The 72,089-nt window shown below is 38.3% G+C and overlaps 1 protein-coding gene across 1 annotated transcript; it reads left to right on the top strand.

The window, feature by feature from the left end:
- Window positions 1-23,058: 23,058 nt before the first annotated feature.
- PRL (prolactin) lies at window positions 23,059-29,041 on the top strand. Its single transcript, XM_026115643.2, has 5 exons — window positions 23,059-23,086; window positions 24,693-24,874; window positions 25,242-25,349; window positions 26,713-26,892; window positions 28,789-29,041. The coding sequence occupies exons 1-5, from the start codon at window positions 23,059-23,061 to the stop codon at window positions 28,978-28,980; spliced, it is 690 nt and encodes a 229-aa protein (XP_025971428.2). The 3' UTR covers window positions 28,981-29,041.
- The last annotated feature ends 43,048 nt before the right edge of the window (window positions 29,042-72,089 follow it).

A 72,089-nucleotide genomic window follows, 5' to 3' on the forward strand; every position in this document is an offset into this window, starting at 1 on the left:
CATCTCCTACAAGGCACTCAGTGTATGTCAGGATGATGCCAATAGACCACAAGCACCTAAACCACATGTGGGTTTACAGATCAAAATCAATGCTTTATGCCCTGAAGCAAATCTGTAAGCCAGGGTAGGCTTTGGCAAATAAGAATAATATGCTCCCCGTGACTAGCTCCACTAAATAAGAAAGCAGCTGCATTTGTACAACAGGCTCTAAGATTTTAAGTTTTTGCAGGCAGACACCATTTTCTGACATCTGGGAGGGAAATGTGAATTACAAGCTTGCCACATATAGAGTCCCAATCAGATTTAACAGACCAGTACTTGATTTGAGTCCAATTTATTTTCGGATTGGGGTTTATTATTTTGAAAAGGATACAACTGAGTATCAGAGAGTGGCACTGTAAGAGGAATAGAAATGTACATGTAGATGAGAGTTGGAAGGAAAGTAGTTTTCCTATGAGACCTTGTGAAAAAAAGCTATGTAATGTATATTTACAAAAGGAAAAATGGGAGAGAAGAATGGTATCTTTTGGCTAATTGCACCATACATCTGGGAAATTGAAAAGAACTAAAAGATGTTCAATGTCTAAAAGAAACAAAGCAATATGTTTCCCAGGTTACTAGCCTATAAAACAAAAAGCAGGCACAATAATGAACTCAGACGCTACATTACTCCGCTATTATGGTCTGCACTGGGTTGAAACTGCTGAGTGGAACTTTAAAGTGATAGATGATGAAAAAATATGGGAGAAGAGAAAAATAAAGTGGAAAAAGAAGGGAAGTGTTCCTTTATACTTCCCAGTGTGAAAAAGACTTCCCAGTGGCTCCTGCACACATACTTCCCTCACAGTGACCAAGAGCTGCTTTCAGCTGACCCAGGCATGGTCTTTATTCCATTCTAACCGTCATGGATCTAAGACTTTTTGGCCACTGTCAGAAAGCACTTGCCATGTGTCAGTCAATGTCTTTTTCCTTCTTTTTTTTTTTTTAACCCAATTAAAACAAACTTGAATCCACCCAAGAGGCATCCTGCCCTAGCTGCACTTCTGCTCAGATGTACACTCTGCTCCAATCCTGCTGGAGACAATAAAAGGGCTGAGGGTGCAATGACACCCCCATCTTTAATTAAAGCCATTTGTAATCATGTAAACGACTCACGACAGAAGCAAAATGGAGTTTATGAATATCAGCTGAAATCAGCCTCATAGAGCAAGGGCCAATATTTACACTTCTATTGCTTAGCACTGTTTGGGTTGGGAATTATAGCAGTCTCCTGATTAACTACCTGCAGGCATGTACCAGTTTGACCTTTTGCATGCTAAATTGCATGCACTAAATTAAATTTTCCTCTCTTTTTTACTGAGATAAACAAGCCCAGTTACATGACTCAGACTGCCCTTTTCCTCCTGCCATTCCATATGCAAAGTCAGTACTAGCCAGCTAATCCTCTAATTTAAGAGCAGACTTCTGAACTTTTGGAATTGATTAGAAGGATTTTGTTTCTTTTAAGAAGTTGTGAGCCTATAATTGTGTTCAGTTCGGAAATAAGTGCAAGTAACATCATAATAAAGTGAGTTTCCTGGTAACAGGTTTACATGAGCACTTCAGAGGTAAATGAATGGGCAATGTTCATTATTATCTCTTTATAAATGTGATGAAACAGTACAATCAACTACAATGGTTACCTAGCATGCTTTTCAAGAGAACACAGGAGAAAGGAAAAAGGAGAGGAGAAAAATATATTTTCAGCAGATGATCAGTTGCATTTCATACACAAAATAAAATCAAAACTCTTAGATCAACTCCAGCTATTCAGTTTTCAAATGGTAGTAACTAACATGAGAAAAATTTAAAGCACATCATTACTCAGACATTTTTGCTATATCATCAGTTGAAATGATGCAAATCATGAACAACTTTGTTGAAATCAGATGAAGTTGTTCTCTGAACCCAACCACATAGATTTAGTAGTACTCATTTCCCAGCAAATTATGAGCAAATGTGATCAATTTATAGACGATTGCTGAATTTACACAGATGATGATTATAGGGAAAGTAACAGGTGAGGCCAATGTGAAAGAAAACAAAATCTGTCCTTGTTCCCAGCAGGAACTAGAGAAGACCTGTATCATAACATGCACTATAGTTTATTCCATGGTAAAGTAAGAAAATGTGGTTGCTACACTAATACAGAGAAAGAGACTCCATGCTTTGCATATTGGATTATGTCCCCTCAGAGAGGAAATATTCCTTGCTTGTCTGTACAAAAGCAATTTCAAACCTTGGCTTCTCTGAATGACTAGAATAGAGAACAGATAGCCAAAATTTCCTGATAGATATACCAGATTTCTCACACAAAAGTTTACCATTGCTGCTTGCTGTGTGATGAAAGCTTACATTCTGTTGCCATACCATGACTCATACAAAACACTAAGCCCTAGCTCAGTCCAACTATGGCCAATTTAGCAGCAGTCAGTCACTACCAGAGCTGCCAAGATGGGTACTGGGTAAGGCTCAGTTGACTGCAACAATGCTCTATCCATTCTCAAAACCTTGTAGTCAGAAGATTAAAACTTTTGAAGAAAAAGCACTCTAATATAGACTCCATGTTGCCCAAATTGATCAGCTTAGGACCTTTCAGAACTTTTAACATAATAGATTACTCTGGAAAAATGGTTTGTAGACACCACTTTCTGTCACTCTCACAAACTCTCATTGTTGCAATCGCACTTCTCCCTTTTATAACAACATACATGTAACAGCAATACATTTTCAGTTTACAGCAGCCATTTTCACAGAAAAGTGATGATGGGAAAGCATTTGTGTGGTTTTTGATCCTTAGTGAGTTAAATGTTGTGTCTTTTTTTCAAAGGGCTGGGGTGACCTAGTTTTACCGTGCACTTCATCTACCCTCTCCGTAGCTTCTGGTTCTCTCAGTGAGAAACAGAACAAGAACCAGTGCGATGTGGCTGAATCTTTTAACTTTGTGCCACAAACTGCAATTTGAAAACTTTAGCTCTGCTTACCTGATTTAAACTAAAGCAGATGACAAATCATATGTTTACCATGACCACATTAAGATTTATAGGACATAGCTATTTGCTTTCACCAGTCACTATTAAGTTTTACTGGATTTTTTATTAGTATATATCTGTGGGGTAAAAAGATTTCTGAGTTGATCAAAAGAAACCAATTATCATGCAAGAGGACGTTTTTCATTGAGAGTAGTTCCCATGTGTTACATGGACCCTGTGCCATTTATTCAAGACCATAATGGCATATATGATCAGTTCCTTGTTGAGCCAGGAGGAACAGGCATAAATCTTCATGCATCAAAGGAACACTGTCCCTTAAATACCACCTATACAAAGATACATTTTTTCTCTGCATAGTTTTCCAAAGACCATCCAAACATACTTGCTACGAGAAAAGAAACCGTCTTTCTTAATTTGGCAAATCTGAGTACAGAGGCAAATCAAGGGGCCAAATTCCAAGCTCAGCTGTCTTGAACAGAAGCTGTACTTGCTCATCCTAGAAAATTGTTTGGCAAAGAATTTACTTCTTTGTTATTATGGCCAAGCTAGATGTTGTAGAAGTCAGATAAATAGTCCTCTACCAATCTAACAAAAGTAACCCTCAAAAGAGAAAAAGAGAGGGTGCTTTGATTTGCACGTGATTGCCCCACCTATTCATAAATATTCCTTTTTATTCACCAATGTACATTGAAAGCCATCCCTCATCTATTATACATAAAGATATACAAAACTGCATAGGCCACAAGTACCCATAAATACTATGATGCACAAAGAACAACAGAACCAAAACCCACACACTGCTCACTGTACTAAAAAACTGGCGGAGCAATCTTCCAGGAAATTTCAGCAGTGGAAATAAAAGAGAAGTCGCATTTCTCAAGGTCATGCCCAGTCAGCTCAAGTTCATGGATTTCACTAAACAGCTCCTGCTAGGTCATATAAGGGGTAAGTAAGGGGACCAGATGGGAAAGGACTAGCTAAGCTTCAATGAAAATCATTTTAAAAGGCAAATAATTCAGTCAAAGTGATCGTAATCAGCATAGCTGTAGGAAAGCGATTAGATTCACTTGGGAAATTCTTATAGATATCCATCCTAATTTGTTTAGTCCACAGTTCACTGTTCTTCATAGGGTTTCGTATCATTTTCCTTCTCCATTATACTAAGAGACAATGAAATCTGCATCTTCTAACTCATCATTTACAATTTTCTAAGTTTACTAAGTGAACTTCACTAAGTTCATGTTCCAGGAATTTGCTGAGCAAAGCTCTCTGATATGTTTTCGTGTATTGTACATATGCACATAGATGCACAAATCAAAGCCATACAGTTTTATAACCTGTATTATATCTACTGTGTACATGCATATAGTGTATTTAACCTGAATTATACTGTCAGCTGTTTCCCAATTTGTAAGTACAGAAGGAATATTTGTTTCTACAAAGCAAGGAAATTATATAAATAATACAGAAATATTTTTCCCTAATTTTCTGTCTGCATTACTCCTATAACATATTACAGCAACGTGGCACATTATTTTTCTGCCTGTAGAGTATATCTAAACCACATCTAGATCTCAAAGAGATGGTTGTCTCAAGAACCATCCAAGAGTAGTCTCTGAAGGGAATAACAGAAATACACAACTCAATGTTGAGACAGGATGCACACATTTTTTCACTCCAGACCTCTCCTCCCACCACTTTTCACATATGCTTGCCCATCTTGACTTGACCCTCCAGCAACATGTTTGGAATTTGTACTGTGTACCACAATGTGACTATGTTCCCCAACCAAGCAATTGTCTGGTGCATCTCTTAAGGGTTTTTTTTTTTTCATTTTTTGCTTTTTTCATGGTCCATCCTTTTACAATGGAAATAACTTATCACAGGTCTTTGGTTCTGTTTCACTTTGGCTTTGTTAATTATCCGCAGGGGAGCAAGTATCCTTTTCCACTAACTAGTCTTGCAGACCCCAGCTTGAAAGTCAAAAGAGCCTTAGACTCTTGATAAATGCTTCGATTACTTGATAGGTCCAGCAGTTGAGAGATTAGCTTCCACAGTTGGCTCCTGATAGTCTTGCACAGGGAGACAGAAACTGAATAAACAGAGGATGAAATCTTGGGCCTATGGAACTCAATGACAAACCTGTTTTTGACTGCAGAGCAGCCAGAAATTCTAATGTAGGCTTACAAGATAGCACAGAAGATGCGAGCACTTCCTCCAATACTGACCAATTTCCCCCCTTTCACTTTTGTCAGGGTTTTCATCCATTAAATTCCCTAGGATTGGATAGAGCAGAAGCATTTCCTTTCCCATTACCAAGAATCATAAAAGAAATTAATACTCCAAAAGGATCAACTAAAGCTTCCAATATTTCAAGGCACTGGAATATGTAATTCTATTCTGGAATTGAAAGCGAAAAAGTCTAACCCCTTACTTTTGTTTCACAGGGAGTATGTGCCCCCAGGGAATATGTACCTTTCTGAGAAAGGTAACTTTGTTATGAGGCAAAATGTGAACAGAACTGGATCAAATGATTAGCACCCTAGATAAAATTAATTTTTGCTGTCCCTATGAAAAGGGAATAGCCATTCTTAATAGAGGAAGGGAAGATCATAGGACTACCTGCCTGTAGTGTGGTCTCCAAGATGAGTGCCCAGTTTGCCTGTTCCTAAAAATAGTGTATTTGAGACACAAGTAAAGCAAAGAACTGGGAGAAGATATACCCAGACTTATTTCTACCTTCACTAATGCCTTGCCATTTAACTCATAATGATCACTTATCCTTCCTTTTCCTCAGTTTCTCCGTGAAAAAAATAGAGATAATCTTGTCCACTTCATAGGAATATTAAGAGCGTGACCCTGAACAAGATCAGCATCTCAGTGAATTAAGCACCACACCAACATACTATGAGTGTGATCCTCAATATTCTGTAGTTTTGATTAGCAAAATAAAGGATGACATGGAGGAACAATAATTTCAGTTTCTCTGCAGAGAGAGAACTGTAGCACAAACTTGTTAAGTAATCTGCCTAAGAACATGCAGGAGTTTGTGGAAGAGCTGGGAATTTAACTCAGATCTCCTGAAAATCAGTTCAGTTCTTTCACCATGGAGCATGTTACTATGGAGAAATAACTTTTATCTCTATCGCAGACTTTTGGCATAAGACTGAATAAGCAGCAAAACTCCCATTTATCCTGAGAAAGAAGGACAGAACACATAATACTTTCTTTCAAGAGCTGTAAGCTGACAAAGTGAAGAGCAAAAATGCAGAATTAGCATGTGAATTAATACTATCACTGTGCTAAAAATGAATTCTGCACCATTTAAAGCTTTCTTTCACAGGCACTTTTTTGTTTCTTACATATGGATCTCAGCAATTAGAAACTGAGTTAATAAGTTTCAAATCAGCGAAATTCCTACTGTGCAGAGCAAGGTATATGAGGTGATGGCAGCAGTTAATAAGCCAAAGGACAAGTTAACATTGCAAAATGTGACCTTTGACAGGAAGGTCAGGAGTCATGGGGCAAATCTGGAAACAGACTGGCTCTTTAAGCCTTCTAGCCTGGGCTACAGGAGCAATCTCTACCTAGTTTATTCTTCTTTGTCTGGAGACAACGAAACCCTCCAGTTTTGCTTAAGATGTAATGACTGCTTGAGCTCCTACAATAGAAAGATGTTACCCTTTGCAGCAGGCTATGACTAGAAATGTCTCTTTATACTACAAGATTGACCATGTCAAAGGAGAATGAACAGTCACGCTGCCTGAAAAGAAGTGTCTATGTGTCCCAGTACAGTTGCTGAGCTACAGGTAGCTTGAGCAGCAAAGCATCCTCAGTTGAGGTGTCTTGTCTCCTGTGTCTCACCTTGTCTCCTAAAGCATCATGTTGCCACCATGTTTGTGCTACTAAGTCCTAACTTTCAGCAGGAACAATACATTTCTGTTTAAAGTAGGCACTGGATTCAAAAGAAATAGATGCGCCATTTTCCCAGTTATAGAACTGAGACTTTCACACATTCATCCACATTTTTACACCAGTGTTTACCTCAGCTGCCTTTAGAGGCCAGTATCCTTCACTTTCTATAAACACCTTGGTGAAAAATCAAGAAAAAAATTAGTTCAGATGCTTATCTGCAAATACTTGTATAGCACATTTTCAAGTATACAATTAATATTTGAATTCAAGTTTGATTTTTACAGTCAAACACATACTTCAAATTCAGCACTGTTGATGATTAAATACCTGCATCACCAACCAGGGAACAGAGACTGTCTCATGTGACTCTCATAGCTAGTCAGGTCAGTGGAAACTATGAGTATCTTCAAGGAACTGACGGCAAAATAACTCAGAACGAAAACATTCTCTCAAGAAACTGACAACTAATTTTGAAATAATGAATGCATTTAAAAGCAACACAAATTTCAATTGCAAACTTACGAAGAGAAAAATAAGCAATGGGTGTTGAATAAATTGTTTATTCCAAATGATTCATCCAGACCTATTAACTATCCATCTCTACAAATATTTTCATAAAGCACAAACAACTGACATAAAACACTAGAAGAAACGTGCCGCAGAAAAGCAAAGTAGCATTATTGCAGTTTCAGAACAGAACAACAGATTTTGAAACTCTCTGGAAACCCTCCCTAGTTGGAGACGCCATGTTAGGCCCTGCCTGGCAAGAAACGAGTTTACATTGTGTTTTGCTGGCATGCATCGTGGACTAGACCCACATAGCTAAACTGTCTTCTGAAGGCATCATGAGGCATTTATTCTTCCTTCCTTCTCCTCCCACAAAAGTGCAACCGCTTGCATTCCCGAGGCAGAGAAGTGACGGGCAGGGTGCAAGGCCTGCAATGCCAAATGGGAGGTAATCGCGGGCCATGCTGCTTGCTAAGAGGCACAACAGCAGGGTCAGAGGCCCCTTGGAAAAGCAGGACGCAAGCACTGAGGCACCGGGCCGGACCCCAGGCAGAAGGAGGCAGTGAGGAGCTGGGCGCCCTCCTCTCATTTTTTCCCCTTCTCTTTTGAAACTGAGAACACACACAGGACACACTTTGAAGTGAGAGTTGCCGGGGCTGCCTGAATGTGATATTATTGATTTCCATAACATATTCCATCTCCACAATGTGGATGTGCGTTTTTCAAACATGTTAGGAAAGTCTTTGATCTCATGTGCTCCACAAGAAAAATGTATAGACTAAAAGCAACTGCTATATATGGACTTGGCTGGTGGAAAAGATGATTGGCCTATCTCAAAAGAGCCCTGAACCATCATGTCTCAAAGTGCTTTTCAGGCATCCTCAGCCTAAACATTTTATGGAGTAGGGGCCAAAGGTCACCAACTGTCAAAACAGAACAAAAGTTACATAGTGCTCCTGTGAGGAAACTGAGCAGACAGTAAAAGCAGAGTTCACGAATTGGACTTCTTAATGCATGCAACAAATGGTAAAACTGCTGTTAAAAAGTAACAGGCATTTTCCCCTAAATCTTTCTGATTTTTACAAGTTGAGCTCAAAGTTAAGAGGGTGTGAGTTTTAAAAGATCAATGCACATGTGGAATTAAACTATTCTAAATGTCTTTTTTTTTTTAATGGAGGGAAATAACCACCAAACTTTGAACTGCCAAATTTAACCAGCAGCAAACGCCAAAGCACCAGGTGGTTTCATAAACCCAAAGGTTCATAAATCTTTCTTTAAAGTTTCCAATTTCAAAAAAGAGATCGTTTTCTTTGTGGTTATTTTTTGATTTTTCTCCCTCCCCCCCTTTCTTTTTTGCCTTTGGGTGTATGACCTGCACACCCCTGGTAGCCTTTTAAGCTTGCGAGAGAAGCTTCTGCTCACCCTGCTGGAAAGAGGCTGCCCAGTCACTGGCAGGCTCTGGGCATGACTTCATCCTCCAGGAGGAATCGCTGTGGAAGGGGCTGCTGGAAGAACTGCAGTTTCTGTTTTTAAACGCTGCCTGTTGCATAGCTCAAAAGAGTAGGAACAGTTCAAACTTTCAGGGCCTCAGTGCATCTATTCTTCCCACTGCCTGGGCCTTTTGAAAAAATAAAATTAAAAAATAATAATAAAGACAGAATAATGATTGATTATTTTGATGAGGTCTCCTCAGTCAGACTCATTGGCCACGTATAGTCCACTAGGGCAATTCATCCGTCTTGTGGGACAACTTGGGAGCCCACCAGGAGCAGACAGCAGGTTTTGGGTGAGATGAATATTCAATGGCCTTTCTTTGAGAAAGACAGCTGTCAGGAGGAGCATGAGCTCTTCTTGCAGCAGGAACCTGCTAGCAACCATTCTGCTTGCAGGAGCATACACTGCAGGTTTACCTGTGCATATCTACTGTGCTCCACATGCGCAGCACATGCTGGGAAGCACCAAACTTTCCACAGTTCGTGTGATGTAAGTAGTACTATTGCATGCAATCCTCCTCTATGCTAAAACAAGCCAGCCAAAGGCTGCATACTGCCCATTTAAATGCTTTTCTCTGACCAATACACATTCATACACACTGTCCTCTGATCTTCTGAAACTGCTAGAAAGTAAAGCAGCAAAGATGGAAGAAATGGTCATAGACTTCTGCCTTGTTTCCTAATTAGGCCTATAAAAACAGCTTGTTTTCACACATGCCTCAGACCACAGAACCATTCAGGCTAGAAGGGGCCTGGGACGGCCCCAAGTCAAACCCGCTGCTCAAAGCAGTCTGCTCCCTCTGCTCTGTGCATTCTTCTGCAGAAAGGCGGCATGGAGAGAGGGTCAGTGAATAGCTGTGGAACCATTAACTAACTTGCTTTACATAAATAAGGCAGATGGGAATTTTCAGCCCATTGCCACCTTTCTGCTTTAGAAACAGAGCCCAGGACAGGACCCCATAAATGGATCACTAGCAACTAATCACACACGCTTCAAATATACTGCAGCTCTGGGTGAGGGTAGGTTTCTAAATCTCAGCCACTTGATGGCCGAGGGTGTTGTCCAGTCAGATTTAGGACAGAAATTGCATTGCATCTCCGTAAACATTACTTAGCTAATTAATCATAATATTCCTGTGAAGCCCAGAGGTAAGTATCGCCAACTTTTACTGAAGTTAATAAGACAAGAATGCTGTGGAGTGTGAGCAAAGCTATGCAGGAAGCCTAGATCAGCGTCAGAGCTGGGATTACAGAACGCAGGCTTGGGTTAAGTGCTCTCATCCCTTCTGTGGTTCAAATTATTAAACTGCCCTATTTTGTGGATTGAGTTCCACTAGCTGATGAGGTATGGCACTGGTTCAGATACATGAAGCTGGATGACGCAGCAGTTTGGATACCAGAGAGAGTCACCTGAGCATGTGTTGCCAATCCTTCAGCTGGGCAATAGTCTTTCCTCTAGAAAAAGTGTTCCTTATTTTTTCCTGAAGCTTTCTTTTATCCTCCAACATCCCATCTCTTTCTTTATCCACCTTATACATACATATATACACTTTGCCTGAAGATCACATAAAATGATCACTTCTTTTAAAAAAAAGAAAACAAGAAGAACTATGCTCCCTCTCATGTTTTTTGCTGTTGTAGCTCCATCTGACATACTCCCATGGGCAGCCCCTCCAATAACAATGAGTAAATCTCTTTTTCTTTTCTTTTGTAGGCTATTTAGGAGCTATTTGGAGCTGTAATCACAGTTATCCAGGCAGCTCCCACTGCATACATGTGGTAATATTTACTAAACCTCTTGATTCACTAAATATATTTCCAGATCCTAAGAGGTTTATTATTATTGCTCTGTGGCATCTTCATATTAATTATAATTCCAAAATTCTCTGCTTGAGATCAATGAGTATCCACTAAATTAGGTGACAGTTGATGGGTATAGAATTGAAACACAGCAACTATTTGTTATCCACAGCCCTCAAAGTAATAAAGAGATTCCCTCTCTCCTCACTTATTCTCTAGGGCTAACTATGATTCTCTGCTGAACTCCAAGAAAAGAAACAGGAAAGCAGACAATTCACAGACAACAGGTCCAGGTCCAGTTAGCAACAGCAAATGCAGCATCTAAAATCTTCCAGGGTAGTGCTCAGCATCACAAAGAGGCTATTCTTTTCTACCATAGCTCCTACAAAACCGATATCCACTCTGCTTTTAACTCAGGAGTGTCAGAGTATTCCCCTCTTGACCCTGTGTCTCTGAGAATTATGGACCTTGTTGAGAAATAGCTGTCTCAGGTTAAACAAGAGAGGTGGATCTGGGGCTAATAGGCAGAAGACAACACTTGTCATGACAGTGTACAACCAGCTGAAACCACAGACTCCTCTGTAATAGAATCTGTGCTCCAGTTCTCAAAATGGTGCATGACCACCACATTGCGCTGGACTCACTATTACTCACTGTTAAAAGCAATTGTCAGGTATGCTTTTTTCCTTCTCTTTCTTTGATCAGCCAAGATCAACAGTGACTGCCAGATCTGGATTTGGCAGTGGGGACCCATGACTGTGCTACTGACTTAAATTCCACTATCACAATTTGTCCTTAAGGGTATCTGAAAAATATGCTTGGGATCCAAATGCAGCATGCCACTTCCTAAGCTAGAAGCCTGCTGGATGGAAAATCACACTGATATTCTGTACTGGCTATTTCTTTTAAGTAGCTGAAAAATTCTAGTCCTTATCTTTTCAGTCTTAGACAGACTCATCTAGTCCTATCTATATGAAGAGTCACTTCTCATTCACCACATGCTATGATAAAACAGCTGAGCAAGAACTCAGGCCTGACAGAATACAGGTTGGATGTTGGTGAGGCTGGGTTTCTTTTCTTTTGTAGGCTATTTAGGAGCTATTTGGAGCTGTAACCACAGTTATGTAGGCAGCTCCCACTGCATACATGGGACTCACCATTTCCAGAGTTGTCCAGCTCAGCTAGAGAGCTGACACCTTGAGGGACTGATGCAAGCCTCTTCTTTTCAATGAAGCCTGTTCCAAGAATGTCAGAGTAGCTTGTAGCAAACAGTTTCAAGGGAATCTAATTCCTATCCTGCCAACAAAGTATACACACTACTACTAATAAAGATTTGTTTGACTGATACTATTTTTTTGAGTTATTAGTAGTCAGATAGATAGCTATTCTCAGTTTTGCTAGTTCCCTATGTTGATTTTGCCAAGATTAAAACAACAGAATAAGGCAATATAATACTTTTCATATTTAAAAATCTGAACTAAATTCACAAATTAAAATGAGCTAAGAAGGCTTTGCCAGGGAAACACATATATTTGTCTTAGGTTCTTGAAGAGTGGATTAAAGTGATAGGCAGATGATTCTCTACTATCTGCCATGTTCATGCAGGCAACATTCATTAGCACCTCACTGAGATTATAAATGCAGCAGTCAGAAAAATACTTATCTCCTAATAATTCTCTTTATTATTCAGTGCTGTTCAGAACAGTAGGTTTTATTACCATTTCAAAACAAGGGTCTGAAAGTTGCTTCTTTCCTAACATCTACAGGAGTGTACCTTAGAACAGTAGCTGTACCTAGAGCAGTAGTTGCATCCTACAGAGTCCACTAATACAGTATTATATCTAGATTCTAGAAAAGACCATGGCATTGTTCGAACACTGACTTTAGGATCATGCATCCTAACTCTATCATTACCTACTGAATAAAGTGGTCTAAATTCACTTAGCAATGTGCTAACAAAGCCCTATGATTAGCTAGTCTTCCATTAGCTGTTAGCACAAAATATACTATGAAAGCAACAAGAATCCAAGCAACAGAGATAAAGAGCATTTAATTGTATTTATATAGAAGAACCTTACTCTGTCAAAAGCACTATGAATCAACATGGTTGACCTACTAATCAATCTACTACTTTTCCTGTACCTTTAACTGAAACTGAAAGCCATTTCATGGGGGTAAGGCTCTGAACTCGGTTTGTATGCAGACATGCTTGCGTGGGATGTTTCTAGATATATATACACACATCAACAAATGTGCCTGTGCAATAAATTTGTGAACTGGTTTAGACCATGTATCCAGAAGCAAATGAGGGATCTGTGTAACTTGCATGGAAGTATGCACAGTTATTACATCTAGATACATGAATGCAGGTGGCAGTATAATGGATTTGTGGCAGGTAAACGATGTCTGTCTTACAATAGAAAGTAGTATGCTTCTCATGTGGCATCACAGTAGGTGTAGACCAGAAGGTATCTGGATTTGAGAAAGGGAAACCCTGTACGATCTGCAGATGATTTGGTAGGATTTAAAAGACAGATGTAGAAGTAAGCATATGTTTTATGTGCAGAGTTTATGCATGTGACCTATGCTTTTGGATATAGGAAAGTCATACTCTATTAAGGCTACATAAATATTCCAATTTAACAAAGGTATTAAAGGATACAATGTTAAAACTTCTTGCAGAAATAGCAACATATGTGCTATTGATTTTATCACAGACCTCTAAAACTAGTTCAGAGCACTGAACACTGTCATGGACCTGTCAGATAAAAGTTAATTGTATCTCTTCCTGATTGATCCTTTTACTCTTCTTTTTAAAAACTTGCAGATCTCACTTCAGAAGGTGAAGGGCAACTTGAAATTCTCTCCAGATGTCAAGGGTTTTTGTTGTCTTTTTTCCCCTCTCAGATGCATGATCTGAATAGAGCAAATAGAGACAAAAATAAGAGAGGGAGAGAGAGAGAGAGAGAGAGAGAGAGAGAGAGAAAAAACTTTAAAAGACATGAGAGAGGTAAATTAAAAACCTTTGTGAAGTGAAAAGTGGCTGGAGGGAATGCACAAGAATAGTCAGTTATTGCTGGCATGTTTATAGGCTTTGAAGGTTCTTCACATTTAGCTCAGTGAGAACAGTTAACAGAGCTCTACCTCACACTAAGGTTTTATGGGATTAATGAAGTCTTTATTAAACCAAATACCTACAGTTTCCATTATTGTCCATGTAGCTATGAAACCTCTGTACTTCTCCATACATGGTAGAAATTAAAACTGGAGCACAGAAAAAATGGCTGCCACTTTGCCTTTCCATTTTTCCTGTGATCATCAATATTTCTACTATGGAAATGGATTTATTTCTACTGTCATTGTTTAAAATTCCACCACTTCTTTTTTTTTTTTTTTTTTTTTAACACCCATATATTTCTGGCATGTAACCAACCTACTATGTAGGAAAGGATATTTTGTGGAGGATAAATTGAGTACTACTGGAAGAATTTTGGAGATCGCATTATCTGATTTACCTTTGATTTATCAACAGAAGAAGTCTTGTGTAAACTGAAAAAAAAATCCACTAACTAGTCATCCTATTTCAAACACGGGGAATCCTCACCTCACAGTTACCTCCAAATAATGGATCTAGCGGCAGGATCAGACTCTATGCATGTGCTCAAGAGCCATAACTGCAATAAGCATTGGAATCCGATGCCACTGGTTCTCCCCAGAAAATTTTGCAAGCCAGTATGCAGTATCTTTTTGTTCCAATGTTATAAGGACAAGAAAAGAACATTAAAAAACTGAGAGCTGCTGCTCTACAAACAGCTTTAACCTGGTTCTTTTTCTCCTATGCACATATGGGATTTAGACAAGTATTACCCATCAAAAATCTTTAACATTATGATTGTATCCATCACAACAAATGACAACGTAACAATATGTTACATTTGATAGGGATGTCTCCTCCATCATAGACAATCTTTTTCAAGATTCAGCTGACTCATAAGTTTAAGGATATTGACAGGACACCTGCTCAGAGAAGCAGACTTAGTTACAAAATCAGAAAACTGGTGGCAGTTTTTGTTCAATGATGTCATGATCTGAATAAAACTTCTGTCCTTTAATAAGAATTACTTCTAACTTATTTTAATGCTAAAAATATTCAACAAGCTCTTTTCGGCAATTCAGTTTTCTGAAGTATACAGATTAGTTGATTTTATTCAAGTGGCCAGTTTCTCTTTCCCAACTTCTACAGGGTAGGGCAGTGTTGGTAAGTTTCACAAGCAGCAGGCCAAATATGCTTGAAATGTGCTCCACAAGGAGTATTATCCCCAAGCCTTAAAACTAGAGCCAAAGAATAAGTGCTACAAGGAGAAAGAGATGTGAAGACTGTATTTCACTTGATTCCCTCCTATTTCTCCCTCCCAAATAATAATTTTACAATTGCATTTCAAAAACCTAAAGTCAAACACATAGAACACAATGAACAAACATAAAGACATGAGAGATGGTTATATTTAAGCTGCCCAGCACTGCTGCTTCTCTTATGTCTTTGTATTTAATGAACACACTGCACCCTGCACCAGAAGGCATTCATGAAAGGACAGGAACAAAACACACTACCGTTGCTTTAGCTCTTCCTGTCTACACAAAATCAACTACTAACATAGAAAGTCACATACTATATCTGGTGTTCTTGCTCTCACTCAGCCATGAAGCTATACCATGTCAGCCATTTGTAATGACCCGGCAATTTTTACAACGGCAATGCCATGACGTTTCCATGATGACTTCAGCCTTAGCTTTGTAAATCCTACATGCTCAGGTTACAGGTTGAGGACTTAGGAAATGAGTAAGGAGAAAAGCTGTGATCAGATGCAAATATATTCATTAGAGAAGAGACTGAACAGAAAGACACCTTCCATTTTTTTAATGAATTTTTAAACACATAAATGGGCTACAGGTGTGCAATTTAACGCATTTGACCTTTTAAGGAGTGGTTAGCAATGTGTTTATATGCTCAGTAGTAAGAAGTTTTCTTGAATACCATTTCTTCTCTTTCTCTTTTAGAAATGTTTACTTTGAAATCTGAACTTGTATTACTTTTTATTAGTAATCACTTACTTCTTCCTTGCTTGTATTATCAACCATTCATTATAGCTATTATTTTTGAGTATTTAAGGTATATGAAAATGGCTAGAAATACACACTTTCCCTTCTCCTTCAATTCCTCATAATGATTAGTGTTTAGCTGAAAAATTGTTTATTCTTTTGAATTAGATGTTCAAGCTAAAGGTCCTATGGGTAGGGTATGAATGAGCTCTATGAAAACATGTAAATCAATTATACCATTTATCCAGGGTCCAGATCCTACAAAAAAGGAAAAAACACTGTAATCTATGTGCTTAATGCCTGATCCAGCAAACATTTGAAGTGTATGTGTAATTTTGCTCTGTTGACTTATACCACATGAAACGCACTGCCATTATGTGTGTGAACAGTTCTAAGTGGCCAATGCAATGTTTCTCTAGGTCACCTGGCCAGTTTATGAAAATGACAAAGGTGCCCAAAGGGTATGTTCCCTTTCTTGCCTTTTCACAAATACTGTCTTGAAATTCTATTGATATAATACATTTTCTAAAAACTGAACATTTGAAAACCTTCATTGGTATGCTCATCCCTGGTGTTCTCTCCTGTCTTCATCCTACCAGATACCCTGGGACAGCCGATATCCTCTGTACAGAAGATACAATGGTCTCTACCTACAGCCTAAAGGGAATAGGTTATGCTGTATATATCTGTATCCTACACTTCCACACATACTTCATCTTGTAACATACGTTTCTTTTTACTAGTACATAATATATAGTCACAGAATAACTCAGCTCACTTTTTTCCTGAAGAAAACATTTTAGCATGAGGAAGGAGGGGAATGCCTTCTGCTACACCAATTTGTGTTTTCCAAAAGATTTTGTTCTAATTAACAAATGTTAATTAATAAATATTAACAAACACTAGCCTGAGTGCAATAAATATGACAATATCAATTAAAATATCTACAAAAACTGATAGATTGAAAAATAGTTATAATGATATATTAAGCAAGATTTGAAGTTCCAAGTTTCCTACGGGTCAGGACATGCCTGATATCGATATAACTCATCCATTTTTACTTGATTATTTTTATTTATTTATTAGGTTTAGAGACAGTAACAAGAAAACAAACAGAAAAAATATGTTAAGTTTTGGAATCAGTAAGAGTATTAAGTAAAGGTCACATTGTTTCAGTATCACTTCTATCCCATTATGAAATGCACAATTTCAAGCAGCAGTATACATTCCTCCCTCTGATACAAGCGCAACAAGAGTGAGATCTTCCCGAAGAAGCAAGAATGTCTGCTACTTTGCTTTCAGCTAATACCACCCCCCCAGATATTTTTCTGCTCACCTTCTCTTCTCCATTCTATCCTTGTGTATGTATCAGGAATTATCTGACCAAAGAGTACTCCACATAAGAAGAACGGCACATCTTCATAAAGATATGCTGTTTCCTAAAACACAGGACAAAATCTCCATTTGCCATTTCTGGATACTATCCATTAGCAAAATCAAACCCCATATGCTAAAACAAAATCATATTTACCGCCACCCCTGGAAATACCTAGCTATTGAAACCTACTGAAAACCTCTGTGCACACTTCAGTGCTCTTTCCAGTGTATTTGTAATTAAAAAAGAAAAATCCTCTTACTTTTACAGACCCTAGTTCCACAAAGCACTTAAAGAAATGTTTTTTCAGTGATGCCTTTATCCGTAGGATTAAAAACATGCAAATATTTAAATGGGGTTCTGATTTCTCTTATTTTCCAGTTGTTAGGAGTAAAACTGCAGCCCTCTAATGGTAATTTTGCTGTTTATTACCTTTTATTTATAGAGTTTTACACAAATACAATACTCAATACAAAACCAATAATTACTCAGCCCACCAGTAAGTTCCATTTGGCATGCCTAGCCTAGGTAAATTCCTGAAACTCATTCTACTTTATAGTGAAAAATGATCACCTGAAATCAGGATTTTATGGGGAACAACTTACTGATTATAGCAGAATGTGGCCATGGAAAATGAATTAAGAGATAAAAGAAAATGTATGGGAAAATAAGCAAATCATATAAACTGTTTAAATCATTAGGTCTTCAGCTCTTGGAGTTAGATGTTCAACATGCCTTAGAATCAAGTGTATTTTTTCCTGTAGATAAGACAGTTTCAGTGATGTTTTTATAGCAGTAACTGTATCCTCAGTAAGGGTCAAAGTGTGCAAATACTTACATGCCTGTGTTACTACTCCATTTGGACTGGACTGTATCAGAGCCTCAGAAAGTAGTTACAACTGCTCAGATCCTCAACTGTATAGCAATACTCCCAGGAATCAATCCAAAAGTTTGGGGGGCGGGGGACAGAGATTCTGCTTGTTTTTAGTTTTAAGATCATTACTTTTCTAGGCCTGAAAGAGGATAATAGGATTTAAGGTATCAAGGATGGGATAAAAATTATTGCAGCCACATGATATGAAATGCTGAACCAGCACAGACTCTCCCTGACATTTCACTTTTATATGAAAAGTTTTGTATGATATCTTTGTCTTAGCAGATGCCCGATCATTATCATCTGTTCTCCACCAATCAAATAAATGCAGTATCAAGTATCAAGCCGGCATAAGCACCACAATGTGGTCTCCAGCTAATTCAACAGAAATGTGCTAATGCAGTTATGTGATCCAGATTGCATTCATACTGCCAGGTTATTGGATAATATGTAGATAAGGCACGAGTGAACACGGAGCCTCAAGCAAGTATCAGCACCAATATGTACCAGCTAGCTTTTGCTTTGCTCTCTGTGAATTTCGCTGTTTTCTCAACTATTTTTAGCTGGACTCCTGCTTGGGATTCACACTTAATATTTCATGGTGCATTCAGGTATGCATCACCATATTGGGAATGTTGATAAATGATTTTTGAAACGTGTTCTGCCATATTATTTTAATGTCTGCTTCTAAAATTGTACAAAACCACACTGGTACTTAAACTTGAATTAAAAGTCAACTGAAAATCTCCCAAAGATTTCCACTTTTTTTTTCCTCCATATGGAACCATTTTCCCGTACATTCTTATCTATTTGTTACCAGACTTCATGCAGAGATCACATTAGAAAGTATTCAATCCCCATTTAGCTGTCTCTACTGAGGCAAACATTTGGAGAGAATGTATCTTAAATTCTTCCATTCTTTGCATGAAAAAGAGGAGGAGGAAGAGCCTTTCTTTTACATAGTCCTAGAAAAATCACTTAGATTTTGCATGGAAGATTCAAATCTTGAAGATTATACTCAGAGAAGACAAACTATTTGTCTTCTGAAAGTATCTAGATTCAAAAAATATTCTGTCTATACTCCTTCTCTAAATGTATTTTCCATGTTAGAAATGTTAAAGTACTGTGAGGATGTTTTTTGATCCAGATCAAATAGTTCTGTATCTTTCCAAAGCCAACCAGTAAATGAAGTTGACTAAGTAACTTTATAAACTATTCTATAAAAGGAAGACACCAACAACTGTATTTTCAGTATTTTGACTCCAACATACATATGCAAATCAGGAATACAGAAACCGTTTGTTTCATTGTGTTTTAGAAGAGTCACGTTCAGATCATATGTAAGAATTTTATTTGCCGATCCAGTTTTGCATGCTCAATTGTCTGTGTACATAACTTGGGAATCTTATTTTAAAAACATAACCAAAAATTTGAGGGAGTTTCAAATTTCTGCATTAACATTCTGTTCTTAAGCTCTATGAATGACAAAATCAAGTGATATTAACCAGTCTTAAATTCACCTATTTAAATATCTGTATTCTGCAAATGAAATTATGCTATTCTTATGGAACAGATTTTTCATTCCTCTGTGGTAGCTATCAATCAGACACAACACTTTGCACACCTCCAAAACTTTAAATGAGATAAAAAATGAGGATAGGAATATTCAATCTTTCAGCACTGATCAATAATTCCTAATCAAAATTTGACAGTAATTCATAACCTGCAACCTGATATGAGCTGGAAAGATAAGATTATTAAGAAATGAGCACTAAATATGAAGTCTCTTATCTGTAATATTGATATGTCATTTGTAATGCCTATGAAGCCCTGGGAATGAGCTAAAAGATTATATATAAAGTCTGCATACTGTAAGACCTTCTTTTGGCACATTGTTTACATTGTGTGTAACAATCTAATAATTTTGTTATTGTCAGGAAAGTCCTTGAAGATAAAAGGAATATGATAATTTAGAAAATAAGAATTGACTTATATTCCTAAGGCAAAAGCAAAAGACCTAAAGGGAGATGGAAACATACTGATAATTACAGTTGTGATTTGTAGTTCTTTAAGTTGTCTTCAGGAATTTTCCCCTCAGTACTGATGCCTGCCCAACTATTTACAATACTGTCCTGAAGTTCTATCAGAATTAGGAGGCTATTAGGGGCTAGGATCAGCTCCTTTTACCAAGCTTCAAGGAACAGTCAGAGGAGATGGGATGCCAAAAGTCCCAGATTTCTCCTTTTTAGAATATAAATTCAAGCCTCCTCTTTTAAAAGGCAGAAGGGAGATTCCAGGGTACATACGCATGTTTAACATATCTACCTTAAGGAAAAAATGGATTTTCTGCATTATAAATAGTGTTGTGTTCTAAACCCTATTTACTACACACTTTTTTTTAATTCCAGTAAGCATTTTCAGCTACTCTAAATTTTATTCTCAAATTTAAATAGAACCCAATTCCTAACTTATAAAAGAAAACTCATATTTAGACCTATATATTTCTTGTATACTTGTATACAAGAAATTGTACATTGTATATTTCTTGTATACTTTTCCCTCTCCTTTCTCTTCTCTCACCTTTGTTTTCTTTTTGGCTCTAGTAAGGAATGACAGTCTTTACTGAAAGCACTGGTCTGGGAATTGGGAGTTCTTGTTTATTTTCCCCAGACTTCCTGTGCAACCATGAATAAACATCTTAACCTCTACATCAGTTCTCACATCTGATAAAAAAGTTTACCTTTATGTTTACATACTTAACAGAGAGTTTCCTCTTTCCCTCTGCCTACGATTCTTAACTGTTCAGATTTTAATCCATTCATGTTTGTAAAATACTTGGAGATTTCAGGATGAAAGGCACAAGAGGAAAGCAAAGTATGTTATTATGTGCTAGAATGCTTTAATTAAATCATCATGCAATGGTTTCGTATAAACCACTCTTCTGTGATCTACATTTAAGGAACCTGTCTCCCCTTATAAAGCAAGCAAGTGGCTTTTCTAGATGGCAATTTATGAGGATCCTGACTTCAGGTGCTTCTACTGGGCCTGAGAGGAGTTTCTCTCTCCTTCCAATAATGGTGGAAAGAGCCTAGGCAGATTAGCTACTGCCTTTGTGAATAATTTCCTTTGTTATCTACTTCCTGATATTAACTCTGTACCTTATTTTGGTATCGTTACCATCCTCTCAAAATACCAAGTAAAGCAGACTGGTAAATGAAAGGGTGATTGGTGGGTTTGGAGCCATAAACAGCACTTTCTGCTCCTGGGATTGTGATCATGGGCTGTGAAATTTTCGTTCCCTTTATTCCCAGGTCTCTTCTAAAACTCTTAGATACAGGATATTTCAAGTGCACCTGTAATGTTGGGTAAGTTTTTCAAATGTAGCTAAATTAAATAAAGAGCATAAAACATGTGGCTGTGGTTTAGAAGATGGTTGTTTTTCCAACATCCACTGCAGGGTTTTGATCATAGCCCTATTCTGATTTTATTCCCTTCATCAGATTGCTACTTTTCTCTGCTGCAGGCAAGTGCTTCATTTACCCAGTAAGGCCTCAAACCAGATCCAGCCTTGTTTTTGTACCTCATAAGTTTATACACGTGCAACATACCGTTCTAGCAATAATCCTACACCTTAGCAGAAATAGACCACTTGCTACCTGTTCTGGCCTATGGTTCACACATCTGCTTTTGTTACCTCCCAATGGATACCTACCATGGTTTACCCTCTAAAGGCTAAAATACTCTACTTTTCTTCTCCCTGGTTTATAACTGCTTCAAGAATCATGTCCATAGTTATGAAATAATGCAGGATACATGGTAACATACATATCTGTTATACAAGTATGGAACAAGCTGTCTAAAGGCAAGAAAATTCATTAACACTGTATACCTTATTCATTATAACCATCTAATTTGGAAGGTCTTTCCATGGGTAAATGGATCTGAGAAACAGATGAGAGATTACACATTTGCTAACATATTCATACAGATGAGCCTCAAATAATAAAAAAACAGGGCCGACCTGCTGAGATTAGTTTGTAGATTATCGCAAACACATCAGATCTGGAAACAAATCCCACTAATTATGACAACATGTATTTTGAATATGGCGGACATGCAAATCTTTTATGCAAAGAGTTTTTAAGTATAGAAATTAACTTTGTGTTTTTGTAGGGTTTTTTATAATACTAATTTAATCAGTAAACATTTGTGATTAAACAGTAAATATTTAACTTCTTCAACTTTGATTGTCTCAAAATATTTATTTTTTAATATAAAAACTGCCCCCTTTTATCTAAACATCTTTCATATTGAGAACAAGTTATTTAATCATTTGAGCTGTATAATCTTTCTTTTAACTATTAGAGTTATATACCCAGAATGCCATAGCTTTACAGATAGTTCACTATCTTTCCAGGAGCCTCCATTTCTACTTCTCTGGATAAATTTCAGTACAATTTATGCTGTTTCTCTCTGTGGACATTGTAAAATATGTTTGCTCCCCCTCAAAATAGCCAGAATTTTAACATAAATAAGCTTGGGTAACTGAGGAGATCAGGAAGAATGAGAATACAGCTGTGGGGAGAGGAACCAGCAGGCTATAAACACTGAGCATATCTGTCTCAGAATTGATAACTAGAGCATTCTAGGATCAATGGCATTTGCACTGAATTCAGGAAAAAAATTGGATCTTTCTTCATCCAACCATACTTAGGATCCCACAACCGAACTTGTTAATGAAACTCCCTCTCACAGTTAAAAATAAAAAACCAAAAAATACTGAATATGAATGTGAAAGAAAGGCAATTTGATGTTTGTAATTATCGAGGTAAACTCCATGACCTGCTGAATGTATGCAAAAAGGACTCTGGATGGTGTGTATAAATCTGGCATGTTCAGAAAATAAGAGCAAGTATTTAGACATCCTTTTGGTAGAGCAAGTCACCATATAGGATCCCTACCATGGGCAACAAGGGGGCTTCACTGAAAGGTAAGACTTTTGCCATTCACTTGCTATTAACTTTTATGCTTCTTTAAATTTAGATTGAATTAGGAAGTAACTGAAAGGTTACAGCTATAGAAACTGAGGTCTTCCAGCCACCAGCAATTGGAAGAAACTTCCAGTACTGGTGAAAGTTGTCTCTACCTCAAACATTTAGTGTTCAAACCTGTAAATTAGAAGGCAGCTTGATCCCTTTTTTACTCAGTCTTTGGTTTCCTAAGACTATCCTTGTGCTGATGAGTGTCACAGATAATTGGCTTGACAGATGTGACACCTGCACACCAGCGCTGGATCCAAACTGCTTTGCTACTGCCAGACACCACTGTGTAGCTGTCAGAAGACAATGATGGAGTCGTTATCCACAAAGTCCAGAAGTAGTCTCGTAAGTTAGAACTAAATGGTTTCAAAACCATTTTCAACTTGCTAAGCCAACAGATTTCAGGTTTCCTTATTCATAGCATTATTCCCCAGAATACACTTCTAACTGCAGCATGCTGAATGTACCTTGTTTATGGGAAATGAGAAGGGCTTTCTTCAATATGCTGTAAACAGGTGTACTTTCCTTAAAATAACAACTATAAAGAAACCTATCACATGATAACAGTAGGGAGGGCTCTGCTGATTTATGGAGTACATTTTAATTTAGCACTGGTGATAAGTCTGCTGAATCAAAGCATATAGCAAGCCAACTTCCAGCACAGAAACTCTCAGAACACAGAACAGTATTCTTCAAATGAGTATGCTCATTTACCCCATATTGCTTTTAAAGGTTTGGGTTTTGTGCATATTTTATTTTGATGAGTAGAAATCTTGACTCCATTAAGTTAACAGTAAAAGTTTTAAACAGGTGAGTTTTTTTCTTTTAGAAGTCCCCTATATCAGTTTCAGAAGCTTAGTAAAAAAGTCAAATGTTTTCTATGTTTTCTTAGCAATAGGCAATTTAGAGTTAACTGCTAAAAAGCAAAGCAGCACAGCTGCTGGAAATCTTCTGAAGGAACTCCCAGGACAATCAAAACCTTAAGAGAGTGACCTAACCACCCTCCCCCAAAATTACTTTAAACTCCAAATGTCTGCAAAGAAGAAAAGGATCCATGGGAGGAGGAGGAGGAGAAAAAAAGACGGAACAAGCTACTTTCCAAACTTATATATCTGTGCAAATACAATTATGTATCTATATTTACACAGCGAAGAAGTTTGATTTTGTTTGTCCATTTATCAGTATGTAATAAAGTCAGGCACAATGGTAAGAGACTGTTCTGAATACAGTGTACTGTAACACAGGTTACTTTGTGCCCTCAACCTGTAATAGGCTCTGTTACATAATTAGGAAGATGGAAGGGAGGAAGGGGTAATAGAGTTACAGTGCCTTCCTCCTCCATCCACTCTCAGCAGCCAGGGCAAGGGGTACTCTGAGACGTGACTGAGCACAAGGAAACATCTTCCCATGTTCTGACCAGTTACTTCTGGCCCTGATAGTTACTTCTAAATGCAGTGCATCAGTGTGATTCTGTTTTGGTGTGTTTTAAACGTGAATAGGTTTGTTGCTGGTGTGTGTCAGTGTGATTCTGTTTTGGTGTATTTTAAACCTGAATAGGTTTGTTGCTGGTGGTCCTTCTGGTGTCCAACACGTTCCTGACAAAGAAAGCAGTGACGTCCTTGCCAATCTGTCCCAATGGATCTGTCAATTGCCAAGTCTCCCTTGGGGAACTTTTTGATCGGGCAGTTAAACTTTCACACTACATTCACTTCCTCTCTTCAGAAATATTCAATGAATTTGTAAGTACTCTTCCTTTTTTAAGCACAAACATATGTTAACATATGAAATCCTTCAGTAAGTTAACAAACATGACTGCTTTACAGAAGGCAATAGTCCCAACAGTGACCACATCTACTTATAATTTTGACCGTTACAAAGATCCTCAACACTTCTATTAAAATATACCATTTTCCCATCATTCTTTATCTATGGGAAAAGTTTTCCTTTGCTGGGTGCCAGTTTCCATCTAAACACTCACTTGAAACTTTTGACCTTTACAGCATAAAAGCAGTGATAAAAGCAATAGAACAACAATTACCTAATATATTGTCTGAATTGCTTCTCTTCTTATCTGTTTCAATAATGCCTGTTCTTGCTAATCTGCAGGACGAACGCTATGCTCAGGGCCGGGGTTTTATTACAAAAGCTGTTAATGGCTGCCACACTTCCTCCCTAACCACTCCTGAAGACAAGGAGCAAGCTCAGCAGATTCATGTAAGTCCTATTTCTAATGCATTCAGCATGAGATAGAGGAGGGGGAGGAAAGGAATAAAGAGGCAGCAAACATGGAGAGAGGGAAATAGTTAATTCAGAATAGAAGAGCCAGCAAGAGGAAAGCACCAAAAAACAAGAAATGTTGATTTAACATTTGTTGATATTAAGTTACAAACTATAAAGAGTACATAAGTTCAGTAACTCTCCTCTTCTCTCCCTTTTGCTCTATGTTGCATTCAGTCATTGAATCTTATTTCCAGTCAGCCTCATGGAGAAAAGCCAGTTCCTACAGATTCAGCACACTACAACCTTTGAATGTTATTTTAAAACATTTAACAAACAATTATCAATAAACACAAAAATAGACTGGCTTTGTAGTGAATACTGTATGTAAGCAAATGTCTTCCCAGTAACTGAAGGCATTGACATTACCAGATACTGAACAGATATTCTTGCAGTTACCAGTAGGTAAAAGTGGTCACATCATCACCCAGGTACAGAGACTTTAATGCAAAATATCACAAACTACTTGCAAAGAGAAACAACTACATATGTCAATCTGATAATGATAAATGAAGATGAAGATAGTCTTGCCCAGCCTATGCTCACAGATACAATTTTAACACTTGAAAATACTCTAGATAAAAAAAGTAAGCACAGGTGTATGAATGGGAAAGTGCCAGAGATACATTTTTTATCAGTTTCAAGGTAAAAATAGTCTTGCAACCCCTGTTGCATCATCTTCGCAGTTTGCAGTTCAGAAGTCCTCTTGGGAGCACTGGAATTCACAGTCCTGGGAATAGAACAGAAGTCTGACGGTGTTAAGATTCAGTGCATCTAGCAAAGAGGAAGTGGTTGAAAAGTACCATAGCCAAGAGCTTTTTGAATTATTATTTGCCCACAAGAAAGAAACATTTTAAAACCAGAGAACTCTCACTGGAGATGAGTTATATAGAGGTAATAAAAGCTATTAAGTGGTTTAGCATAATAAGCATCTTCCATTCTTCAAAAATCTGTCATAGGACTTTAAAATGTTCATTAAAAATCAGATGAGTTTTCACAGAGATGAAACACAGTTGTGCCCACTAGTTTGTAACATGCAAAAGCTTTAGTGATATTTTCCGTTATGATATTATAACCATTTGTGCTATTACAGTAAAACATATTGGTAAGAATGACAAATTGCAAAAATGCAATTGTGCAGAGGTATCTAAGACAGAAAAGTCACTTGAAAGAGGGTACAGTCAGTGGAGGGTCTTGCAATAATTCCCCTGACACTACAGACACTGCTCTAACTCCCTCCTCACACTGCCAGCACATAGCCTTCCTGTTTTAACTGCCTCTTCTTAACGTGGATGAGCAGCATGAAGACCTGCTGAATTTAGTAGTGGGTGTACTGCGCTCCTGGAATGATCCCCTGATCCATCTGGCATCTGAAGTACAAAGAATCAAAGAAGCTCCAGACACCATCCTCTGGAAGGCTGTAGAGATTGAGGAACAAAACAAGCGACTTCTAGAAGGAATGGAGAAAATAGTTGGACGGGTAAGTACTAAGTCCTTAATATTCTTTCAGCCTATTGCTGTGAGAAAGCCACATACAGCAGTAGGCTCTCCCTACTTGGAATATGCAAGGAAATGGTACATGCAAAGGAAGAAAAGGGAGCCAATTAAAGACAGCTGAATCTGAGAACAGGCCAGCTGTAACTTTTTTTTGGCATCTTATGATTTCATCTTATGATGAAAGAGACCATGTGGTGTGACTGGTATAGAACAATCCAGCACAGTCCAGTCCTACTTTAATGGCAGGTGTAATCCTCAGGATTGGCAATCTTCATTCTATCTTTGAGTGTTTTGAATGTGCAGTCCTGAATGTTTTTAGGATGTGTCTGTGCTGTTTTTGTATGTACATATTTAAATGTTTGTACAGATGTATTTATATATGTCTGTATACAGATAGGCATTGTGGATAGTTTTAAGAAATTGACAGGATGTTTAAAACTGTTCTTAAAGTCTGCCTATTGCAAAAATACGGCATATGGCTAAGTAATCGAGGCAACTTTCATTTCTCTTTTCCCACCATACTGGTTCCCCATACTTTTGTAAGGTTAGGCCACAGGGCTAACCTGACAAAACCCATACTCAAATACCCTTTGTTATCAGTAATTCATTGAAAGCTTTTCTGAATAAAAGCAGCTCTAGCTTGTTTATCTTTCAAGGGACCTCTAGTAGACCCTATATATCATTCTGTCAGTAAGCTAGATGTTAATAAGAGTTTCTGACTCTGCCGGCTTTTGCTTAGGCTGTGAATAGTTGAACAGCATTAAGAGTGCCACCATCACTGTATCTTCCACCTTCCACTGGCTCACACATGGTCTCTCTCTCTCTGGCATCTGTCTATTTACTCAGAAACTTTATCCCATCCAGGCCACAAATGCATTTATCAGTGTAGTCAAATACATCTCTATCCCATATCCAAGTGTAAAATCTTGCAGAAGGGGATCCAAGTTAACAGTGGAAGTCAGGTGCTCGTACATACCTTGTCACCACCTTCTCATTCAAATTATTTACAAAAGGGGCTTGGAGACAAGACTGGGAAATTCATTAATGTCAAACCATGTTTTTGAGTGATAGCAGGTCTGTTGGTTCTTTTTCCCGTTGCTTAGACTGAGTGAGAGAGATTCCATAGGTACTCTCCCATGTGCTTTCACAAAGTATAACTGGTGGGAAATAGGAAAGATTCACAAGTAGCAATAGGCATAAGTTTTCTTCATGCCATGAAAAGTAGATTTCTACAATTTGAGAAAATGAATGATTGCCTCTTTCAAATGAGGAGACCTAAACCAATATTCATCTCAGATTCTACCTGATTACATGACTTCCTATATGTAGCTTTCTAACATTAGAGGTGACTGTATCACTTAGTTTTTTTTTTTTTTAATGAAATATGACATGAAGATGTACTGTTTGAAGATGTGTCTGGTAACATGTTCTTGAAGCTGCCCATACCAGAGATATTATCTAAGAGACAGGCTAAAGACAAAGCCGAAGATGTACACAAATTTATGAGAACAAATGCTTACAAAGATTTTAAGGTGGTGGGAACCAAAAAGAGATGTCACTTATGAGCCCATACATGACAGAAGGTTCGATTTCTCTGGAAAGTCAGATTCCATTAAATATTGGCAAAAACACTGGATCTATTAAAACACTACTGATGCTGTTAAGCGTCTTGCATATTATAGGGAAGTAAACTGAAAAATCTCATAGAGATTCACTCAAAATCACCATGAGGATATACAATATTATACTGGAGAGCCATAACAGAAAATACTTTACAAGCTGTACACTGCTAATTAGCATTCCTCAAGGAGGGTATTTCTTAATACTCCGTTCTACGGCCAGTCAGTTTCATTAGTACAATGTCATTTTGTGTCTTTAGGTTCATCCTGGTGACACAGGAAATGAAGTCTACTCTCAGTGGGCAGGCCTGCCATCCCTGCAGCTTGCTGATGAGGACTCCCGACTCTTTGCCTTTTACAATCTGTTGCATTGCCTCCGCAGAGATTCCCACAAAATTGACAACTATCTCAAGCTCCTGAAGTGCCGCCTAATCCATGATAGCAATTGCTAAGTACTCATGGGCCTAATCAGCTACTGAAATCATTCAACACAGCCCTCTAGTTGCTTTGCCACTTTTCATTGGAAACTTTATGAAAAGTCACGCTGTACTGTATCAGGATTATCAGCAACTTTCAAGCATGTTTGTGTGAATTCCAGCTGCAACTATTAGCACCATTTACCTTGGTGTTTTAAAATGTTACCATAAATTACTTGTATGACAAGGATATACTTTTCTGTCTAATCACCTGACTTAGTAGCATTTCAGTGATAACCAGATCATGCAGATACAAATAAAAATATTACTAAATCCAAAATGCATAAATCTGAGTGGTATCAGTGAATAAAAAGAGCTAGTATGGCTTGTATCTTTAGCAGCAGCTTCTCCTTTTGGATCTTAATGTCCAGTTATTGATATACAACAGGATTTCATGCTTCCATTACTTTCTATTCAAAAAAGCACACTACAAAAAGAGGGGAATCAAAAAGCTGATTAATGACCTATTACACTAAATTATCCTAAACTAAAAGTATGGTTTGAAATCAAATCTACCTTCCTTAGATGCTTTACTCAGGTAAGAATATTTTCTGAGTAGGGGAGGGAAAGGTAAGAAATTCAGCCTAGCTAACATAGGTATTGATTACCTGTGCAGTCTATGAAGAGAAAAGACCTATCTGGAACTTTAAGGACACATCCATAATATCTTGCTGGAAAAGTCATTAGAGAAAGTTGGGGAACATAGGCAGTTCCAAGGAAAACTCATTACACTTGAGGCAACTATCTCAGAGTAAAGAAACCAAAAGTTTTCAATACGACACAATAGGAACTGCAGGGCATCCACTCAGGATCATATCCATCTACCCTTGACATTCCTCACAAGCCATGTCATGGTTGCAGCTGCTTAGGAAACATTCAAGCTGTAAAAAGGCACTATAGTTGAGCTAAGCCTTCTGCTGTCCTAAATCTAAAATGTCTCTTCCATTTTGGATTTAGTCACACTCAAAGTCTTTTGGGCATTCCGTTTGAAACACTAAGGCTAAACATTGAAAAATGGAACATATGAAAATGACTACTTTTCAAAAACATGGCTTACAGTCACACAACAAATACACAGCCAAACGGAAGCTAGAGCCATTGGCCACATCGACATACTATCTTTGTAAGTCACAGACAAATAAGGCCTAGGGTTCATCACATTGTTTCAGCAAAGAGGAGCTTAAATTCAGATCAGCTCCTCATGGGTTTGGCTTCTCACTAGACAAGACAGCTGGGTTGGTCCACAGTTGAGCCAACTTGGAGGAAGACTGAAAGACCAAGAGAGTACAGGCTTAAGGGCTTAAGCTCCAAACTACCATGACAGAATAAGCACATCCATAACAGGTATTTACTTAAGTGATTAGACACTACCAACTGCTAGAAAGGTCTCATTTTAACCATTTCTATGTGGGATGTAATGATATTTGCATTTCTCATTATATATACCATATTCTGTGAACCTCTTTGTATCCTCAGTTACTGACTGCCTCAGATTTCACTTGGATAAGTATAAACTGAGCCCATTTTCAATGTATATAAAATCACCTGTATAGCAAATAAATTCCTTGTTAGACAGTCATACCTGACAACTTTCATGAACTCTGAAATACACAAAATTTGATGCATACGCAGCAGCAGTTTAACAACACACAGCTGTAGAGCAGCACAGTTAAGGAAGCAAATGGGTAAAATTAATCAAGCAATATGCAAGTGCCCAGACTAGAATTTAATCTGATCATAATATCCTTTTTAAAAATGCCAACAGAAAAAAAAATTCTAAAGGGGGAAAAAAAGGAGCAAAAAATCTCCATAATTATCACGACTGTTTAGAATTTCAATGTGAGATCTTGTTCAATAGAAAATATGAACAGAACTATTTTGTACTGAGCTGGAAAACAGGTTTTATCTGAGTAAATGCCTATCTCAGAATCTTCCCTCCAACATGCTGAGCACACCCTACATTAATTAATCATATCAAAATCTAAAGCTATATCACTATCAACCCACACAGATTTAGAATTCAAAAGCAACTTGATTAATAGGGCAGACATTTATAACCTTAGAATGACATGACTAGATCTAAAACAACAACTTTTATTAACTGCTTAAAAATTACAATACTTAAACAATTGCTTAAAAGCAATTCACTTCACTGTAGTTTGGTTAAGTACATCTATTAGTCTTTAATTTCATAAGGAAGGAGAGAAGAGAGTGACAAAAGAAGATTTTTAAACAACTGAAAAGCTATCTGGTTTGCAGCTGTTTAGCTAAAGGGATATGTAAAACTGGTTAATAGTCTGACTCATCACAGCTGTCATAGAGACAGAAAAATGCAGACCACCACAAGCAAACTCCAACCTATACCTGTACTGTCAAGTGTACTGGCACAGATGATACATTCAAGATGCAGTTGCTACCCTGAATGTTCAGGCCACAATATAGACATTGGCAATGCTCTTTTTTTCTAGTGCTAAAAATAAGAACAATACATTCTTATGTCACTAGTATTTTGTTAATTACTATACATTCACAAGACCTGAGCAACTATTGTGTTTTCTCCAAGAAAAACAATTACACAGCCAATCTCTTATGTACAATCCTGAGCTAAGAACAAGCATGTTCTTTCAAACTGAAAGCAGCAAGTATCAGTTAAAAAGGTTAACAACTTTCAGCTCCAGATTTTCAGCACTCAACATGGCTATTTTTCTGATTGTACATGCAATAACCAAACTGGCTGTATTTAAAGGTCTGCCAGTTTATCTGTTTCTGTTTCAGATGGGTTAGTAAAAGGAGCAACAGAAAGGAAAGGTCCACATTGCTGAAATACAGGCCCAATTCTTTTTCCTTTAAAAATGATATTCAAAGCTTCTGGAGGTGGCACCGCATTTAAGATACGACCTTGTGACACCAAATCTAAATAGTATCAAGGTCAAACCAATTCCTCATTGGGATCATTTATCACTGAACACAACAAAGCAATAGGGATATGCAGAAGAAAAATCCAGCTTTCTATTTGTGACTTGCATTTAAAGTCTAGGACTCTATCCAACCTTAGGAGGAAGTAGAAAGAATTTTGAAGGTAATTTTAAAACCAAGAAGGGAAGCTGCTCCTGACAATACATGTCATTTGTAATCAACCACTTAACTAGTAGTGTGATAATCTCTCTGCCTTTCTTTTTTCTTTTGAGGTCCTGCAAAAAGCCTCCAACAACTGCTGCACTCTTTCTAGAAGAAAGAAAGAGGGAAAAAAGACTATAGCTTGGCACCTGGCACTTCATCCGTACAATACACTTTACCATCACAATACTGTTTCAAAGGTGACCCACAATTCTAATAACAAGGGATACAGTGTGGAAATCACACATTTCTGAACAACAGGAATGTCTCCAAGGGCAACATTTTTTAAATACAAAATTTTTTATTATAAATAAAAAAGAGCATTATTGCAAGAAACAAATGTATGCCAGAGATGTAACCGTGGTAATCATGCTTATCTATATATCTGTATACTATAGAAATCAAATACTAGCATTATGCAAGGAAAAAATTTTACTGACTTGCATATTCCCATAGAAATTATTGGGAAATTATTGGCTTACTGGTCTGTAAAGTTGTTCACAGATATGAATTTCTACAATCAAACTTGTAACTACCTATAGCTGCAAATTACTTGGATAAATCCTGAAGACTGAAGCTGACCCTCAATGTTCAATTCAGTTGAAATTTAAGACTGACTATCCATAAGCTTCTATTTGCATTAAAAAGAGGTTTTCAAATAGTTTTAAATCATAACAATAACTTTCTGAATTTTTTTATGCTGATATCCATCTTCAGGAATGATGCTAAGTTCAAATAAACATCAGTTCTTGAAATCTGTAGGAACTTCAGCCATGGTTTTTCAACTTTCTTTTCTGAAGAATTCAATGAAAATGGTGTAACCAAATCACAAGTAATAGTGAGTATACACATCAGTGCAGATCAAGAAAATCCTTGTTCCTGTTCACTCTATTTTAAAGCCATTCTTATTTGCAAGTTATGACTATCAGATAACATATCAAAAATATCTACTATTCCTGGGATTTTAAGGCTATGTTTTGAGACATTCCCCCATAACTGAACACACACACGCACACACATATACACACACACGCATACATATAAAAATAAATAAATAAAAAGTACATTTTCTGGTAGTGATTTTTCATTCCTTTTCATTTATTCAACTAAGAGGAGGAAACGAAAACAGATGAGTAAGAGTGCTTGATGTACTCTGAACTACATCTTTTTTCTTGCAGGTGCAAGCAGCATAAACTGTCCTCATCTTTGATGAAAACGGTCCACGGACTTCTCCCATTTTCTTTGTTCTTTTTTTTCCCCCCTCTAAACTTCCCAAAGACAAATTCTATGAAGCACATAGGAAATACACTGACATTTCAAGCAGTAATATGTAACTCATCTATCAACCTGTAATTTTGTTATGCGTTTTTCTCATGTCCCAGATTATCTTCTGGAGCCAGGGCGTAATGTTGCTTGCTACATCACTAAGTCTCTCTTGTACTACCATATTTATCCTCATCTAGTCATCCAAAAAGCACTAAAATTTCATGCTCATACTCTGTTTTTGTGGGGAGAATAAGTTGTGATGGCATCCTACCTTCTAACTCATGTCTTCTGAAAGAGAATTGCTGGATGTTATCACTTTTTTTCCCCCTCCTTTCCTTCTGGAGCAGTTCTGAAGTTTTGTTGTTGAACAGTAGCATTTTATACCAGTACCTGCCAATCAGCATCTTCCTATTTCCCTTTTTAGTACACAGTGTGAACGGTAACAAATTAAGCAAAAGGAGGTTATAGAAACACTTCTAGGGTCACGGAAACACTTGGTCCCTGGCTCAAGAACTGATGTATGAGTAGATGAATGTTCATTTCTTAGTTACTATTGATGCTGACTCCCACTAAAAATCCCATTTTTCCTATCCTTTGGACAGAACCTTTTACTGGAAATTCCTATATTTCACAACCATCTGAACAACGATGACAGACAGTAGTCAAAATTTGTTAAAGAACACTTTTTACAACAAGCACTTCTTTTCATTTCATCCAGTCTGCTATCAAAGTGTTTTACCAAGCATAAAAATGATTTGTATTTACTGACAATATTTAATAGTAGTAGTACCTCAAAAATTCACTTTACCTGTCACACATTGCCATACTAATTATGGGAACACGTTTCCTTTTTTTAGTAAATGGTAGGGCTCATTACACTGAAGAGTTCAGATCACTTATTAAATCACATGAATGACAGTGTGAGTCATCAAAAATTAAGATCACTCATTCTAGCATATCAAAGCAGCTATAAAACTCCTATCAGTGTACCATACACCACATGCTGCAACAAGGGAGTTCACAGAATACAAAATACATAACATGCATGTACACTTAGTGAATAGTAATTAGTGGGTGTGTTAAATGACTCATTGGTTCTAAAAATATCCCCATTTACCAATACAATTTTTCACTATCAACTTCTGACTATCTCCCAGCAGATTTCAGTGTCAAATGAATAAAAGGTTAATATAGAATACTATAATTTATTACAGTATTACCAGAATGCCTAGACCCATACTCATCAATCGGGTCACTATCACATTGTACACTAACACAGCACAAAAAAAAAGGAACCCTACCCAGTGAGGCCCCTGTTCTGTTTACTTATAATTCAAATAAGTAGGAATAAGAGGTTTACTAAGTGTGGTACCTAGCATAGTTTGTCTCTCTGTCATTCTTTTCACTCTATTACTGAGGTAGAAATAATTCCTGAAATATATATTTAGACATTACTGTGCTTGCCATCACTGACTTCATGTTTGTAAGCACTGTGCATGGTTTGCAGGACTAGGCCAATAATCAGACATGACAATAGGCTCCCTCTTTAGCCAAAAGATTGAAATAACGATAATATTCCTCAGGAGCCACTCTTGGGAGATTTCCAGCCTGATTTCACAGATAAAAATAGTTCATATAGCTCAAATAAGTCTCCGAGCCTTTTGATGATTATCCAAGCCTAACTAAAACCTCAGAACCTTTTGGGATGTTCCAACATCCTGGGCCTACAGTAAGTGTACTATAACTTAATATGACAAAGGCTACTTAAATTAATTTGATTCGTATGGTATCTTCATGAGAAGCAGGCAACAGAGACCATGGTTCTTCATGTCAAAGCTACTGAAATAGGCAACTCAGCAATTCTTTAAAGTGGCTTTGTGTTACTTGCAAGGAATCTGTTCTTGTGTGTCCCTCTTGCATCAAAGTGAGAAAGTAAAAAAAGTAAGATTCTATTCTTTATCATCTTGTAGTAGAAAATGCTTTATTGTATTAGAAAATTTTCTCATGCTCTCTCAAGGGCCACGTGAAGGAAGAAAGTGCAATGCACAGACTGAGTTTATTGAGAGATTAGCTTTTGATGGATGGGGCTATGAAAAATGTACAGAAAAAGCATCAGAAATGGTTTGCAAAAAGGTTAGGATATCCATTTATTTTTATTTTCACGAGCGATTCCATCTAAGTGAAAGTAGGATTTAGGTGAATATAAGATATAAAGAGACTCTCATACAAAAACAAATCCTGCAGCTTTTTATACAGCAGTAGATAGTGCCATTATTCTGGAAAAGATGTTTTCTGTCCCCTAGACAGCTCTGCTTGTGCCCATCATCACTCACAAAAAAGGTTCACTTCTTTGAGAGGAAAACTTATTGGTGTAATTATTTGTATCATGCATATCACCTTGGTATCAAGCATTACACATCTGCTATAGCCTCTTTATCAAAGGCATTACGAATTCTGTCTTCACCTAAATTAAGGGTAATGTCATATCCATTGTCATGGCTTAAATCTGACTGGAGAAAGGAAAAGAAAAGCAGAGCTGTAAAAGCATAGTGCTACAGTCTTGGACATACACAACATATATTTTAGAGAGATGGTCAAGAAATGGCCCAGGTGCCCTCCCTCAAAGCATGCAGTGAAAGATGTTTTTGATGGAGTTCTAACCTTAAAAGAAACCAGCAAAATGCTTTTTCAACTGCTGCCTTTTAAGTTCGGCTCAGTTGAAAATCTGAGGGACTGCACATAGCCTCAGGCTAAGGATCCTTGATTAACTGTAATATTCTATATTTGGCACCCTCTAAGGAAACGCTAAAAGGAGTTTGTCAGTGTATGAATGCACGCTGTATACTCCTCCTGTCTGTTTTAAAGCTGCTATGGCTTCTTCTCAACAACACAACCTCCAGAAAGGTGGGTATTTGCCTGAAACATGTTTTGTATAAAGATAACTGTTTCAGTGCATATACATTTTAGAAGTTACCTTCATGGATGCATTGCTTAAAACCAAGCTTATAGCGTTTGCTCTATCCTCTAATTACCAATGTAACCTCACCCTTAGCAGCTGTAGCTAAACTGTGCAATAAGATACACATCTTTTTCCAGTGAATAAAATTAAAGGAAAAAAACCCTAATTTTTGCTTTCTTACAGCATTCATGGCATTAGGTTTTAGTTTACAGCAATAATATAAAACAATTTTTTTAAATTACTTGGAAGTTCAACACATTTAAACCACAGCATTGCAGTTGTTGCAACACTGCAAAGCCTAAGCCTATAGCACAATATGGAACCAATGCTAAAACTAGTTGCATTCCTATCAAGGATACAAGACCAAAAATATTTAACTGTATCCAGGGCAAACTTCATATAAATTAAGTCTTGTTATGGATTTATATTATGGAAAGGGGAGGCTTTCAAAAGGTTGTTTTAAAAGCAGGAACTCATTTTATACTCAATCTATATTAATGTAACCAGTAGGCTGAGAATTTTTTTTTTAATACAAAGAATAATATCACGTTCCTCCTATATATATTGAAGGCATAAGGAAAATGTAATAGATTTATACACCTTTCCTAGAACTACTCACAAACAGGTAGATATTCTGAAAGCAATCTTTGAGTTATGAAGATCTTAAGAAATGATTGTTGACGTTTCCCATCCCTTTTCAATTAAAAAAAAACAAGACTGCAGCATCTCCCTTTAAAAAATGGGGGAAGGAGGTATCTGTAAAATATGTTCTATTTGAATTTTTTTATATGCAATTAACAGGTAGTAGAAAAGTTGTCATTTAACCAAAAAAAAATTGTATTAACATTCCCCTTCACCAAAATATAGTGACATTCTAAGTCAATCAAATGAAAAGATTCATCAGAGGTTTTTTTTCCCAAATATTGATTGAAATCGATTCTGGTTAAACAATTTTCAGAAAGAAAATCAAAGTTTTTAGTGAAATTGCCATATTACTAGTTAAAAAACTGTGTTTTTTCACCAAACTTTCTCTCATGAGAGAATTTACCTTGTGCAGGGATCTACATAAACTCACGGTTTTAATTATAGCTCAAGGAACATTTTTCAGCAAAAAAAGGGACCAAAAACCAATCTGAATGCCTCACAGAAGAAAGAGTCCACAAGGGTGCCAATATCACAGCATGTTACGCAAAAGATTTTGTGGCAAGTACCAAGTATATCAATCTATAAATAAAGATGAAAATATAAATAACAACTGAATGAATAGCTTGATGAACAAAGCAGGGCTCATTGTGCCAATTTTTTGAAAAATGATCTCTCTCTTAGTGCCCAGAGATAGCCACAAGCCCATCAAGTAACACAGACTTTTAAGTAACATCTAACACAGATACCTGATCCAGCAACACTGTGGGTAAAAAGGAGAGACTCCCAAATCAGGTCCCCCGTGGCCAACACCTAGAGAGCAGAAACACATTAAGGATAATACCAAAAGAACCTGGCCTATTCTTTTCTTCTATGTGAGCTTATTCCTTTTAGAAATTAGCAAATACCTTCTTATTTGCAATTAGTAGTCAGTGGTTGTAAGCTGTCATGATTTCTCCAGGGATCCCCCTCAGAGGGGCTATTTCTTTCAAGGAAAATCCAAATTCAATCCCATATTAAACAATCCTTGCAACCCCTTTGAATATTTTAAAGGGTTTTCCCATTTAGTATAATCAAAGCCATGGATTTTGAAATCCTGATGAAATTGAACCCAGATTCTGAATTACTCCTTTAAGCAGTCTCTGCAGGAAAGTGGGGTGCTGCTGCAGAAACCATTAAGAATTAGGTCAGCTTTACCACATTTCTACAGCCAGAGGAAAAGGCAGCTTTCAAGCTCCATGTCAGCACTGGCCATTGTTCACCGAGGAGCACAACCTCCGCAGTATATAGCCTGGCACGTAAAATGCGGTTAGCCAGGACACGCAAGCCTAATCCTAGCCGTGCTTATCGCTCCTCAGACATGCGGCAGCCACCCTTAATACCGGTACTGTTAGGACTACGTTTGAGTAGGCCTCGGCAACCTAACAACAAGAGGCTGAGGAGACAGGGGGAAGAAGAAAAAGAAAAAAAAGCCACCCCCACGGGGAAAGATTAACCCCGCCAGCAGTGAGGAGGTTCCTTGGCGAGAGCCAGGACAGCTGCGGCCGCGCCCCCGCTACCTGCTGGGCGTTGCTAGGCAACGCGGCCTAGCACGGCCCGGGGCCTGCCCGCCGCCCTGGCGGTTTGGAGAGGGCCGGGGTGGGGGCAGAGGGAAGGATTTTTCCTCAGACCGCGGAGAGTAAAACGTGAACATACATTACTGTAAATAAGGAGGGGGACACCACACCCCAGTGTCACTCTACTTTCCAGTACAAAACATCCAGTGGATAGTGTTTTTTTTTTTTTTTTTAACATATCTGACAAAATCTGGCAGCAATGCGTGGTTTAAAAAGTGACATTTTGACTCTAAGGGAGGAATTATTTGCAATTTGTTTTGAGCAGAAGCTTAGTTCATGTCAGATGTGAACCTCCAGACAATCATTAGTTTAAACTGCCTGCTATGTGTTTAAAAATTTCAGTCAATTTATAGCTGATTTGAATTGCAAATGTGATGGTAATAAGCCATTAGGGAACAACATACCTCTTTTTCACACTTGCAACCCTCTGCTTTAAGGGGCCTCAACTCCACTGAAATATGAAAATACCATTTTAATCATGCGCATTGTCAACAAACATGGAAATATAAGAAATCCAGAGATGGAGAGTAGCATTCAAAGGAGAAGACTGGATGCTCTGACAAGAGCGAAGAAACATATGTAACCCCTACTATGAACAACACGCAGTGCTAAGCTTTCCAAAGCATAAATAGTCCGGTTTGCTGACAGTGTGATAATAACAAAAGGCCTGGCATCTGACTAGCATTTGGTTACTTTGATTTCCAAATCCAGGGTCAGAGACATTTCTTAGTGTCATCCTCCATGAAAACATTTTTGAAAATAAGCGTAGCATTTGAGTCACCTAAGGTTTTCTGCATAAATTTAGCAATGTTTCTTCAAAATTAGCTATTTGGTCTCCCTCTGTGCTCAAATGAGTGAAAAGATATTTCATATATACAGTGAGAGACTCATCCAGTCCAGTTAAAGCCAGGGTTATGCAGTAGGTACCCTTCGAATGTGCCTATTCACTGACTAGAAAGACCTCTCCCCAGTTAAAATGGAATAAGTATCTTTCAGATGGTAACATTCAGCATCGTGGATCCTACCCCAAGTATATTTTCCCACTGAAGATCGTTATACATCATCTACTGATTTATCATGTTTCATATGCGGAAAAACTTTCTACAGCCCCATAGTCACTCTTGAGTAGCTGTCACTGTATTTTTATGCGACCTCACAGGTTTAATATACCTTATAAAACTCATTTAATTCATGGTCTCTCAAGTCTGAACCTGAGGCTGACTCTATGACTTAACACACCAGCAGATAAGCAACACACTTTCTGAATTCAATCAGACTCCTATGCAGCTTTGAAGAAGGGGAAAATGCAGATTTCTGACCTGCACAGCTGAAGGCTGGTGCTCTTCTGTAGCAGGTGAGACCTGGGGGCCTCAGTACCCACCGGCTTGGTAGGTGTTCCCACACCATCGGGTATGCTTGCAAGCTTTGAGCTGAGCCATTTCCTAGTGGAGCTCTGGGATTCCTTCCCCCAAAGCTGTATTTGGAAATACAGATCCTGGGGGCTTGTTTGGAGACAACTGCTTTGCTGGGGACTAGCCCAGAGAAGCCTACAGCAGAGAGCACTGCCACCCTGCAGAGTATTACCCAGGCAAGGTCCAGCTGGCCGCAGCACCACTGTGTTAGCACACATCCTGGGCTGGATTTCTGCAGAACATCCTTTGGCTCATAGAAGAGCACTGAAGCAGATATTTTATTCTTTCATAGCACGTCTGCTCAGTCCCCTCTGCCTTTCAGAGATACTGATAAAATTGCTCACTACAGGTGAATTTGGGTATTACACCACATCACAGCTTTCCTAGAAGGTTCGCGTTTGCTTCTCTCCTGCTGACAACACGCTAGGAAGAGGATTTCTTGCACAGCATCATTATTGAACTGCTATAGAATGGGGAAGAAAGGAAAGGGGCAAGGTCGAAGCTGGAATGCTGAGCCAGGGGCTTGTCTTGCGGAAGAAAGGAGAAATTCTGCAAGGAAAATTCAATTCAGGTAAAACTATAGGATCAGATGAGAAGTATAAGAACTTGTGTAAGCAGTTTCTTATCCAGGAGCTTCAAACAAGGAAAACCTGAGCTTTTGTTTTGGATTGCTTCTTTAAGGACATGCACCCTTAAAACTACTTGAGGATGCAAACTTCACACACAATTCTACAGCAGCACAACTAAAGAATTCCAAAATCCCTATTTCCTGGAGGCATAGCAGACTATTCATCTCCCTCAAAGCCACATGAAGTAAATTAATCCTTGCCAATTATCCCTGCTAAGCACACTTGGGGTCACAATTCCATACTTTCATAAGTACATGTGTGGAGCTTCCACTCATTTTAGTGAGATAAAAGAAGTATTTCCAATTTGGATCTTTGAAAAGGTCTGACGTTCTTTATTTATTAGGATAACAAAGATTAAGAACAGTCCTACTGAATGTTAATATTTAAAGACTTATTTCTTTCAGAAGTGATATTATAGTGTAGGACAATTAACATTCTCCCAGAAGTATATCCTTCAAGCCAAAAATATTTCCTGTGATAGCAACAGAATTAAAGATGGTATTTTACATTAATTCAGATAGAAGTGGAGTAGTTGGATACTTTCAAATCTCAACTCCAGCTACTTACAATTTCCCCAGAAATTGCAGAGTAATAAAAAATGAGAACTGAAGTTTTTCTGTTATCACCTAGGGGTTAAGAAAGACAACACACAAGATAATCACAATCTAGAAAAATTTTATACAGAAAAAGAAGTATAAAAATCCTTTTTTCTTTTTCTTTCTTTTTTTTTTTTTTTTAGTTACTTTAGACAGTTTGGTATTTTTCTTTCCTTAGATCAGGTATTCAATATTCATTCCCTCAATTACTCCAGGAAAGTCTGTACAAGCCACAGGGCATGCCCCAAACATACTCTATTTTCTACACACAAATTGTAAATCACCATAAATGGGTTTTTAGATGTGCAAGTTACCCCTTGCACATATACTGCGTAATCCGGCAGCTTAAAGATATGCATTATATAGGAAAGTGTTGAGGTTTAAATATCCACTCCATTTCTATTTGAAAACTGACTTCCATGTAGAGGGTTCTTATCCTTATTTGACATGTGGCACAGGCCAAAGATCTGCAGTTCTATTTACTGAAAGGAAACCAACACAAACAATGAAAGGGAAAGATATGAGCAACTTGGGAGATGTGATTTCTTGGATTTTAAGCATGTGTGCGTGTGATAGTTGTATGCTTTTTGTGTCAGATATTTGGCTATCTAAATATTCACATGACATAGTCCTGAGAGCATGTAGTATAAATTATCATATATCAGTTATGAAAAGATAGTCATGTGAATGGAATCTGAAAGACTAACAAGCATCTCTCAGCTGCAATTGAACATAATCCAAACACAGAGTAATATTTTGGTTTGGTTAAAGAAGAATGCTACAGGAATCAAAGGCTCAGCCCTACATTCCTTCCTTGTGTGGATACTCCTATGGACTTTAATGGGATTGCTAATATAATATGGTACAAACATTCAGTTTTACTCAACTATACTTTAATCCCCCCAAGAATACCGTCATAGGTGCATGATAATAATGTGAATAAAGACAAGCAGATGAGAATATTATTAACAATAATACTGACCTGAGTTATTTGTAAATAGAAATGAGGAAAAATTGTTCTTGGTATCCCTCATTGCCTTGCATCAGCTACTTGAATCACAGGTTTCAGCATAAAGCAGAGAACAGACTACCACCTGTTAAGCAGAAATTGGCATAATAGAGAATGGCTGATTCATCAGAGGAAAGCCATATATACACTTTGTCAGCAGAGCATGAGTAAAGTGAGGAACAGAATTCTTCTCTCAGATTAATATTCCATTTCCCAGTGAACTCTACAGATAATCGAAGGATTGTTTGACTTTGCTGAAGGTTCATGGCAAATCCACAGAGAAATCTGATATATGTGTTTCCCTAGGGCTAGATGAATTACCTCTAATAGGTCCTGCACTGAGGTTGTCCTCCATCTTCATTCTCAAACTAAATGCTAACCTAGGATTACAATCTTCCATCTTGTGTGACTTCTTCTGGCTAGTAGGCAATGAAGAGTAATTTATAAAAATTGCCAAGAGGTACAGAACTATATCTTCTAATATATAAGCAAGAATGAACAGGTTCAGGTGATATGCAGATCAAGTCCTGAGAATCACAGTCCTTGAGGGTTGGTCTATTATACTGAAATAAATTTTAATCAATATACATTTAAAGTTCAAAGTGAGAGAATTCAACTCTTGACTCTACGTCTGTCTATACCATTGCTGATATGTATTTGAGAAGTTTCCTAACTAGTAAATCAAATGGTAAATATATTTGTTGTAGGAATGTCTTTGTGGTGACCATGCTGATTTACATTCATATGTTTATTTCATTTGAAGGTTTCCTGTCCTTTTACAAGTAGAGGGCATATACAGAGAAGTACTACACACTGAGAGTCCTCCAAATTCTTCCAGAGAGTTCTCACCATAGCACCCACAGTGGGAAGACATAGAAATTTTGGAACTGAAGACCCACCTCTTAACAGTTTTTAGACCTGTTCAGTTTTTAGACCACTTAACTGCAGTCTGCTCAAACTGTTTCATGGCGTCTTGTTAAATCCTTGCTATGCCAGCTATGATAGGTAGAACTTGCTGTCCTTCCCTTACAGTTGGACTCATCTTTACAAATGAGCTCCATTTATAAACTACCAGTGCTTTGTACCTTATTAATCCAAAGAGATCCAACACACATAGATACAATGCAGACCCACCTTAAAATATCCTAGAAATCATCTTGTCTACCCTCCTCTTCTTCCCTAGGGTCTTAGTCCAGGGAAGCACTTAAATATGTGTTTAACTTTAGCATAAGCCATCCAATGGAGTAAATGTACACATGTACATTACTATTCCTTGGAGCTGAATGTGATGTTCCAAACAAGATGTGATATGTAAACACATGCTTGCACAAAGGCCCATATGGTTTCCACAAAAGAAAGATGGAAACATCAAGGCAGCTGCTTCCCACAACCACCACCTGGATGTGAGAAAGAGGAAATCAACATGCAGAGTGCCTCCTCCCTGTATATCTATAGAATTTGATACAGCCCTTCATTTCCCACTTTCTGAACACAATTTGTATTCATTCAGGGAACAAGATATGACAGAATGCATGTGGATATGAAATAATGTGTACCTCAGGGCTAGTTAACAGCAAGGAGGTGAAGACAACAAACCCAGATGCAAAGGTGAATACAGTGATGCAAAATGCAGTTTGTCTCACAATGACATAAGCCTGGAAGTTATTGGGAGCAAAAAAAATCCTGAACAAAAAAAGAAAAAGGAAAAAAAGGTAATTCCCCTGATGATTCTGTATAAGATGTTCTATCCTCACTAATCGGGGGAGAAGTGGGCAAAAATAATCACAAAAGAATTGCTTTTAAAGCTGAATAGATCATGCCATGCTAATGCACAGAAAGGAACTGTTATGTTCGTGGATCATAGTGTTATCAAATGACTGCTCAGAGACAGAATGCAGTGTGAAGCCATAATGCCTTGCTGTATGTCATTGCAGTCACAGCTGTCCTCTCTGCTTCATTCGCTTTGCTGAATTGGTGTGTAGATAGCACTTGCTTTCAGCCGACATTTATTTTTCATTCTATTTCATTAACACATAACATTAACCTGCTTTTTTGTTGTTAATGTGTCCAAGCCTCCAAATTCTCAGTCACGTATGCATGATTTTTCCCCCTCAGTGCTACAGCATTATTTAAGCAAGATGGGACTGCACACACAAATAAGGATTTATGAAAGTAAAACCAGGTCTCACATCTTGAAATATGAGTGTATTTCACAGTGAAACATCAAGGTATGTGGGCAATAATTAGTACTCTACTGGGTTTTAATGTTGTGCCAAGTAACAGACAGATCAGTCCTAACATATTAGTATTTACAAGAACAGTTGATTCTTTTTTCTTCTAACATATAGTTATTCAAAATATGGGAACAAAAATGAAACAATGACAATCAATTTTGATATCCCACTGTATGATTTTTCAAAGCTTTTAGTAGTCATATCATAAGATTAACCAGTTTTGTTCCTGAAGAACTTTTATATAAGAAAAAACAGGACTTCTTCAGAGACGGATACCTCTCTTCCATTCCTTTCCCTCTCCCTCCAAAAATGCAACCTTCTAGAAAGGAATAGAAAAAACTCTCATGGTGTAAGAGAAGAGCTTTGCTTTGTTTCTAATACTGGAAAGTAGTGCAGTAGGAGCTGGGGGTGCTGTTAATTTTTTTATCATTTAAACAAAATATAAATTTTCATGAATGGTGAAAAAACATTTTGTACAGCTTGAGTAGGCTACAGCATAGCTGACTGCTTGAAAAATGGCTATTCCATAGCTGAGTTACAACTGACAAATAGAATATATCTAGGAAATGGGGAAATATTATTTGAAAGATCGAGGAGAGTTTTAAAGGCAATAGCTCCAAGAACAAGATATCTGCTCGAGAGAGAATCTGTCTATGTATCTGTATGCCTTACATGACTCTAGAAAGTAATACTCCCAGATATTAGGGCTTGCCTCATCTATAATATACTCATTTGGAAAAGGTTACGATTCACCCACAGAGAGGTAGTACAAAAGATGACAAATCTTCAGGATTCAGAGAGGTAGATGGTGGGATCACAAAGCTGACAGTTGGCCCCATTGCCTGGAGTAGCTGAAGAGGACCCATGTGAGGGGTACCAAGGAGGATGGACTTCAGCAGGGTCGTGGGCAGAAGGCAACAGCAGACTAGATCACCTCTTGTTGAAAAAGACTGAGAAAGATCAGTAGTTCAGGGATAGTTAAACAGCATGCACTACTAGAAGAAAAGAAGGTCGTGAGGACGGACATGTACTCTAAGAGTTAACCTTAAACACAGCTGTGCACTTCGCTGACATATAAGCCTAACATACTTCATCAGGTGATTTATGCAATGTAGACAACAGAAGCATAAATGTCTATCTTCTGGTACTAAGTCTGTTAACATTAGAATTACATATGTCAGCTACACCCAGTATGCATTATTTTACTCATGATTACGTATTTATTCCTTTATCAGATTTTTGTTTAAATGAGCTACACTGAACACAAAAGACCTGAATAATTTCATATACAATAAATGTGTCTTGGTAGCCTTATTATTTCCTTAAATAGAGAAAAAAATATGGTTAGATTAGCTCAAATGACAATTCACTGTCTTATATGAGGTTCACGAGGTTATAGAGAGAAACATTCATGCACTTCCAAATGAAAGGGTTGAAAAAAAGTGACAGAAGGTATAGTTAATTAGTTGACTGGATTATTCAGTCCTTGCATAAAGGCATGAACTCTGCTTTACTGAAGAAGCAAGCATTGACAGAAGTTAATGCCTTAGAGTTTCTTCTTTAAACATTTTAGACTCTTGTCAATATTATAATTGCACTTATGTGAGATTTGCTGTATTTGGTATAATGGGGAGTTGGATCTTTTTTCACCTGATAGCTAGCAAAGGGAACTGAATAAACTGAATAGTGAAACTGAATAGAACACAAGTGTATGACATGAATCAGGAACAATTATGTTAGGTGCTGTACAAAACACTTTGCAAAAGCAATGTTATCCATCTCAAAGGGGCTTATAGTATAAAAATGGGACAAAAAATGACAAACAGAAATAGTCACACAGATGGAATAGTACAAGAAAGCAGTGACACAAACGGTCAGTGTGACAGGCCATCTTCTCAGCACACCCCTAGTATGACAGCTGTCAAAATTTACATAAACATCACAACAAAAGGGACTTTTCAGGAGGCAGATAAGGAAAATATCTTATAAAAAAAAGTGGGGTGAGACAAGATAAAAATCCAAAATCTATCTTCCTAGGAAAAAAAAAAAGTATACAAAAAAAAGAATATGATTTGTTTTTCTGATGTCTGGATTCCTAGATTCATAGCCCAGTATGAAACACTTTCTTGTTATTCATTGATTGTCTGAATTCTCTTAATGCAATTGAAGAAAGCTTTATTTTTTACCTGTAATTCCCCAGCCTCTCACAAAATTGACATGCAGTCCCTATAAGAAGAAAGCTGCTTTCGCACTAAACACGTTTACCATCTCCAGTCACGCCAGACATTTCCAGGGTGTCAGCTGTGAAGCTAACATGAATATGTTCACATGATCAACAGCCGCACTGTGAAAATGGCTGTGGGGAAAGGGAAATTTTCTAGACCCCTACCCATATTCAGCTCTGCATGTTGTGAACTGATTAAAAGAATGAGCCTAAGAGTTACCAGGAAACCAAGAGGTATTTAGGGAAGAAAAAGAGAGGAATTGATTTTCTATGGCATTCAGAAGTGATGAGACTGTATTACTTCACAGCTCCTGTACAGCTACTATTCCTATCAGCATCCTTTTTCAAAAGTAATATGAGCAGCAAAAATCAAATGTGGACTTTGAAACAGTGGTGTTACGACCTACAGTCTTGTCCAAAACCCTATCAGTAATCCTTCTAGCTATATACAGAGCCATAAACAGCTTTTCTAAAGCTTGTGAAGACTTCATCAGATACTGCTTCATTTACAAAGCGAGAACTAAATTCAACAGACTTTTCAAAACAAGGCACCATCATTTAGCTCTCCTCTTTATCTCCAGAACTCATTAGGACAATACTTTCAGCCAAATCACAATCATTTAAAATATATTTAAGTAGTGTGTCATTGTTCTGCAAAGAAAGCTTGAATATAAAGAATGGGAATTCATGCAAAACAACGTTTGGTTTAGAAGTGAAGAAATATTGAAATTAGCCTTGCTGTTTGGTTCTTTTTAGTGCCACACCCTCGCAACTGTTCTCTGCGTAAAACTGGATGAAGAACAAATAAACAAACATCTTGAGAATTCCACTGTTGATCTAAACCACTAATAGGATGCCCTATAGAATACCATAAACAACAGGGGAGGAAGACAGGAAATAAATGAATAGAAGCAGAATTATTCATAATGGAAGCTAGTCTTGTCTCCCTAGGATTCAGCATATTAGATTTATGTGTGGTTCCTCTCACTGGTCTGCCTCACTTCTACTGTTTTGTTTTCATTGTTACCCTCAGGCTTTTGCAAAAGGGTGCAATTTGCACCAGCTTTTAAAAAATATCGTATTAGCGACAGCTGTATTATTTCACGTCATCCACATCCAAATTCTGCAAATGACTTTTAAGTCAAAAAAGAAGCCATTTAAATAGTCTTGTGTCAGTGCTACTGCACAGATATATTTGGTCTTAAAGAGCATCATTCTCCTTTGCACACTTAGGCTGCACAAAACCAGGATTTGTAGCTGTTACTCCAAGGATCTCTAAGAAAAATTGGCTCACTGCATTTAATGATGCTCCTCAGTTACAAAAGAGTGGCAGTTTGGCATGTTACAAGTTGCTGTGCCACAACGAGCACAGACAAATGTGCTTCCTTTCAAGGTAACGCTGGCACCTTGTCAGCAATTCCTGACCCTGTGTTACACTGCATTATGCTGGCAAGGTAGCTGCTCAAGCACGCAGCTGGCTGAGGCGTTCTCCACAGCTCTTACGGTTAAGAATCAGATATTGCCCCTGTGTGCTGGAGATAGCTGAACATAGTATATTAACACTGGTAACACCTATCTCCAAAACTTCTCCTGACATTATTAGCCTGTTTGAAGGCTAATTTCAGCATCAGTTTACTGTTTTCCTGCATAGCTGCCCTCCTCCATATGTATTTCTAATGTATCATTTGCAAAGTTGTCGTTCTCCTCCACTTAAAGCCACAGCTAGTCTTGTACACCAAGTTTCAATAACTACAATGAAAACATTCTTAGATCAAATCTTTGCAGAGTTTTTACTTGCTGATGTCATGCTGATGAGTTCAAAAGGTTTCAGTCACTCTGCAATATTACCTGCCAATCCCTCAAGATAGCATGCACAAGTGGTCATACTGAAACACATACATATGCTAAGAACTCTGCAAACATTTACTAATTAATGTTTAGATAAGATACCACTAAATTTGTTTATTAAAAATATTCTATCTAAACAAAGGTTCATCATTCTGTTTTTATTCTCCAGTGGTAAAACATTCCCTTGTCAATGGAACACATTAAAAAGAGAAAGAATTTTCTGTGCTGCAGTTCTGAAAGATGGTCCTTTGCTTCCTATTCTTGAGAAACTGTCCTGCAGCTATCAATCTAAACATATGTTAAAGGCAAAAACACCTTCAAAGCAGAGTTTCAGAATTAAAACTCCATCTTCTATCTGATATTATCAAATCTGGACAAACCACTTCCCATCAAAGAATTAATTCTCCCATCGAAGAATTAAGCTTTAGATTTGGCAAAGTGAACTGCATAAGAAAGGAATCTCAGACCATAGCAAAACAACCCTCCATTTCAGTCTGCAATGAGAGAAGTCAGAAGTCCCTATGAAGAAATTTATCATAGACATAGATATTAATCATAAACGAAGAAGTCTATATCCGAGAATGCATCCTGCTTCTCACTTATGCAAGGAAAGAACTGATCTCTTCCTTGTATTTAGTGTTGTGATTATTTATGCCCTCTGCTTTACATACATGCATACAGTCATTAAAAGGAAGACATCACCTCTGCCCTGCAGAGTTTTCAGTCTAAACTGGACACCAGTAATGCAGCTCAGGTGTCTATTAAAGCAAACAAAAGCCCAACTTCAAAGGGACAAAAAATGTTTTACACAGTAACTGCAGTGTTAGTTCACACTAAAGAACCATCTGGTCCATTGCTGTGTTTCTAACAATGGCCAGTAGGAGAAGTTCAGGAAGAGACCATTAGAGATGAGCAGCTTTCTTTTCCCCAGGTCATCTGTTGGCCGGAGCTGACTGACTTTCTGGAGAGGAGCTCAAATGTAGCCATCACATTTAATAGTCACTGTGGACCTGTTCTGTACAAGCATGAATGATATTAGTTTAAGGGAACTTAAGCCTTTGTTTTCCAAAACCTCCAGTTGCAGTGAGTTCCACAATTTGTGGTGTGATAACTTCTTTTTGTGTTAGCTGGTCTTGGCTGGAAGGGTCAACAAATTTTTTGCTAAACAGGGAGTCAAGTTGTGTCCGTAAAAAGGTGGAAGTTAAAGAAGAAAGGGAGGACTGTCTGCCTGATAGCAATCAGGTATGAGGAATGAGATGCAAAAGCAGCAAAAATGATGCCAGAGGACAGTCAGGAAGGAATTTGTCTCGGAGTATTACAAATCTTACAAATTCTCCTATAAGATTCTAATAATAGCAGTAATATCTTTGCCACAAAAACACCAACTTTCCTTCACTATGTATTTAGGATCATACTTCATCATCACATTTTATTACTGACAGGAAGCTTCAAAAAGTGAGTGTATTTATTTGACAAAAAAACAGTACATCTCTTTTCTATTTTAAATCTAGTAACATTAGAATAGCTAAGTCTTATCTACAAAAGCTAAGGTGACCATAGAGTTTTGAAAGAATTTGCTAATGTGCATTTCTGCTAACAGGCACATTTTCTGTGACAGCTGTTTTGCCATGAAGTAAACCTGCCTCATAGCATGTTTTTCTCTGAGTGGAATCTTCACCTTCTCTCAGAAAGAAAACAGAACTTTGACTAAAGAATCATCCTCTAATTTCACCAAAACAGGCCAAAGTGCTGAACTGCAGCAAAACTTTCCTTGAAACTCTTGACAGAACTTACTTGCTTTTAGAAAGTGGCCCGACTCTGTGCAAAAGGGAGAAGGACTCCAAAGCAAAGGTGATACAATGCAATGGCTTCACACCCTACAAAGGAAGGGCTTTGTATATGGAGTCTTTTGGATATAACGAATGGGTGTTGTTGCTGAACAAACAGTGATGCTCTGTCAATCTAATCAATGCTGCTTGTTCTATGAATGGAGATGGGTAAAGGGAAATGAAATTACTTGGGTCAGGAGAGAATATTCAATGTAAAATTTTATACAGGAAGTACAGGGCTAAGTTTAGAAAAGCAACTTTAATGTCCTTTATAAATTAAAGCAAATTAAGCTCAGGTACAAAAGATCAGCCTCAGAATCTCTGAGAAAAAATTGCAGTTCTGTGGCTTCTGCTGGGAGCACCATTTCTTTTTCTGATCTTGTTTTTCTTCTCTTTTTCTGCAATGAACTTTCCATGAGAAGGGCAGCTAAATGATTGACTGCACTTGGAGTTTGACCCTAAGGTCAAATAATGAACCTTGAAATCCTCAGCCTTTTAATACTTGATTCTTTTTTTAAACTCATGTTTTAGTGGTTTATTTTCATTGCTCCAGTGCAGTAGCTTTTAATCAGCTTTGAGTTATTAAATATTCTCTGACACAAGCTGTGTCTCTATCACAGCCTCAGTTAAGCTATGTATCATGAATTAGATTAAGGTAACCAGGAATAGCTGATCAAGCTTTCCACATACCTAGGATCCAGCTTTTCAAAATTCCCTCTGCTGTTTATATCGGATAAGTAGAAAAATGAATTCTTCCGAATGTTCAACTGGATTCTTTTTTAGAATGTATGCATTTTCCATAGTTCTTCATATTGCCCTCTGGATCTCTCACTTTGTCCCTGTGGATGTTACCTCTCCAAGTGGTTTTTCATCCCCTGTCACTTGCAATGCATTATGTTCTGGATTTTATAGCCTTGCTGATACCCAAATGGATGCAGCTCTTCTACCTCCACATCTCACATGGAAACTGAATTCTTCTGCGATCCCTGAAGTGTTGATGCTGCCTTAGCTGTGCTGTTTAACATTTGTGGCCATGCAGTGCCTCACTAAACTCAGGGAAGCTCTCTCTAGCAGCCAGATTTGTTCAAGTCCAAACTCCTACACCAACATCTAGCAAATGCAGAAAAAGACAGATATACATACACATGCATATACACACACATATAAGCCTTTTCGGTTAATGTATTAATTGTGGTAAAGTCTCTTACTTTTACAGGGAATGATTCAGTTCTGGGTTTCATGAAATAAAATTTCCATTTGTACTTTTCAAACCTCACTTTTACTGAGCACAAATGATTGAGAACATTCTTTTCAACTTATGAACTTTCATGTAATGTCTAGATGATTAACTGGCCCTGGTGGTTTTGGAGCAAACTGCTTACACAAGTCTGCCTAATTAATATGCCCTGACATACAGCCTCCAGAGTGTATGGGGAATGGGTAGTGGTCCATCTCAAAAATAGGATTGAAGGATCATTAAGATTAACAGCTATCCATGGAGAACTGGAAAGGAGCAATCAAAGAGGATATGAATTATTATCTATATGAGTTTGAGGTTGAGAAAAAAGAGAGACCTCCCATAAACTCAGTTTAGAAGGATAAAAGGGAAAAGGAATCTCTTTGTTTAGCACTGTATCTGAAACAAAAATAAACAGAGTCTCTGATACAAATACAGCCCCTCTTACAAACATGCAGGAAATATAAGAGATCCTCGAGGAAGTAGTGGGAGGTTTTTATGACTGATGGGTTATTTTTTTAACAATCCTTTTTTTTATTCTTGTGATACTCTCAAACCTCACTGAAACCCTACCTGTGATAAAAGGGAGGGCTGCTGAAGCAGGATTTGTGCTTTGGGAATACATGAAGGTGATGCCCATTTCCCCATTCAGAGCCATTGTTCTCCCAGTGCCAGGTCTTTCATTGACCAACTCAGCAGCGGGGGACTATAAGCAGGTGCTTGATTAAGGGCAACAAAGATGGCTTTTATAAACAAGCATGTTTGTTAAGGTCCTCTGATGAGAGTTAGACACTGAAACCAGGGAAAGAGAAAAAAATTCTCAAGGCCTCCAAATACAGTGATGAAACCAAATCATTTTTCACTCAAATATTTAACATACTAAAATTTTGAAATTTCCCCAAATGGAAACCAATTATCCTTACAACCAGAGGCTAATTTAGCCAACTGTTTGAGTCATTGATGCTCAGCTACTGTCTGAGCTGTTTTCCACTTGAGAATCTAGGGCAGCTGACAGTCAACAGATCTACTTTGCTGAGAGGATTTGCTATTAATTTTGTCCAGCTTCTGTTTTCCAATGCCAGTCAGTGTTTTCAAAGCAAATTTATCCATGAATTCATCTAAAGACCTGCCTTAAAGCCCTTAGGCACTGATAGATCTGCTTTTAGTGCTTTAGATGCAGTCCTAACTCAGCCAAAAGGTGAACATTTTTAATGTAATATATTTTACGTATTGTTAAATTAATGCAAGTGTTAATGCAATCTCCAAATGCTGAGGCATTACCTTCTGAATGTCTTTAGCTTCAATGATCACAAACTGACACCAGCAGTGTTGTTTGTTAGAAGTATATAAATTCTGACCAGTGCACATCCAGCTGAAATCAAACAAAAGTACTTTGATAAGCATCAACATCCATACACAACTATAAGATAAAGATTAGAAATGCCACAATGTCATATTCCATCCATCATTGTCTTAGTGAAAATTTAGGGCCTAAATCAATGCATTTTCCTTGGAAAGACATCTGGGGTGAGGGGGGATAGAAAGGAAGAGAGGAAGGAGGAAAGAGAGGAAGGAAAGTAATTTAATCCCTGATGCACCAAAGCTTTTCTGGTGTATGAGTAACTTTAGGAAGCTGAATAGCTCATTGAAGTAACATGTGCATTGAAGTGTTTGCTGGCTAAAGCCTGACTCCTCAGGCAGTCTTCAATCTTGGGCCTCACTATTAATGTAATGTACTATCAATGTGTTGGCCACAAATACCTTGTGCATGGATGCTGTCATCACAATGGCCACCTTTTCTGTCAAAAATAAGCTTGAGATCTAATTAGTATGATCCAGCAGCAATCAGTATGTGGGTCAAAATGTATGTCAGTTAACTAGGGATGGTTCAGAATACAGTCCTTTTGTCAAAAAACAGACCAGGCAGTGTCTCTTTAATACCATAACTGGGTTTTGTCCTGTCATATTAGTTGCCCCTGGAAATAGTCTCATTTAAGTTAAGCCATTGTAAAATCTGTAACTTCTCTGTTTTTCTCATCCTTCCCTCTTACTGATATGCCCTGTGTACTCAGAGCTTGAAAAGCTACTGATACTTGAACTCCCTCTCTCAAAGCATATGTCAATAAAGCTCAGCAGTTCCGACTGTTAGGGTTCTGCTCACTGTCATATGACCTGTCTGTGGATAGTCTCACTTATGTAAATGTGAAGTATTTGAATGTCTCAGCTATGACTACTAAGATAATGTCCATCATTGCAAAATCCAGGTCACTGTTGTAAAGTTGACTCATATTGCCAGTCATACAAACGCGGACACTTTCTGGACTAAAGCAGCTGTCATTTCTCCTCTAAGTGATTTTTAAGGACTGTGGAGAGAAAAGGATGATATAAACATGTTGCATCCTTCCATGATGCATCTACCAAGCAAGGCATATAGTTTGTTATGGAAGTCATTTAGTCCTTTGTCAGGAAGAAACAAGTACAACATTCACAAGAGCAAACTACCCAATAATTTCAGAATAGATTCTCAGTGTAAACAATTATGCATGAGTTACACTTTAAGCAAGGGCTATCTTACACTCATTGGATTGGAAGGAGGTTTCTTCATTTTTACTAAATTAGGCACCTATCCATTTATAGCAAATGATTTTGTTAGTGCGGTGGTTTAGAAATTGGAGGGGATTTAGTCAATAATTAATTTGAAGCAGTGACTAGGATACAGTTCTACATAGATTATAAAATTTGTACCCTGCTAGGTACAGGTCACAGTGCAGATTTCCAAAATGAGACCTAAAATTTCATTCTTCTTCCAAAGCAAACGAAATACATGTCCTGTTTTCTCCATTAAGAGGACATCTGTAATGTTATCCCCAACTCTAAGAGACCCATGTCACTCTGTCACTCTATGGTTATTTTTCTTGGTTTTCCCCATTTATACTAGGAGAAGAGCATACCCTTTTTCTGTGAAAAGAATGTACTTGTGAAATAACAAGCATAGACAAAGGAAACACCATGCTTGTCATGGATAATACAATGAAATATCATACTGAAACAGAACAATTATCCCACTGTGCCTACACTGAAATACCTCAAAATTCCAATATATTCCATGTCCAGGAGGCTTATTTAAAACAGCTTGTGATTAAAAAATTAAAAGAAGTTGAAATAGGTTTGACCTGAATTTTCAAGAAAAAGCCTAAATAAGGATACTGCTGTAAATTACAGTATATTTTAATGTTTTATTGGGTATTTTCTTGCATTTTCAAGGGCCAGATTTCAAAGTGATCTTTTACAAGTACCAAGGTAAGACATACCTAGTTTTAAGAGTATCAAGTACCAAGTTTTATGAGTACATATGTTCACAGTTCTGGCCAACCAGATAACTGCATCCATAATCTAACCAGATATTTCAACATCTAAATGATCTAATTTGTTAACACAGGTATTAAATCATCCAAATCCAGTAGTAGTAAACTGAAATCCAAGCTTTTCTTTTTTCACAGCCCATACCACTGCACAGTCCCCTACACAATGCCTGACAGATTGCATTAATAGTGAAAAGACAATCCAAGGACCCATGGATAAGATTCCTTTAAAGTGAACCACTTTGTCAGCAGAAGTTACACTCTGATCTTCAGGAAAGCTATTCAGTAATTTATGAAGATTTTTCCTGAAGGCTTGCTACAGATGGTTAACGCATTACTAAACACCTGCAACAAACTACTTCCAACTAAGTGGACAACATTAGGAGGATTCTTTCAGTAATATCTTTACCCACAGTACACCTCACTCTTCAAAAATAATAATAATAAAAATATCTTACAAGGTTTAAAAAAAAAACCCAAAAACACACAACCCACTGAGCAATGACCTCCAAGTGCACGTGCTCTTGCAACAGGATTTTGGCCAAAGTGAGAAACTGGCCATTTGTTCCTAGATCACACATTTTTTTTTCCTTATTTAGTATAATGAAAATACAAGGATTTATTTTTATCATCATTTCCACATATATTTTACCTTTGCCAAAGCCATCGTGAGTATGCGTTCTGAGTAATCTTAACTTTGGCCTTTAGGGAAAATGAAAATTGAGCAGGCATTGCAAAGCAGTCAACACCAGTGAGTCAAATTCAGTTCTGGCATAACCTTGCTGGGTAAGTTTCAGTGGGGAAACGTGTGCAGGGGGAGCAGGGATGGAGGCGGCATATATATGAAAGAGTATACAGAAGATTGCTATGGCAGCTTGTTCAGGGATCTCAGCAGCAATAGCTTCAAGAAATGACAAATAAGAGTGTCAAACATAAATGTGCAGGTGTTTGTCTCAAGCAGAAGAACTGAACCTGAACAATTAATGTGCTGTGTGTGTACACAGATTTACCTGAAAAACCCATTACTCACCCATAATCCCCTTTTAATCTTCAGGATCACAGAAGTTTTCAGGACAGCACTCTACAAAATGATGGGCAATGAGTAAGGCAGGAAAAAAAAAACAACCCCCCAAAACTTGTTCTGCTGAGCAAGACATAGTCGCTACAGTAAAAATTGACACTGGGTACAAGCAACAGAGAAGTCTGCTGGAATCACTTTTCTTTCCATTAGCTCAGTATATGCTTTAAGCCCCCCTTACCAAACAAGGGAGCTAAAGTAGCAGTTGGCTCTCCAACACAAAACAAAGAATTCAATGACATAACACAGAGAAGAGCTGGATCCTCATAGCCAGTGTTAGTCACCAGTACCAGTGAAGTTCATGGCTATGTGTCACCATGTGCCAGCTGAGGACCTGACATGGTGCAGCCACAGAAATTCAGGCAAATGACTGCTTTCCAGGCAATTTTATCTGAATCATCCTTCTGAACTCTAGCTGCAGGATTTTTCTTTATCTTAAACTTGAAATCCTGAAACATTAAAGAACAGTATGCATCAACTTAATTGGAAACAGTTTTGCCTCAACACATCCTGCACTTGTTCAAGGACTTAGAGGAAAAGCCCATGCTTTGAAGCACTCTGACAACTTAAGATAAATTTCAGCATTACTTTTCTAACAGAATATAATTGAAAACATACTTCAACACAGACTGTAATCTAACTCTGGGTAGAGATGTGTTTAACCCACAACTTTGGATCTCAACATTCCCAAGTCTTGAAGAAACTGATTCTGGCCCAAATATAGCAAATTGTCTTCTCTTTCCATAATGAGCAAAACCAGTTTTAACACTGAGCTGAGTTCATCACTAATTCAAAACCATTACTTTTACCATCAGTTATGTGTTCTTTTCATCACATTAATGACTAAAGTCCTGATTCCTCACAGTTCCTCTCAAAGATTAGGGTCAGATACCTGTATGTGGTAGGAGGCAGTCCGTCCCCACAAAGTCTCTACATCTAAATAGACAAACCGGCAGGCAGTAAGATAAAGCACACATTGTTATGCCCATTTTCAGCTGGGAAACCAGGCCTTAGTATGACTAAGAGTCAGAATCCCACAGGAGGTCAAGGATCAGATTCTCAAATGCCTGATAGCCAGCACCAGAGCCAGGCTTTCAGGGGAAAAGAAAAAAGGCTCCAAGCTCTCTAGTTCCTACTGAGACTTTTATGCCAGATTTTCAAAAGACCTCTTTGCCCATCTTGAAGATCTGACCAGTTAGGCACCCATTTTAGTGTCAAAATGGGAAATTCTCTCTCTAGGAAATCTCACTCCCTGTCTGGGTGCTACTGCCATTTTGAAGTGTGGCAGTATGTGATTCGCCCAAGGTCACAGAGGAAGTCTCTTGCAGAGCCAGAAATTTGAACCCACATCTCCTGTGCCCTAACCACAAGTCTATCCTTCCTCTCAGTATCAACACAGTGTATTTCTTTGTTAAGCTTCTTTCTAGTTAGATACCACATAATGGGCCTTTTTCTTTATTCATACGTAATGGTAATATGACATTATGAGACTGGCACTTGTCATTCACAGGGAATGCTCTTTTTCCACTTGGCCCCAAAACACAAACACACTTAGCAGATTGTCATCTGTGGATGACACTAGAACCTCTGTATTTTCGAATCTTTTTACAGTGCCCTCACAAGAGTAAATTGCCCTTTATTAATATTTTTCAGGATACAAGACGATGACAACTTGAGGATCCCAGCTACAAAGAATTATCCCCCCTTCCCACATAACCATGGATTGATGCAAATCTTTTATGGAAACATAAAAACAGGAAAAACACCTGTTCAGTCAAGATAATCAAAATAACAGTAGGTGTTTGTATCATATCCCTTAGCAGCTGCTGCTACTAAGTGAAGGCCTAAATACTAGAGGAATAGACCAGCAGCCACTAGGTACCATCGTGTGAGGTACAGCAACGGTCTGTGTGACATGTGTAGTAGAACAGCATTGAACAGAAAACCAAAGCACTGCACCATGTTTTCTGATGCCACACTTTCCATTTCATTCAGAGGGACACATGTAGTTACTTCGCATTTCAAGCTCTGGAGACCACTGGGGGATGTCACTCTATGAACCAAGTAAATTAACGATAACCACTGTATCTGTGCAGACAAACAAAAGAATGCATGTGAGAAATGCCTGATGTACAGAACTCCATTCATCTTTGAGTTACTATTTCTGTATTTGTCTTTTTTTTTTTAATTCAGTTTTTTCAAACCCTGCCCTCTTCTAAGTGACCTTTCTGATCAATATAGTCCTTTGTTGTGCCAGCTAGGCCTTGGCAGAAAAGGACAAAATGACTACAGCTAATCCTTATCTAATGTTTTACCTTTAAACTCTTTGGTTGCTGGCAGAGGTTTGGGTTATTTTGTTTAGTTTTTACAACTCTAAGTGATATGCAATGCTTAAGAATCTGGTCTCCTTGAAAGATCCCTTAGTTCTCAGCTGACATTCCCCTTTACACCTGTATTTACCCTCACCTCTGTCTGCGGCTCAGACAGTACTTGCATTTTCTACTTTGTCACCTCAGAAATAAGTGGATTACCTCAGCTCTTCTCAGACATCTTTGGGCAAGTCAATGGAATTCAGGTTGGCAACTATTTTCACCTAGAAAACAAACCTCTACCTGCCTTCTTAAGCAAAGATGACATTTTTGTGGGGAGGGGACTGGAAAAGTCTCTTCATCACGTTTTGCAGTTACCTGTCATCTTCAAAACTAACTCCAACTGCTTTTTGTCACTATATTACCTTTTCACAAGACCTTCACTGACAAAATTTTGTGGCTGGTTTTCACATGACAAGTAAATATGAAACTTGCTATTTTTCCTGCTCTTAAGAAAGCTTGTTACCCTCTAGTAAAAAATCTTTTTTTTTTTTCAAACACCATAGTGTAACATTGCTTCCCCAGTAGCTCCTAGAACAAAAACATAGAGACACAGGAGAACCCCTCACAGCAACTTTAACTCATGAAGTACTTCATTTAAGCAAACAGTCAAAAGTATGATTCATTCTCCAGTGAGAGACAAATATCTGAAAACCTGAAAATTGCTATACCTGACTGCGAAAAGGGCAAAGGTGTCAAAATAAGCCTAATACTACAATTGCTGATTCAAAACAAATTAATACTCTTGTAGATACAGACTGCAGAGTGACAAAAAATAGCCTTTTTCCTCAAGAAACAAAGGATCTACATCATAAGCTAAAGGAAGAGCTGAACTAGCTTTCAGCATTTGAAATCCATTCCCGGTTCTCTAAAAGGCAGTCAGCTTGGAGATGGCGATACGCTCATGCAGAGCACACAGGGCCCAAGTCAGCAGCGCACGGTTGCTGTTTTAGACGAGACTAGCGCAGATGCTCTGCACAGCAGCACGAGCTCGCCTGATTTATAAAGCCGTTTCTGCCAGAGCCTCTGCAGGAGGCTCGGCTGGTACAATAACACGAGGGCAGACTTAGGCCACGAATGGATACGGGCCCTTGTAATTAGACATCTATGCACTTTGAGGGTCACTGATAAAGGGAAATGCTTAGGCTGGGCATTTCTGTTATCAGTCAGATCTGTCCCTTTATAAACTGTAACCTAGAATTTTCTCTGGAGTAAATTTTCATTTAATTTGAAAGTCCTCTTGGTGTACTTCAGAGCTGTGAAATTAAGCTGCAGAAAACTATTTTGGGGATTTTTTTTTTCTTTTAATTAGCACATATACACTTGAAAAGCCGTCATGCAAAATTAGAGCTGGTGGTTAAAGTGACCTCCAAATTTACTGTGAAATAGTTTTGAATCTTAAGGAAAAATCATTGTACTCAGGCTTGCCATTTTCCCCCTCTCTAACAGCAACTGCTGAAAATGTGCAAGTTACCAACTACTGAAATGCTACATAAATGAAAGATTTATATCCAAGTAGGTATCACCAAGTGAAATTCACTTTCAGCTTCACAATGTGCAATAATGCATTGGTGAGTGAGTGAAATATCTTTATGAAAAGAAAAAATACAAGAAAAGGCCTTTTCACAGTTCATTAGAAAGTTCTAATATTTGAGAAATGAATAAGAAGTCATGTAATGGCTTTGCAGCTTTTGAACTTTCACGTGTTTCAGATTTTTCTAATGCTTGTGTGGATTAAAGAGATTCACATCTAAATGGCTGGGGCACCTCACATTTTTTCTGGATCAGGTTTAATGCTTTCCACACTGTAGAAATTTCACTTTGTATGAACACACCCTGAATTTAAGGAATTTTTCATACTTAGGTGTGTGTTCTGCAGTATGTTTCTTTTTATGTTAACCCTGTCAAAGGGCACAGTGTCTGGATCATAAGAATGATCAGCTCCTTCAATTTCACATATCAATACGCTTGGCCTTTTTGGCATGCTTTTCTTTCTAGCCCCCAAAAATAAATTAAAGAGGGGGAAAAAAAGTCAGGAGACAATGCATAAAATAGAAGACATCCATATTTTTTCACCTCTGTGTAGCATCTCAAGCAGAACCCCAGAATAAAAGGAGAACCATTTATTTCAATAATGTGCAAAGTTCATGGTTTTAAAGCTACAGCTACACCCTTTTCATCTATTTAAAAAGATATTTCAAAGCAGGGTTATCGGACCCAAAGAAAGAGGAAAAGAATCTCAGATGTCCATCCAGCTCACACAGAAAAATGCTTCGTCTTCTATCCTTCGACAAAATAGTAAGGAGTGACAAAGAGCCACTTCATCCTTTATAAAAAACGTCTATGTTTGTGCTCAAATATGATATGTATTCTAATGACTATCAGGAAGGGGTTGGTACTGCCTAGCATCTAGAAATAATCGTAGGCCTCATAAAAGCCAACACATATGTCAAGTCTTTAAGGCTCAGTGGCAAGGGTAATCAAATGTTTAAAACATTTGCACACAGTAAGAGCGACAGCCCAAGATGTAAACTGCTTGGGGCCTGTGCAGAAAAAATCTAATGGATGAACAGAGAGATCCTTTTCTGGTTGCAGACCAAGATGATGATTTCAGAAAAAGGAAGCAAAGAGTGTGCATAAGAGCAGAGCGATGTAGGAAAGTAACAGAGAGATGGGGCTTCTTTTGAACAACACTTGTGGTTATGCTCATTTGACGTATTTCTGGCCAAAACACACTCTCTGATGATTTTTGCCTATGTTCAGGGAAGCAAAACTGCATACATGTGCTGTGAATAAAGCGCATTGCCTCAAAACTACCCCAAAATACATTTCATGTCTACCACCAGTTTCTCATTTATATGGGAATTACCTTGCCCAGTGCTGAATTCAAACCATCTCACTTTGGCCTAATTTCTTAAAATGCAGATATTTTTCAAGATACATCATATGGTGAGTGTTCTGATTACTCAGATCCACTCTTCAGTCTACAATATAAAGCTCAGGGTATAAACATATTCAACTGAAAACATTAAAGATCAGTAAATACATGGTGAGTTCTTATTGCATACATAAACATGTGACACATACATTACATGCATAAACATGCACACATATGCACACATGGGAGCTTTGAGCTCCAGCTGACTCATCCAGGCTGAAACACCCTCCCCGCCCCCCAAATTATATTTATAAATGAGCTGATGTGATGCAGTCTTGCACTGTGGTATGCCTACAGTATAACTGAATTTGTTGGTTTCCATCATTACGCAGCACTGAAGTACCACCAAAATTTCACTGCCTTGGACTTCTTCTAGCTTTCTTGTCAACATAAATGACCAACCCATCTAAGAATCTTAAACTACAGAACGCTGTTGTTCCAAACTCCTGGCTTTATTCTGATTTTTTTTTTTGGCATGCTCCAAACTCCTATTAAAGTCAACACTAACATGAGGCAGCCAGGACTGCCCAAGGCTATCAAAAAGACAAGGTTTATGGGAGAGAGATGATTTAAATAAAGGGTATTACCTCTTCTTACGCACAACACCTAACTAAAACCAGCATCAGTTTGGCTGAGCAAAGAAGGCAACCAGCTGTTGACAGCCCTTGAAACTTTGGAGAGCCCCTTCTGAGAGCTGGACAAGCATGTGCCATGCCCCAACCTGCACAGCTCTGCAGAAGGGCTCCACCAGTACGAGGCTTTCACTCAGTACTACAGTTCTCATTTCGAATGATCTATTCAGTCTGAAAACACACCAACAGGTTGCGCTGCACAGCATTAGTTCCCTGTCCTGCTTGTTGGGAATGTATTGTAACATGAATACCTGGTTTATGAAATCAAATATCATCAGTCTGCTTGGGCTCCTTGGCCAGCCATTCATTTGCTTCTTCTAAAAAAAAATGCAATTACTCTCATAAAACAGGGAAAAATATTTGGGAAGGCTGTGCTTCATCTTCATGTCTTCTGTTCATCTGCATGTCTTCTTTCTAAACAGAAAACATGAAGATGTTCAGCTAACCTATTATCAAATGTGAGCTGACACTACAAACACAGGCACAAGAGTATACTATTTTTTTGCGTTTGCAAATGCCACAAAAATATTGGGAAGAGTGAGTATGCCAAGAAATCTGTAAAGACAAGCATGGTACTCGCTGTTCTGTTAACAGCGAACACTTAAGGGAAACAAGATCAACTGACTGTGATAGAGCAAATAGGATGTTGAGGTACATTGAAGTTTCTGCTTCTTTATAGAAAGGCTGCATCCATAAAACTCAGAGGACTGGAGCTCATCAGAAAGTAAAGGGAAAGGGATGCAATCGCGCCAACTGGCAGGGCAGGGGGAAGAACAGAGCTCATGATCTCATCTGTAAGTTGTAAAGAACCGTAGGTTTGAGTTTCAAAAGAGTAATATGAAGAGCATAGCAATGTCAGAGATCACTTCACTAGCAATTTTAGCTCAGCTAAAATGGTGTATATGTGTGCCTGTGCACAGATGCAGAAATCAGAAGTGAGGGCTATAATACATCATTAGAGGTCATGAACTGGAGATTTAAATTAAGATTCATCAGCCATTTGTTTATAAACCATAACCAAACCAAGCATGCAGCACAAGCAGAACAAACCTCTCTTCCAACCTGCATGTGTCTTTTGAATGATACAAACACAGCACAAAATCTACCATCGGCTTCCTCTGCTAACTGCCATTATTTCAAATGCCTCCACTTAAAAGTATCCAGGTCACTTTGACCTCAGAAAGGCCTAATTACTGTGTCTGTAAGGCCTATACAAAGAAAAACATGGAAAACCTAGACACAGCTATGGTATACACCTTACTCCACCTGAATAGCTTTATTGAATATGTGAGTGCTGCTTATGCAACACCAAAGTGCACACCCCCCCCCGAAAAGAAATATAGAAATCTACCACTAACTTCCATGATGATAACATAGCAAAAGCTACTAGACAGCTGGAAAGCACTCCTTTTTAAACACTGCTATGTGCTCTCTCTCTTTAAATTTCTAGGAGCCCTAGTTCTGTGGCTTGAGACAGAAGTCATCTGATTACCTGAATTTCTGCAGTCTATGAAAAAATGAATTCTCCCTGCAGTCTTTGTTTTTTCACTTTTTCCACCAAAAAAGGGCATTTTATGATGAAAGCATAAATGTATATAAAAACATAACTATGGAGACTTACCTGCTCAGTAGTGAAGTGATATTTCCCCATATTTCCTCATAGTCAAGAGTAAGTTTATGGATATTGCTCACGAATTTTAGTCTTTCAAAGAGTTTTCAGAGGAATACAGAAGAAAATTTATGTAGAAATAGAAACACCACACAGTGAGAGCACAGAAAAAGATATGTTTGAGGGGAAAATACCAGAGATGAAAGCCTGGTCCCACTGAATTCCAGGATGAAACATCCATTGGTTTCAGCAGGGTCATGATCTCTGTCAAGATCTAAGTCTGGATTCACTTTTGAAGTAGGTGTGGCCTAAGAGCAGGCGGGAAGATTTACTGACAATTTAAAAGATGTCTCTCCATCTTAAACAGACCATCCTACATTTCATTTTACATTGCTATTGACTACAGAAATAAAGTGCATGCGTGGTCATGAAAACCATCTATCTAGTTTTCCCTACCCTACTTTTCACCACCCTCATCTTTCTTTAGCTTCATACTACATACTGTCACGTACTTTTTATTGTTGGTGAATGGGATGGCTGCGTGAATGTGCTGATTTTGCTATGTGTCAGAATTACATGAATTTTATGACACAAACAAACTGGCATCGTACATCTAAAGGCACAGTTTTGGTATTTTCCTGATGTAACTGTGATTATATACTATGTTGTATGCTTCCTGTGCTGTATTTGTGTAAATTGTGCTTGTGTCTTTTATACACATACTTGCACACATGTACACATTGTACAGTATTTCTGTGTGTATAGGCACACACATCCACCATGGATGCAGGAAAAGCATGAACGTTGAGAACCACAATAACACTGCTCCTGGCTGAAGGTAGTATGTTACAGAATTTGTTTCCATGTTAATGGATTACAGAAAAAAATGTTGTAAGGATTATTTCAATTTGTAAAACATTTGTATTCCCTACCATACTGCAATAAAAGGAATGTGCCAACCGCCACTTTTTAAGAAATATAATACAATTCCTTGTGCTTTTGGTTTGAAATCAGAACCAAAACACATTTGCTGCAGCAGAACTGATCCTTATGGCCCTGGCAGGAGGTGAAGGCTGGGAGTCAGCTCACTCTTTGCGGCTGTAATCCCTTCATGGAGATCTGGATTTGCCATACTATATCCTCTATCCTCTGACCGTTTGCAGAAGATCAGAAAGTTACAATGACACCACAAAATGTACAACAAATCCACAACCATCCAAGACTCCAAGGTTAGGGATACACCAAACACCGCAGCCATTTCACAGCTGCAAATGGAGACAGGATTCTGCATCTTTTATTGGAAAGAAACTGCTGTCTGCATATACTACTAGTAAATCGGCAGTCACTTAGCCATCCTAAAAAGCATGAAACTTAGCATAACAGATCTTTCATAGCTTACAAGAGAGGTCATGGTACAAGAATGTTAAACAATACAACACACTACTTTTGTAGGTAAGCAACTTCCACTTAGGAGGTGCAAGTTGTTGCAACAATAGAAACCTCAGAGGAGATCCTCAGAGTGATTAACATGTTTTTCAAAGGTACATGCTCAACTTGCAGTGTTTCAAGACAGACATATATTTCAAAATCCTCTAGCGTCCTGTTTCTTATGCTTTATACGTACACACACACATAGAGCTCATATTTTTTTTTGTTTCATTAACTCTGCATTTCTGTTACTTACAATTACTCAAAGTATTAGAAAAGGGAATAAAATCAGATCATTCACGTATTCATTTATTTAGAATAATTACCACTAAAGAGATTTTCCGAAAGTAACTTACCATTGAATACAATTTATGGCACGCTGCACTTTTAGTTTAATATGTCACTCGATGGTTTGCTAAACAATCTGACTTGACGTTTGCGATAAATGTTAACTGCATTGAACTCCCAAACAAACATCAAGGATATAAAATCTTTTCCACAGAGTATTTGCTTTGTTGTTCATTGCCTTTCTTTGGAATCTCTCTTTCTTAGCAGCAATGTGCCAGAATAAGACAACACTTCATTGTTTTTCTGGAAAAGAGGTTTCTGCTGAAATGAATAAGTTATGGTACAGTAATTTTGATTTGCTAAGGTCTGAGTTAGCTAATATTCCAGGTGAACTGGAGGAAACCACAACTGGCTATGACCAGTGAGGACAAGAACCCCAACAGACTGAATTACACACAAAGGCTGGCTGTTGCCTCGTATGCGGAGAGCAGAGCAAAGTTGGCTTCGCCTCCTTCAGGAACTAGTTACAACGCTAGTACTTCACTTTTCCTAGCAAAGAGGCTGCCCACCTGAGTACAACCCACTGACAGGGCCCTGGGAGGTGCTGAATCTGGCTGCCATCTGATCCTTTTCTCTGACCTGTACAATAGTTCATCACAGCAGAAGTCACTGGGGAGCGGGGGAGAAACTCCGCAGAAAACACAACGTAGAGATAAATTTGCAAGACACACAGAAAGTGAAAACCATAGGCCAGGTGGGTAGTCCCAGCCACTGACACCATCCCAAAAAAAAGCAGATCAAGAGGTCAAGCTTTGATCAGGAGAACAGAGCTGAGAGAAGTGTGACCAAAAATGCAGTTTCACTTTCTGGAGTTATATCTGGAGACAGTCAGGGGAACACATTGAAAGAGAAAAGAATTACTTGGCATTAAATAGCGCACTCTTCACTTTTAGTTTTCTTAAAATAAATAAATAAAAATCCAGAGCCAATCCATGGGACTAAAGGGAAGAACCAGATAAGGAAGAGTTGTGTGTTTCAGTAATGAATCAAGGACAGGAAAGAGATATAGGAAATTCCCATCTGTATGAATTGACTCCTTTAACTCAGCCACAAAATGCATTCAAATGTATGTCTCAGTTTTCAACTGCTTCATCTTCGTGCCTTTCTGAGAAGCTCCAGGGGCCGAGGAAGTGGGCTGGGAAGTTCTGTGTCCAGGAAGACTTCTGGCCGTCTAGACAGATATGAACGCTGTTTACACCACTCTGAAAGGTTTCTCATTCATCCAGTATTCTCAGTGAAACCATTTCAGACACAAACGAGCTCATCAGTTTTCATCATATAAAGCCTTTTGAGGCCCTCTCTCCCATTCCAGCTCCTTCTTCTCCTTGGAAGAGTCACAGTTTTTTGTGTGTGACATCATAATGTGTCGCCACAAAAATCAGTTTAAAATTACAAGCACTAAATTGTAGCTTTTTTGCATGGCAAGGGACCACACAGAGCAGAATTGTGGCTTAAACAAAGATCTTCTATAATTAGTGATAATAACAAAGGAAATATTCATAATTACATCAAAGAATTCTTCACTGAGGATTGGTTTTATTTGCTTGCTGTGAGAGCACCAAGTTCTCTAAAAAGACAACACTATTTTAAGCATATGGAGATAAATAAAAAAAGAGCTATCGAGAGAACCAAACTTCAAACTGAATCCTGAAAAACACTCAGAAATGCAGAGGAGGTTATCCAATCAAACTGATTACAGGCCAGTCATCAGCTCTCTCCTAGACATGCAAGCAGATATGGCTGTAGTATGTAGACATCTTTTCAGACAAACATGACACCCAGCATACTGCAGAATATCCTGGGTGTCTCTCTCTGCATATAGGAGACCAAGTCCAGGGATTAACTTCATCCACCAACATAAGACTAATTTTGTGAAGCAGAGAGCTAAAAATAGCCGAGAGTAATGTTATGCAATAAAACCTGGTATATGCTTCCCCTTTCCAGAACAGGGAAGCCTATATAGCTTCAAATTAAAAAAGGCAGCAGTTTGACCAAAACACAAAATATATTCCTTTCATTCTCTTTCAGAGAGAACAGAATTTGAATCTCCATTACATTAAAGATGCATGCCTGAATATACCCACTATCATATCATTTCAACGATTTGAATAGTAAATGATCATCAAAAATTCACAACTCTTCTGTCCTCCCCTGAAAAAAAAATAGGTCAAAAAAACAAATGGAATCAAACTGTCTTCTGCTCCTTTTTATGCATTTCAGGGAGGAAAACCGAGGGAGATAAATCTGCATAATACTGAACCGAATCTCTTTAATTCCAGTCAGCTTTTATCATTCAATCACTGAGCCTGTATGTGGAAAAATTCATGCTAATTCCCCCTAGCAACAGCCTCAGCCTATCACGACAACCCATGCACCATGCAGCTGCCAGCCAGCAAGAATAACTCTAAGTAGGTCAGGCCTGCATTTCTAAAAATGCCACGGTCTAGTAACCCCACTGTCCCGTCTGTCTGCCCTGCCCCATAATAACCTCAATTGCTCGGTGACACAATGACATACTACCCTGTTAGAGCGCCATCAAATCACACCGCATTATGCTGCTGCGAGCAGCGCTGCTGGAGGAAGGAGCCTTCAAGGGGCAGCATTAATCAGGCAGCCATTCATGTCCACCAGCACTTCACTCTGGAGATGGGGCCTGCATTAATGACCAGCTGTTTGAACTAACACAAACAAAATAATGTCTTCCACCCGGTCGGGCGCCCAGAATACTCTATTCTAATCAGGCAGGTTATGCTCATTGACTAAGCCGAGGATGTAAATTGAACAGCCCCAGACAATGCCAGCTTTTGTAACCTTCTATTAATTAAAGTAAGTATATTCAAATTATACTACACGCAATTCAAAGAGCTATTGGTTTAATATACAGAGTCATCGCCTCCTACAAATTTGTGTTCGCAGTCAAAAAAAAAAAAAAAAAGAAAAGAAAAAACCACCACTGTTTGCATAATGCAACCTACCTATCCGGGTAAATTAAAGAGCTACATAAACAGAGCTGAACTGCGACTGACTTCTGCTGGGAGCAGGGAAACACGCCAGGCTTCTAGCAATTGTGCAGCATGAACACAAACAGAAATGTAAACTGAATATTGTGGAGGGGTTTTGATACGAGCCGTGTAAACATTTTCCAGCAACAATGCGGAGAAAGGCCAGTCATGGCAGATTAAGCACCCCCTGCAATCTCCCTGCTGAAATGCTGCTGAGCTGCCAGCGTAGACCTGAAAATAATCGTAGCAGTCAGAAAGCTCCTAGCATGGTCTGGGCATGGCCCTTTAAGAACACATAGCCTCCCACTGCAGTATTCCCAAAGCAACCTTGGGGACTTCTGTTTGGGTTCAAGATACTGCACTAAGCCTTCCCCTCCACACACAAACCCCCTCTTAAACAGAGAAGCCTGGGCTGGTATGGGTGAAGAGCAAGGTGGTATTTCGGTATCAAATCTGTAATGCCCAAACAGCATTGCAGCCTGCTTTCTCTGTGCTTAATCACCCCCATCCCTTCAAACACCTCCGTGGGGCTGGCCATTCCTGTCCTTCGGAGCATGCCCCAGTGTCACGCAGCCGTCACTCCACGGCAGAGCCAGGAAAGCCATTTTCTAGGATAAATAGTTCCTCTGCAATTTTCTGAAGGATTCACACTTTCGCTTGGTGAAAACGTGCCCTCTGACAAACTGATAATTCAGCCTTCGCTTCTGCAGGACGCAGCCAGCCTTACGCGTGTAATCCATCCCCATCTGATTTATGAACACGGCAGATTCATTAATCCATTTTGCTCTCGCTTGTTTTGAGCCAGGCTTTATAACCAGGTTATGACTATCTTCCTTTACTTTGTGGCACACATCACATAGCTATTCTTGGAGAGATACAGTCACTGACGTAACCATGGACTCCTAATCACAAGCTGCTGACATTTTGCTTGTCTCTGCAGCTTTGAAGCTATGAGCTAAGAGTCTCTCTTCCTCCTTGTTTGTTTGAACGTGCCTGAGTTAGAAGCACAGCAGTTTCAGAAAGGTATAAGAGCAGCACAAACTCCTTTGCAGCGCTCAGTGCATTGCCAAGGTTATTTTTCTTTAAACAAACAGAGAACTACAGTTTGGGAGTAATAAGACTCCTTTGCCCCCAGCACAAGAATGTTATCCAACAGCTGGCTAAATATAATCCAGCACACAGGGCTGCCTTTGTAGAAGGGGTAACAAATAGCGGAAGGGCCAGACAGGCGTCTTGCAGGGCAGCTCACCATGACTATTGGGAAATCCCCTCATACAAATTTTACGATGACATTATGGTCTACAGATTTGTACAGAAGGAAAAAAGGAGAAAAGAAACCTCTCTCTCAATAAGGCAGCTGTTAAAAGCCACGCCAAGTCCTGCTAGCTGAGTGCAGCACTTGTTTCCCCAAACTTCATTTTACATATTGTTCGGATATGGGCAACCTGAGCTACCTACCATACTAAATATGCCTGTATTTTGACAAGTCTACCTGTTCTAAAAAATACAGTCTCCGCAATGCCTGTCCAGAAAAAAAAATATCCATACACATTTCACAGAAATCCACTGCCAAATGCAAGTGTTACTTCTTTTCAATAGACCAAGAAGCCTTTTTAATTACAAGCCGATTCTGAATTTCTAAAATATATATATATATAATGCTGAATATAAATGCTCAGTTGAGCATTTAGCCATCTGACGACTGTGGTAGCCAGCTGGTCTAGAAGTCATCTGGGATACATTTATTTTGATTAGATTGATCACATTTCTATTTACAGTATAGAATTTTTCACCATCCTGAATACAGCTGTGTTTAAAAAGATTTTAAGATGGAGAAAACGAAACCCCTACAGTTTCTCTCGGCACAGTGCAGAAGATTCAGCGTTTCAAGGTGTTAAACGGAAAGGATCTGCTTTCACATTTCTTAAAAGAATTCTGCCTACATCTGTTTTCACAAAGTGCTGCCTTAGTCAGGAAATGGGTGTAGAGCTATAGTTGAAAATATAAGCTGCAATCAAGTCTGATGCAGCAAAGTGACAAAATTCCTCTGTAAATTGGTCAGAAATGTCTTTTTTTCACATCTATACATGCTCACACATACACAAACACACACACATATACACACTGCATGGCTGCTATTTTCCCTGGGGATACCGGTGCAGTCACCTAGCTTATCAGTCCCCTCCTTGACAACATCAGGAGTGTTCAAGCTACAACATGCAGTCCCTCCGTCCATACATTGTTCTGTAAATTATGCCTTCCTCTCTACAATGAGAACGCACAGAATCAGACAAACAGCATATAGCATTTCTTCTTCCTCCTCATTTGCACTCGCTCGCTCTCTCTTCCTCCCATGCCTTTGCCTTAACAGGCAGACACAACCGATACCTTATTTATCCATCTCCAGCACAACGCTGAGGTGAAACTCGACTGCAGCACTGTGGCTTTCCCCATGTTAATCCTTTGGAGCAGCAGAGGCTGGATACTTGCTGCTGATACCCTTGTTGAGCACTGGATTATTTTACATAATATTTCTTTAAGCTTTCACCCATCCCATCCTAGATTAACCTCCCTCCTCCCCCCCGCAAAAAAAAACCCTCCAAACCACCACATATCATAACCCTTTGCTTCCAGAACCAACAGAAAAAATAAACGTGGCTCCATCACTCTTCTTCCTTAGCAATGTGCAGACAAGTGAGTCTCGAGTCAGACAAGCCAGGGTGAAGCGCAGGCAGTGAGACTGCAGCAGCCCCAGCAGCAGCAGAAACAGCAGCAGCCGCCCAGGTAAATGGGGGGAAAAGCAGGCTATGTCGAGAGCAGTGCAGCGTCGTAGCTGTAAGGAAAGATAATCTCACTTCTTCCGAACAGTGCAGCTTTATGCCTGCAGGAACGGAGAAAAGGGAAGACCCAGAATTAAAAATAAAAGCCAAAGCAGTTGAGAAGAAATAATAACTCTAATAAATGAATGTAACTTTATTTTTCTGGGCTCGTGGGGTTTTTGGGGGGGTTGTCTTTTTCCCCTCCTTCCCAAAGTCTCCTGTGTTGCTGAATGTTACTGTCCAAGAGTGCGGAGTCACAAAGGCTCACTCTCCAAAGCGCAGCGAGACCAGCATCACATGAGAAACCACATGACGCACCCAAATCGGATGCTGATGCGGTCCACTATTTCACCGGAGGGAGGGGGGGGGAAATCTCGACCGAAACATGCCCCTCTCTAGTGATTAGAAAGCATTTCCCTTAAAAAAAAAAAAAAAAAAAAAAAAGAAAAAGAAAAAGAAGCCAAAAAAAGAAGTATCTCCCTTTCTGTCTTCAACACCAACACTCCAGGAGAAAGGAGAATGCTGTTCCACAGACACTAGCTGGATGGCAGCAATATTACTTCCAGGCTACATTATTCAAAGCTGATTCCACTTAAGTGAATTCCTGAAAAGCATACTCCATGTCTTCATAACATGAATAAGCTCAGAAAACCAATTCCATTATCATTCCCTGCAATCTGTATCCAAACCTGTGTTCTGAATAATTTATTTGACACTAATAAGCTGTTTGCCAAGACCACTCCTTTTCCCACTTAGCCCCACACTCAAGATCGACTAAAGCGAGGAAGCACTGCACAGAAACAGAAGAGCATTCATTGTTTTCATAACTGGTAATTCTACTTAAACTGTTCCACAAAATAATCAGGAAAAAATGAGCAAAAG

Source organism: Dromaius novaehollandiae, chromosome 2 (genome assembly GCF_036370855.1).
Source record: "Dromaius novaehollandiae isolate bDroNov1 chromosome 2, bDroNov1.hap1, whole genome shotgun sequence".
Lineage (NCBI taxonomy): Eukaryota > Metazoa > Chordata > Aves > Casuariiformes > Dromaiidae > Dromaius > Dromaius novaehollandiae.

Bases quoted from the DNA above. Each gene is read 5' to 3' on its own strand.
- PRL (XM_026115643.2), top strand. From the start codon at position 23,059: ATGGGCAACAAGGGGGCTTCACTGAAAG. The intron at 24,875-25,241 runs GTAAGTACTCTT...GCTAATCTGCAG, and splicing joins CAGAAATATTCAATGAATTT to GACGAACGCTATGCTCAGGG. The intron at 26,893-28,788 runs GTAAGTACTAAG...TTGTGTCTTTAG, and splicing joins TGGAGAAAATAGTTGGACGG to GTTCATCCTGGTGACACAGG.